The sequence below is a fragment of the Gastrolobium bilobum genome, unplaced genomic scaffold (genome assembly GCF_033153095.1).
Source record: "Gastrolobium bilobum isolate Gb01-03AN ecotype WA unplaced genomic scaffold, APGP_CSIRO_Gbil_v1 utg3765, whole genome shotgun sequence".
Taxonomy (NCBI): Eukaryota; Viridiplantae; Streptophyta; class Magnoliopsida; order Fabales; family Fabaceae; genus Gastrolobium; species Gastrolobium bilobum.
The window spans coordinates 249,149-320,475 of record NW_026897952.1 but is presented as its reverse complement, the minus strand read 5'-3'; the positions used below and the strand labels follow the sequence as shown (position 1 = coordinate 320,475).

Below are 71,327 nucleotides of genomic sequence, written 5' to 3'. Positions count from 1 at the left end.
GGGACCATTGTCCAGAGCTTAAAATTTGAGCTTTTTCGTGGAAGACAGGATCCGAGCCTAACGCTTCTCACTCTTTCTCTCACTTTCTCCCTTCACTCTTTCTTTCTTTCTTTTCTATCTCAACTATACCCTAAGGTTTCATGGAAATGGAAGATCATCATCATCACCATCATAACCATAACCATAACCATCACCATCAACAACAACAACAGCAACAGCTGCAGCAGTATGGCATGACCGATCTCAGGCAACTCGTGAACGAACCAAGGTCATCGACGGCGACCCATTTCCCCCCCGTACAAGCACAACCTACGGCTGAGGTTTTTTCCGGTCATCGGAATCTGACGACGTTGGCCACTTCCCACCATCAACACCAACACTACGAGATGATGATGATGTTTGGTCGTGACATAATGCCACGTGGCCTTCACGACTTTGCCTCCACCGATTCTGCTGCTGCTGCTAACATCACTAGTGCTTCAACTCCATCCCTTAGTGGCTTAGAGGCTGAGACCGCAGGCTGCATCGGTGGAGACGCATCCACCGGAAGATGGCCCAGACAAGAGACTCTTACTCTTCTTGAAATCAGATCTAAGCTTGACCCTAAATTCAAAGAGGCTAATCAAAAGGGACCCTTATGGGATGAAGTTTCTAGGTACAAACATTTATTCTATTTTAATATTCCTAATAATTCTTCTTCTTCTCCTCCTCCTCCTCCTTCTTCTTCTATAGTACATGCTTTTGTTTTCATTTTTTTTTTATACATATATAGTTTTGTATACTTTATTTGTTTATTAAAAAAAATAAAGAAATTGAGGACAACCGTCTAAATTCGTTCCACATGTAACTCCTTTACAGTATCCTTAATTAATTGTAAGTTGATAGTGTTAGTTTTAGCCTTTTAGGTGTCTGTGAATTCTGGAAAATCTGATATATAGTTGTATACAATTTTGTTAGCTTCTTATATATATGCTGGAAAATGACTATACAACTGTTTAATTATCTACTCAATTTTCGATCATTGATTGTGTACTTAAAAAGCATTTAAGTTTCATGTACTAAATCCAGTACGTTTCTACCACTGTCACGATTTCCATTTTGAAATTTTGTACCCCTCTTTTAAGTGCAAGTTTTTCCCTTTATTTCTTTGTTTTATTTTTATTTTATTTTTACTTAATTTAAAATTTCATTGACCATTCCGATGGATGCCTTTGCACCTGTCTTGTAATTCCGTCGTATGAAATGACATCAACCTGAGGCTCTTCCTTCAAAAATTTCATTTCTATGGAAATTCATTTGTCCTATGCTTAGTTGTGTTTGCTATAACTAGGTACCAAGAACATTAAAAAAAAAAAAAAAAAAAAGCGTAAGTGCATGGCATTTCATAAAAATTATTATTAATTACCAAAGCTCATTGTCACATGGGCATGTTTGGGGTATTCCTTCAAAGCTCTAACTAGGGTTCTATCTCTTATACAATGAGGTCATCATGGTATTAGGCTTTTTTTTTTATGCTGTTTAATTTCTTCCATACCCCATGTCGTTTTGATTGTGTTGATGACCTCAGGATCATGTCTGAAGAGCATGGATATCAAAGGAGTGGGAAAAAGTGCAGAGAGAAGTTTGAGAACCTGTACAAATATTACAAGAAGACAAAAGAAGGTAAAGCTGGAAGACATGATGGGAAGCATTATAGATTCTTTCGTCAACTTGAAGCCTTATATGGAGAAAACAGTAATCAAACCTCAGTTCCAGAAACCAATAATCTTGTTACCAACCTTCATTTCCAAACAAATCAAGAGAAGTTTCAGTCTCAAAAGCATTGTGATAGCCTAAGCCTCACTAACTCCACTGAGTTTGGAACATCTTCATCTGATGATGACAATGACCAAAGCATTCATGAGGGGCTCATGGAGAATCATGATGACTCCATGGAGAAGAGGAAAAAGAAAAAGAATGGGAAGAGTTGGAAGGTAAAGATAAAAAATTTCATTGACTCTCAAATGAGGAAGCTGGTGGAGAAGCAAGAGGAATGGTTGGATAAACTTGTGAAGACACTTGAAGAGAAGGAAAAGGAGAGGATGTTAAGAGAAGAAGAGTGGAGGAAACAAGAGGCAACAAGGTTAGAGAGGGAGCACAAGTTTTGGGCTAAAGAAAGAGCATGGATTGAAGCCAGAGATGCTGCTTTAATGGAGGCTTTGCAAAATTTAACAGGAAGAGAATTAAAAGCTGAAGAAGCTCCTGAGAGTGTAATGATAGCTGAAATTCGAAACCAAAGCGAAAACCAGAATGAAGATGGAAGTGAAATCTTGAATAGCACTATCAGAGGTAGTGATATTAGCTGGTCAGAATCTGAGATTACAAGGCTTCAACAGTTGAAAGCTGAGATGGAGACAAGGTTTCCACAAAGTGAATGTTCAGAAGAAATTGCATGGGAGGAAGTAGCAAACAAAATGGCTTGCTTTGGTTACAAAAGAACTGCTTTAATGTACAAAGAGAAATGGGAAAGTATTAGCAACTATCAAAGGGATGCAAAGGAAGGTAACAAGAAGAGAAAGGAAAATTCAAGAAATTGTTTTTACTTCAAGAACAATGATATTCAATCTTCTCTATACAATCAAGGAAGTAGCTATGGTGATATCAATGATCGGCTACTAACACATGATGGTTCTTCACCTTCAAATTCCAATGTTGGAAATGTTGCTGCTGTGGCTGAAAGTTGCTTCCCCTTCTTGATGAGTACTGAGGAAGGGAATTTGTGGGAGAACTATGGCTTAAAGCTCAATAAAGCAAACCAAAACCATTGAGTGAAAGATGGTTGATATTTAAGAAGCACACAGAAATTTGACAGTCTTTTATCTGAGATGGTTTCACATTATGTAAGCAAAGAGCTAACTGAGGGTTTATGTATAGAGATTGATGATGACTAGGTGGTCAATTGTAATATTTTTATGGGCATTTTGGAGAAAAAATAATGGGTTTAATTTACATTAGTGAGGGGAATGATGTGGCAAAGTTCACTTGCTAACTTGTTGGAATATGACATCAACTCAGGTGAGTTTCTTTTCTTTCTTTTATGCATGCAAAATGGAATTAAAAATTGTAGTACTTCGTATGTTCCACCTTCAGTGATGTTTATATCAGTTGGTCACTGTTTTTCTCCCTCATGCTTCTTTTTGTGTAATTTTGGGTTAAGCAGCGCAGGTTTTTGGTGTTTGTGTACCGAAGGTTGTGTAATTTAAGGTAGCAATTTCTTTTCCTTTTTTATTTGGTACATATTTTTATAGTCATGGAGATTGATGTGCTTCATTGGATATTATTTAAGCATCAAATTCAGGTCTTTCTTTTTCATGAAAGAGCATTTGAATAAAAAGCAAAACATTTGTTCTATCACATTTGTAAATAACTATTGGTTCATGTTAAGGGATTATTAATGTACATTCGTATGTGAGTTTTTTTTTTTTTTTTTTAATTCTAAATTTTCTTTGTTTGACTTCACTTTGCAAATCAACTATTTAAAAAGAACTGGATTGTGCTCAATACTCTATATGCCTTTAATAAACTAAAAGTCCTAGCAAATTTATGTAATTGCAAGGTTGCAAAATAAAAATACATTATACAGCAAAGTAACATTGCATTACAAAGATTGCAGTTTTGGTTCACTAGGAATAAAACCTAGCTAAGAGATCTACCATAACCCTAATACGTACATTTGTAAGGAAGAGCTAGTGTGGTGCAATACTTAAGTGTACAACTGCAATTGAGATTTTACACATACACACACACACACACACGTGTGTGTGTGATATCTACCATCTTCCTTGAGGGCATCGGGTACTGCACTTGATAGGTATGTGAATTAATGACCACACTGTCAACAGGTTATTGCACAAGGATCAATCAATATCATACAGCAAGACTTTGCAGTATGTACCCAAAAAAAGCCATGCATTGCGGTGCGGCATAGTAATTCTCCAGCGATACACTCGACAGTTATATATATTATGTGGTCCTTCCTAGTTGACCTACATATAGACCTCCAACACTGCACAAGCAAATTTGTTGACTATCTTGCACTTTTAATAGACTCCATAATCTGCTTTGTTGTCAATTTGTAAAGTTTATTAAATAGCCAATTATAGTCATTTGTAATTAAGATATAATTGTATTCAAATTTAAATTTAAATTGTCATTCGTTTATTAAATAGCCATTTGTAAATAAGATTAAATAGCCAATTGTAACTTCGATAGGACAACCTTGTAATTGTGATGAACCTTGTGATATTTGTTGTCGTGCAAAACAAACACGAACTTCCTCTTTATTAAATAATAAACGCAACAGTCAATATTTTGATTTGGTTCATGGTGATGTTTGGGGACCCTATAAAAATTCTTCCTTTGGCCGAAAGGGAGAGCTCATTAGAGTCTCCAGAGTCCTTACAACTTGGCACTACTGCACCCGAGCAAACTCAGCGGCCTGAAAAGAGATACTACAAGAAAATTGGATTTTAGAGACGGTTAAATTTGCATTTTGAGGCGGTTCAAACCGCCTCTAAATGCTTAGTTCGACGGTTCATAAACCGTCTCGTTTATCACCGTCGCAGGAAAAATACGGCAATTTAAAAAAAGTGCTGGAATAACCGTCTCTACATGACAATCTGAAGCGGTTTTATAACTGCCTCCAAATCATATTCTGATGCGGCTATTTTAACCGCCTCCACTACCACCTCCAAAAGATAATCTGAGGCAGTTATTTTAACCGCCTCCAAAAGACAATCTGAGGCTATTATATTAACTGCCTCCAAATAACGTGTAACCGCCTTTAAATAGTTAAAATTATATAAATTTTTAATTTTTAATATTAAAATTGTTATTTTAAAAAGTTAATATAATTTTTATTTTTAAATTTTTATGTTTAATATAATTTTTTTTAAAAAAAATTATTTTTAAAAGTTAATATAATTTTTATTGAGGCAGGATCCTTTGACACCGGTGTCAAATTTAAAGTTTGACACCTCATCTGAGAGCCGTTAGATCAAAAAAGATCAACGACTCTGATTTGTAAGCACGTGACACCATTGATCTTTTTTGATCTAACGACTCTCAGATGAGGTGTCAAATTTTAAATTTGACACCGGTGTCAAAGGATCCTACCTCATTTTTATTAGTTGAATATAAATAACTTATTGAATTTTGTATATGAGTGTGTTAGTGTGGGTTGTTATATAGAAGGGAATGGAGAAGCAGAAAAGTGTCATCCAATGTGGGACTTCAAAGTGAAGTTGAGATGATTTTTTTCAATTTGCAAGAGTCATCTTTGAAAATTTATACATAACATCAGATAATTCAACTTAAAAATCTGAACGGTCAGATTAAAGTATTACAAGAGAAGAACACACTAATCAAATTTGAGGATGATCCAACGGCGGAACAAAGAGATTTTTCTTCTTTGAATGTCCCTGTCCGATAGATCATGAACCGCCTCTAAATATACTTTGGAGACGGTTATTTTATCCACCTTTAATATACATTTTGAGGCGGTTCACATGAAATCGACTCCAAATGTGTACTAGAGGCAGTTAAAATAATCGCCTCTATTTACCATTCAGAGGCGGTTATTTTAAAACCGCCTCTAATTGCTACATTTAGAGGCGCTTATATCTCAACCGCCTCTGAATGGTAAATGGGGGCAGTTATTTTAACTACATCTAATATACATTTGGAGGTGGTTATGGTTTAACCGCCTCTAAAGGTAGCAATTAGAGATGGTTTTAATGTAACCGCCTCTGATGGTAAATAGATACGGTTATTTTAACCGCCTCTAATACACATTTGGAGGCGGTTTCATGTGAACCGCCTCGAATCAATTAAATCGCCGAAAATACCGCCTCTATGTATCAATTGGAGGCAATTTAAGTGAAACTGCCTCAGTTTAATAGCCTCCAAATACCAGTTTTCTTGTAGTGAGACCGCCACTGTATCTCAAAGATTATCACTGCAATGTTGCACTTCATACACCCTCATATCCCTGCACCAATACTAAGGGCATGTTTGGTGTGATGTAGAAGGCTTGATAGTATAAGCTTATACTATACGTTATGACATTTTCAGTTGTTTGGTGTGACCATCGTATAGTATAATACATCAGAACCCCTTAATGCATCAAAATGATGTATAACTTAATCAGACCTAAGAGGGTGAGATTAGGCCTGATAAGGGGTTGATGTATTAATATTGTTTACAAGTACAATTCTCAAGAACCAATATATCATTTCAATATTAATATACTAAAATAATTTTTTTAATATATTAATTTTTAAAATATTGGAGGATATTATCTTATATAATACCACACCAAACGCTGAATAGTATTAAAATTTAATCAAGTCTTATACAATCAGGTCTTATATTATCAGGCCTTATCTTATATTATGCATCAAACATGCCCTAATGTCATCTCAGGTATCCCCTCACTCTATTGCTGACTATTTATTCCTATTCTCGTTTTTCCAAACAGCATCAAGAATTTCTTACAACCATCTCAGGTATCCCCTCACTCTATTGCATGGCCCCCGTAAGGTGACTGCTATCACCCATCTGACTCTGAGAGTCATCCTGCAGACTAGGTGGAGGTGGTGGTGGTGGCGGTGGAGGTGGTGGCGGAGAAACATGGTCAACAACAGGACCATTCCTCGTCTCCTCCAACATGACTCTAAACATCGTCATGTTCGCCAGACGGTTGGCCTCCAACACGTCCTCAGTGGCCTTCCTGTTCGCCTCTCTGACGGCGCCCAGCATGGCCTGGTTTGCCATTCTCATGGCCTCCTAGTCGGCTTGTCGGGCCGCCCGCATCTCAGCCAATGCAGCAGGACAGGATCGGGCTGATCCTCCGAAGTCTCGCGGTTTCTCCCGGGTCTTACCATGACTCTGCACAAATTACACAAATTATGAGTTGATCATGCCCACGCAATGTGATCACATATGCATTATCATAATAATACTCGACGGAGCAAACACACAAAACAGACACAACCAAACATCCTAATCATTGCAATACATACAGGCTTTTCCCTTGAACCAAGCTCTGATACCATAAAATGTAACACGTCGTATATATCCGGTAGTGTTATCATTACATCGTATTAAGCTACGCTTAATTAAAAGTGCGAAATATTCTTTTTCTTTTCAATTATGACGTCATTATCAATTACCAACTTGATTACTTAATCAATTTCATAAAATATCTCCTAAATGTAAATTGCAATAAGACATCTACTGATATATCTCAATATATAAATAAGTGAGTATCTAAGTCACGACATTACATCACGTAATCCGGACAATATCCTGATACATTAATACAACTCTACTTAAAACAAGACATAACAAGTCTACGCGGCATGGACAATCCTCATGCTCACCAAATCAACAGCGTCTCAACAAGATAATCCAAAATCATAAAATGAAGCTAAAAGCATATAAGCAGCAAGCATATCCAGCATCCAACAAGTCAGCATATAATATCATCAATATCTAACTCAGCTCTGGCTTCCTGCCGCCTGAGGTCTCAACATTACCTGACCCTGAAATAAGCATTCCCCAAACGTGGGGTGAGATCTATAAACCAGAAATCTCAGTAAGACTAGGGGTCCTCAAGGATCTTCCACCCCAAGCTCACTTACACGTGCGATATAAGTTCTAAAAGCATTTATATCCTTATCAGTTCCAAAACTATGCAGTGCAACAGATATTCATGCCATGTGTGTTTATCACTATTCTACTGGCCAGAGAAATGCAAGAATACGTCTATACCTACATGTAGTACAAGGAACACCGCTTGCACCTCACCCACAGCCTCACCATCTTATATGTACCACATACTCAGGCTTACCGTATAGGTGGAACACCACATGCATATCATAAAGGCACTAGCATATAACAACTCAACAACATTACCAAAACATCAAAAGCATGTAACACAGCATGCATATAACCATACCTCCATGGGACATGGTGGAACCACAACATGGCTAAACTGAGGACACGAAAGCTTACCTTGCAAGCTCACTATCCAATGCCAAGAGTCCTCACAGCTCAAGTCCAACACACAGCAGATCACAATCTGATTTAGGACCAGCAAGTGTATCAACATACATAGCTCAAAAGCATTAACATAAAGACTATGTTCTTCTTTAACGATTTACGTCTTAAGGCTTCCAACAAAGTCATAAGCCCTTAATCACATGATTCTGACTTAGTTCAATAATTACAAAACTTCAACTTCATCAATCTAGGGTCCACAAACCCCCAATAGCCTACTGTCCTCACAACACAGCTACTGTTCTTCGAAATCCCAGAATATCCGGATATTCCTCGGGGACATATCCGGATATCTTACTGACAATATCCGGATATTCAGATCCCCATATCCGGATATCAATATCCGGATATTTCACGAGCAAATATCCGGATATTTCACGAGCAAATATCCGGATATTTCGCGACAGAATGCAGTTTCTGCATTTCGCGAAGATATCCTTCAAAGGTTCCATTTTTAATCCAATGTAACGTCCAAGCATGCATCTTTAATTAATTTTAGGTTCAACTAACAGCTGGTTGCATGTTAAACTCATTTTCATGCAAAGACACCTCTTTTAATCATCAAAACACATGACCAAAGGTTAGGCAACTCACCCCAAGGCTTAAAACAGAGGATGAAGTGCTCTTGGGGCTCACCAGTGGCTCCTCACAATTCTGACTAAGAAGGTGTACGAAAATGCACAACAAGATGGCTCATTTCTTCACAAAGATTGACACTTGGAGCTCACAAATGGCAAGACCAAGGCTTCCACTACTCAACCTCCAAACTCAGCCCTCAAGACCGACTCAAACAATGGCTAAGACTCAGAAAATGCATCCTCCCACCCTCACAAGAATAACTCTCAAGTGTATACAAGCTCAAGGATGAAGAACCCAAGCAAAGGTGACAACTTGAGCTCCAAAAATGGTGAAAAGAGGCAATGGAACAGTAGCCAACCCTCAGCCACCTAGTCAGTCACGTAGGAAAATCTGATTCTAGGGTTTTGTGCCCATAATAAGGGTATTTATAGCCACTTACTCAATAAACACACAGTATTAACTTTAATTGCTACGCTTAGCATTTTAATCTCAAACTTTAGATTCTTAACCTACTCATTTTTACAAGAATTATCATATTTTTATTATATTTTTCGGAGCACCTTTCTGGTAGGCGCTTTTCATAGCCAATATCAGTTTCTGGCACCAGTTCTCATTATATTGACTTGAAACTCGTTTTACAAGTCCTATATATTATTCTAGTAATTATTATGTACTTATTATAATTTTTCGGGATACTTTTTTGGTACGCATTTATACCGACTAGCAGAACCGCTATCTGCACTTTTCTTTCGAAAAATGACTTTCAGCATTCTTAATCACTTATCATAATTATTAAAACTTCTTAATAATTATTAGGGTCAATTATGGAATCATTTCCTAATTTAACATAATTAATCAATTAAATTCCTTATTTAACGGTGCGGGTTCTTACAGCTTTGCTGTCAATTTGTAACATTTATTAAATATCCATTTGTAATTAGGATTAAATAGCCATTTATAACTTAGATAGGACAACCTTGTATCATCATCTATATATAGACGTCTTTCCCAAATTGAATAGACGATTGGATACCAAACTTATTAACTTCCCCCTCTTTTGTGCTCATATTTATGTTTAAGGTTACCATCCAAGTTGAAAACATGATCACTTCATATAATCAAACCACGAATTTTTCTTTTTCGCATGCTAATATTACATACAAATAAGTTTTTGTAAAATGACTTAGAAATTCTTTGGACCAAATAATCACATACACAATCGTAAAACAGAAAAGAAAGAAAGGGATAAAAAATGGAAACACATATTTATCCTGGTTCTCCCAATGTGAGATACATCCAGTAATATTTCATTATATTCTCCTCTCCGCACTCGTTATAAACCACTCATCACTATATAAATGAATTTAGAAACCCTAAGCAATAGTATCTATTCATGGGATCGAGGCCAAACTACTAAAATTTTTAAATAAACTTGACACTAGGCTTCCGCAGTTTAAGGGGCTTTTCCCCTACAACCTCGTTGGCTTTTTATACATTTGGCCATCAAGAATCATTGTTTGAATGTGAATTATAAGTCATACCCAACAGAAATAAGAAAAATGAAAAAATTACATCTTCCCAATTGTAAGTTTTTTTATATTTATTTTTTATTTCTAATTATATTTTATTTTTTTCTTAGAAATTGCTCCATTGGTTAATTAATTATTCGACTAATCTAGTTCAAGCCAATTATTCGACTGTTCTAGTTCAAGTTGAGCAAGATCGCAAGGTAGGGTAGCAAAGCTCTCTATCAAATTTTCAATACAATTACCCACCCAAGATTCAAACTCTAGACTACTGATTAAGTTGAAACTTCTGTTGATCTACAAATTTGGTGGTATTATAATTAATCATTAAACATTTATAATAATTTTCATATAATTTTTCTTCAAAAAAAAAAATTCATATAATTTTTTTTTTTTGTATATATTGCCTACGCTCTTGATCAATTCTAGGAAGACTACATGTTGCTTATTTATGCAATAATAGGAAATAATGCATGCGGAGGCAGTCATTATAGGATATCAACATAAAATTTGCATAATAATTAATATATTCATTTTTGACAAAATCTTTTTTAAAAAGTAATTTTTGTTTTTTTTGGTGATATTCCAATCCGTTCATCGCTTTGTAATTAATCCGATTCGGGGCAGGTACCGGGAGATTAAAGCTTTAAACCCTTCTCAAAAATAGAATTGGGGAGGATCGAACACATGTTCTTATCTCCATCTGCTTAGTTCCCAACTGAGCTATGATTTTAAAAAAAAAAAAATTTAAAAAGTAATTTTGTATATTTGATGAATAACCTGTCCTAAATCTTGACACAGATATAAGTGGGGTTCTGAATTCTTATATATCCTGAATATGCCATAAATATATGTGAATCCACCATTAATCCATTAGAGAGTCATGAAAGCGAAACCCCACCCGTACCCCGCAAAAAAACAAGGAGACAAAAAGCTATTTATCTTTTCTCTTTTCCTGATATATAGAGAGTGAGAGATAAATAACAGTGGTCGGACAAAGGGCCTTATCAGCAGTCTAATCTTTTCTTGTATTATGAGGCTGGTGACACTTGATTCACTACTATCACTACCCCACACACACACACACACACACGTATAAGTAAGTACATACACACATGCATTACATGCATCTTACCCTCTTGGACAGGCAGTGTCCGTACCTGGGAAAGAGTAAAGAAGCTTCCTGCAAAAAAGTGAACCACCCTACAGGGCCTGGGAAGAGACATATTGATAGTCATTTTCATCACTCACCCTTCCTTGCTTGTCTCAACGCTTAAAACACACTAAGCAATACCATATTTACAATAATGGAAAGAGAGATCAAATTAAAAGTTAAATCTTTTTAAGTAGGTACTCTTATAACAAGCATTTAAATCAACCAAATAACCTTGTAATAGTCGCAATTTTAGTATAACCACACAATCTTTAATCAACCATTAACTTGTGTAAGAGGAGCATTTTTAATGTAATCACATAACCTTATGTATACATATAAATTGTTGATTTAAATATTTAAATATAGGTAATTGTTCTGTCTCAGAGACAGAGATGTCTAGCTCAATGGGCTAGTAGATTGCTTTTGGATCTAAATGTCCTCTCCAAGGTATCTATTGAGTCAAGTAAATCACTGTGTACATAAGAACAATAAATGGCTTTGCCAAAGGGATGTGAGTGCACAGTGACAACGTAACAGTAAGAGAGAGTATATCGTACCTGTAGATTTTATTTCTTATTTATAGAGTTTACTTATGGATATATTGAATTCTGGACCTTCAGTGTTCCTGATGACGGCCCAAGCCCATATGTCATGTTGTTATATTAGGATTGATATCTTAATGAATATCCTTCTTTAATTGTATCTTGATTAATATTTTGGATTGTCGCTTGTTGGGCTTATCAATGAATGAGCCTCGTATCTGAGTCCATAACAATAATGATTAGTTAATGTCTGTTCGAATTAATTTATTTTGTATTTCATTAAGATAGTTCATAACAAAAAAAAACTTACTAAAAAAAATATTGTTTCAATTTTAATAAAAATCAAACATGTTATTAATTAGCTCATGTAAGGTGAGGAAAAAAATTTACTTTACCCAGAATGCAGATAGGAAAAGTTCTGGCTCCTGCAACTTGCTTTAAGTATTTTTGGCCGTAAAAGGCAACCCCATATCCATCACAATTCACACCCAATAAAGAAAATCTGCAATCAGGTTCTGAGTGGCAGGAGGAGGCAAAGTGCGAGAGGGACTTTTCCTTATGATGGTATCTAGTGTCTAGGAAAAGGTCATCATGCGAAAACAACTATGCTAGAGCTGGCAGCATAGCCCAAAAAAGTTACCAATTTTCATTTGCTTAATTTTAATTTTGTTTTGGGTCGTGTTAGAAAAAAAAGCAACGGGCCTATTTGGAGTCATGTGGACCCAAGATCATCCAACAAGTGAAGGCTAAGAGAAAAAGTTCGAATATTCTATTACAACTTGAAGGTGCAATTGGGCACCATATATATGCCAATCAAAGATTTTCAATTTTGGACCTCCAAAAACTACCCTTTATTCTTGAATATGGTAGGCTTGGTTAAAGCCCAATTGGCTACAAATATTCTTGTTAATCGTTTTAAGATATAATTGATATCAAGTTAGTTTTCCTTTATAAAAATATAAATTGATCATTTAATTGAAACTTATGTCATTAACTTAGTCATTTAATAAAATGAATGATTTTAATTTTCATTAAATGACTAATTTGATTATTTTATAAATAAAAGAGTAATGCAATATCTAGTATACTAAAATAGAAATTTGCTGAAATATTCCATTCAACCCCAGCCAACACTGCTACTTTTACTAAGAAAAAGTAAATTGCATTACTAAGAAAAAATTAATACGCGGGTAGTACAGTGCTGAGCATGACCTGCAAGGAGTACTGAACTATTTTTTATTCTTTTTTAAACAAAGAGTATTGCTTATTGCACAACTTTCACTATCACTCGTGTGTATGTGTGCATAATTGTACACAACTCTGTGCAGTTCTTTGGGTACTTGCCAATGTGTCGTACTGTACAACTAGCATTACTCCATGCCAGTCATCGAAGTTTTCTCATGAAACAGCACACAACATGTGTTTTATTTTCCTCGACAAATGAGAAGTGTTCAAATTTAAAGTTACCAATTTTAAATTGCATGAACATGCTTAGACACAAAGCAACAAAATTAGCCCTACACACACACACAAAATCTTTGAGGGAAAAAAAAAATCCGCCAATTGTTATCGAATAAATCCCATTCTGTAACCTGCTAATGGTATTAACTGAAACGTGTACCTTCTAAATCAACAAAAAAATATTGACCTTGACCAATGGCTGTTTGAGCTCACTGCTGATGTTGGTTAATTAACTCTGTGCACAAATAAAATATAAAAACAAAGAGAATTGTAGGAGATAATTTTATTTTATATATATATATATATATATATATATATATATATATATATATATATATATGAGGTAAGATCTTTTGGCACTTTTGACACCATGTCAAATTTTAATTTTGACACCTCATCTGAGAGCCGTTAGATCAAAAAAGATCAATGGTATCACATGCTTGCAAATCAGAGTCATTGATCTTTTTTGATCTAATGACTCTCAGATGAGGTGTCAAAATTGAAATTTGACACCGGTGTCAAATGATCCTACCTCTATATATATATATATATATATAAGTGTGTGGACTCCACGTGGGGTTATATGGAGAAAAGAGAGATAAAAATAAAATATGAGCCTCATATACTTTTATATGTGTGTAGGAGATAAGATTATTTCTTACAACATGAGAAACATTAATCCCTGAAATAGATAATACATATTGGAGATTATTGTTTTTCATATTATAAAAGATAATTTCATCTCCTAGCTAGATAATTTCATGTGGGACTGTGTGAAAAGAAGAGAGATAAAAGGATAACATGGACCCCACATACTTTTATATATGTAAAAGATAAAATTATCTCCTATAATATGAACAACATTAAACTCTACAAATTGTGATAATAAATAGAAACCACGAGCAAAATGTGCTTTCAAAATTTTTGTAAGCACCAAGATGTGCTTTCAGATCCAAGTTGTAGTTATACAAAAAAGGCTTTGCATCTCTCGTTTAATATGATGTTAGAAAAATTCATGCATGTATATCATTTAGATGAATCTCAGTATCTTACCATAAACAAAAAATAAAAAATAAAAAAAGTATTGCATGTAAAAGGATCTCTCAGTAATATGAGAAAACAATTCTCTTGTTAAAGAGGAAAGTGTTTTCGAAAGGACAAACCCTTTTCATTACAAGGGAAAACAAATGGGTAAAAAAAAAAAACGAAAAGGAAACTGAATTAAAAGGGAAAAAGAAGGAATTACAAGGTTCCATACCCACCCTTTTTTTATGGGTTAAGTTAGTCTAGTGTAGTAGAAGATAGAAATTTTCTTCCACTTGTGCTTGCCTTTTTTTTTTTTTTTTAAATCAATGGAGCTCACTATATTGAGTCTGTCACATAAGACACCCTATCACGACAGTAGGAGAGTAATAATTCCCTTTTTTTATACCTTTTCTTACATCTTTTGGAGTTAATTTTGAATTAATTATATCTATGAACAAGAAGTTTGATATGAAAAAGTGTGTCTTTTAGTCGTCAAGTGAATGTATTATTTCGTCGTCAAATATATGGCATTTGAATCGTGACCTTATGTTTTTTATAAATAAATAGAAATCGAAATTTTAAGATACGAGTTTTCTCTATTAGTTTTTATAAATTTTTTTATTTTTTTGATAAAAATGGAGGGCCAAGCCCAAAGAAAACTAAACAGTCAAACGCTGCAAATACAAACAAACATGCTCCATCAACAAATTGGAGCTAAATTCTAACCAAAAAGTCAACATATCATCAGGGGGAGAGGAGTGTAACATCAACTCTTCACCCTTGAGACTAAATCCTAATTTAGCTAAGTAATCTGCACAAGAATTGGTTTCTCTTGGGACAAACTCCAACTAGAATTTCTCAAAGGCCAGAGCCACTTCTCGAATTTTTCCTATCAAGTATGAGAAACCGCAAACTTCATCATTCTCCTCCAAGCAAAGTAAAGCCTCTTTGCTATCACAGCCTATCCACACCTTTGAATACTGCATATCACTTGCCAATTTACAGCCATGGTATATCCCCCATAATTCAGCTTCCAATGCAGTACAATTGCCTATATTGTAAGAGAAACCACCTTTCCATTCACCTACAGAGGAGCAAAGAAACCCACCACTAGATCCTATATTGGAGGCTAGCTTACAGGCACCATCAACAAAAATTTGAACTTGATATTCATCAAGCTACTGTCCAGAATTCCCAACAAGGGAAATGCCATCAGACCCTACAGCAGAAACATCAAAATTAGCACTTTTTTTCATCCCATCCAAAAAAACCAGGATTGCATGCACTGGATCTTGAGGCAAAGAAAACAACACTTCATGAACCGTTGAATTTCTCCACTGCCACAAAAACCAGCAGGTCACAAAAAATACCTCCTTCCAAGACCCCCAAAGCTTATTAACAAAAGGGTGAAACAGACTAATCTTGAACCATTCCCTTCCTTCCACTGCTAAGAAAGTTTTAGGAATATTACGCGAGAACCATCTTTCCCACACCTGCCTAGCTACCCTACAATCCCTCAACACATGCATAACAGTTTCTGGATGAATCTTACAAGCAGGGCACATACTCTCTCCCCAATACCATTGTCCTGTCATAGCTCGAACAGGAATTTTGTTCAAACTAGCCAGCCATAGGAAAACTGCAAACCTATAAGGCCCCCTCCACTTCCATATAGCTGCCCAAACTCGATCTCTTTCACCAGATTCAGGGAAATGACAGTAAGCATTCCTCACAAAGGACTTACTTGGACTACTCCAAATCCAGTTCAAATTGTCATCTGGACCATCAATAGCAGGGGTTCTAATATTTTTAAGCTTACTAATGGTATTAGCATCTAACCAAATAACAAGGCAGCTCCATCTCCAATCCCCTGTGACTTGATCAACATAATCACTTACTTTAAAGGATAGCTGAGAATCAGGAGGTTTGTGTGCAGCAAGGTCATATAGACTCCTCTTCCACCCTCCCCACACATCAGACCAGAAATAAATTTCCTTTCCATTACCAATCTTCCACTCAAGGTGCTGATATAAGTCATTATATCCTCTACATATATGCTTCCATAGAGGAGAGTCAGAAGTTCTTGAAATTAGGCAGCGGCTAGGATTAGCATTCCTACCATATTTTCCTAACAGCACCTTGACCCAAAGTCTATCATGATCAGTCATAACCTTCCAAGCCAATTTTTGCATAAATGCTTCATTTTGTCTTCTCAAGTTCATGATTCCTAACCCACCACATTCCCTAGGCTGACAGATTTGCTCCCACGAAATGTAATGGGCTTTCCTCTTAGTTTCAGAATCCCCCCAGATGAAGTTCCTCTGCAATCTCTCAATCTCCTGGCAAACATGAACAGGTAACATACTGTTTTGCATCTGGAAGGAAGGGATAGCTGAAATAACACTCTTGGCTAAGGTAATCCTACCTGCCAGAGATAGACACTTTGACTTCTATCCTTGCAGTCTACCTTGGACTCTAGTAATAGCATCAGTATAATGATCTCTTCTCACTCTACCATGCTTCATCAAAGAACCCGAATAGCATCCACGATTACTGACCTTTTTAAACTCACTAACAGAGGTGACCGAATATACTACCTCCTAAGGAGCATTCTTTGAGAAATATATACATGACTTCTCCACACTCACACATTGCCCAGACATCTTAGAAAATTTCTCCAGACAATGAGTGATTGATTCCAGTTGAGACAAAGATGCTTCAGCAAACAATATAACATCATCTGCAAACATAAGGTGGGAAATATATGGACCAGACTTTCCAGCCTTTATTGGTCTCCAATGCTTAGCCTCCACCTCATCCATAATTAAATGAGTTAGCTTTTCCATACATAAGACAAACAGATAAGGGGATATGGGATCCCCTTGTCTAATGCCACGTTGAGGACTAAATCCAGTAGTCCTACCCCTATTCCACAACACCTCCAAATGAGTACTAGTCACACAGTCCATGATGGCTTCAACTAAATCCCCTGGCTGTTTCACTTCATCCAAAACTGATCTTATGAAACTCTAATTGAGCTTATCATAAGCTTTTTCTAAGTCAATTTTGATGGACAGAAAGCTCTTCCTTCCCTTCATTTTATGCATCGCATGCACCAACTCTTGAGCAATTATTATATTGTCTTGGATTTTCCTTCTAGGAACAAAACTAACTTGATTGGGGGAAATGAGACTCCCCAAAAGAGGTTTAATTTTGTTAGCAAGGATTTTGCTCAGCCCCTTGTAAATAGAATTACAAAGGGCTATTGGTCTAAACTGCTTCATGAGACAAGGTCTCTCAATCTTAGGAATAAGAGCTAACATAGTGTAGTTGATCTCCTGAATTAGCTGCGGTTTATCAAGATACCCCCTCATACTTGTGAGAACTTGATCTTTAAGGATCTTCCAGTTCCTTTGAAAAAACAAAGCAGGGAAGCCATCTGGACCAGGTGCCTTCAAAGGAGCCATCTGAAAAAAAGCACATTTCACCTCCTCCATTCCAACACTTAAAGAAAGGGACTCCAACTGGTCTTCCTTTATTTCTGGCCAAGAATTACTCGTATGCAACCAAATAGGAACAGAAATCTCTTCCTTGAACAGATTAATGAAGAAGTTCCTAGCCAAAGCAATAAGCTCCTCTTCCCCATTGATCCAGTGTCCAGCCTCATCTTGCAGTTTTAGGACTTTATTCCTTTTCCTTCGGATCAAAGTGCTGGTGTGGTAAAACCTGGTATTCCTATCCCCATCTCTAATCCAGTCTCCTTTAGATTTTTGATGCCAAAGCTGTTCGTCTTGATCCAGTATATCCGAGAGCTCCTTTCTTAGCTTGGCCTCCAATTTCTCAAAGTGCCTACTAGGATGGCTACTACTTTGCTTCTGAATACCATCCAATCTAGCTATAATTTTGTTCTTCTTATGTTGGATAAAACCAAACACATTTTTATTCCAGTCCTTTAGAACTGGAGTGAAGGAGTGAAAACCATCATACAGATTTGTAGCTTGATTCCAATTAGCCTTGATAAGATTGCTAAATCTGGGATCAGCCTGCCAGGAAGCAAGGAATCTAAATGGCCGCTCTCTCCATCCTACTTCCTCTTTCTCCAATCTGACAAGAACAGGACAATGATCAGAAAACAGTCTAGGAAGTGTTAACACATCAGCATCCTGAAAACTAGCTCTCCAATTCTCATTTTCCACAGCTCTATCAAGTCTCTTAAATACTCTGTCCAAATGAAGGAATTTTGGACCTCTCCAGGTAAATCTATTGCCACCTCCTCCCAAATCCAAGACACCACAGGCACTCAACACATTTGCAAACTGTATACACCTACTATAGTCAATGGGACCTCCTCCTCTCTTCTCCTCAGCACTAGTAATCTCATTAAAGTCACCTGTCAATAACCATGCCTCATCCATAGTCCTCCCAATCTGTTTTAACTCCTCCCACAACAACCTACGCTTCCCTTCTTGAGGATTGACATAAACAGCCGCCCAAAAGAAGCCCTTCAAACCAGCCACCTCCACCCAACAATGAATAAACTGATCATGCTGGGAAATGAGAGAAATATTAACATCACAAGAATTCCAAACAAGCCAAATACCTCCTGAAAAACCGTGTGCTTCAACTATCAGTTTATTAGAAAAACCCAAACTTCTAATTATACTAGCAGCCTTATTTCCAATCACCCTAGGTTCCAGGATAGCTACCATCCCAACCTTATAATTCTTTCTAAATCTACTGAAGGTGCTCTTAAACTGTTTCTTAGCAGCACCCCTACAGTTCCACGTGAGAACATTCATGATGAACTTTGTTTTTTTTGCAAGATTACTAAGCTCTTGCAGCTTTCATCATTATTAACACACATATAACTCTGATTCTCAGAAAGATCAGAATCACAAATAGGCTCATAAACAGTATTAGTTAACTGCTCTTTTAAAGGTAAAGCTACCTCCATACCTGCACTATCAGCTAGCAGCTTTAACGAGTCACTCATGATTTGGTCAGGAGGTTCAGGTTCTTGCACCGGATCAACATCAACCATAGCCTCACCTAAAGATTTTTCTGAACTGAGTGCAGAATTCCCCTCTAGCCCATTAAATACTCCTGATAAAGCAACTTCTCCATCCAGCTCAACTTTTTTCTAAATATCAGAGCTACTTGCTCCCAAAGCCTGAGAGAATTCCTTACATGTTCCTTTTCCCTTACCATTCATGGCCTTAGCCACATACTTCTTTGATTTCACCCCCACTGGTTTATTACCACCAGTCTTTTTGACAGAGCTAGACGCCACGGTTGAGAATAGCATGCCAATCATTGGGGAATCCACCTTGCTACCCGAGGAAATATTCTCCTTGTTCACACCAGGATTGAGAGAGCTACTCACAGGTTGCTTAATCTGAACCCCTTTTGTGTTACCCTTTTCTCTATTAGCACCAGTTCTTGGACCCACCATATTTTTCTTGTTAGAAATGTCTTCACCAAATGTTCTGTTGGCTCCAGAATCTTGCTTCTGCACAGCCTATTGGCCTTTCTTCCTTCGATTAACTACCATCCATGGTCCCAAACCTTGACTTCCAGAATTATCTACAGAATTACCAGACTTCTCCTCAGTCTGATGCACAGGTGTAGGCTTCACATAATCTGGACAAGCCTCAGAATTATGTCCATACCTACCACACCTAAGGCAAATCAAATAAAGCCCTTCATACTCCACCCTCTTCCTACAACCATCCAATACATACTCACCCCTCAAAGGCCTAGAGAGATCAATTTCGATGCACACTCTAGCAAATCTGGCCCTATCTCCAGTTGAAGTTGTCCTATCAACTTTGATTACTTTCCCAATCACCGATCCTAAATGATTTAGGAAAGGGAATTCACAGTACTCTTGTGGGATCCCTGGAAGTCGAATCCATGCTGCTACCTTATGGATATTAGCCTTCTCAGGATCAAAACAAGGTTCTCACTTCCTTGTGGCAAGATAATGACCCAATATGACCCACGGTCCACCTGTAATTGCAAGGTTCATGTCTTCTAAGCTACTAAAACGTACGGAGAAAAACTCATTGCCGAGGTCAGCAACAGTGATGCTGCCAGATTTCGCCCACATCACCTCCAATCTCTTCTTCATAAACCTGACGCCTATCTTCTTGCCCAGCAGCTTCACGATCAGTGCATTTTTCCACCTTTGACACATTCTCGTTCTCGCTTCTTTGTTACTCCTTATTTCAACGGAACCATCTTCTGTGATAATGGTCTCAAAACCCCATTCAGAGATCGCCCCCAAATTAGGATCTAAAGGCTCCAGATCTGGTTCATCCTCTTCGATCAGCCATGGAACGTTGTCGCCCGACACCCCGTTCTTAACTCCAGTCACCTCAGCAAAGGATCTGGACTTTTCAAGCATGGAAGATCCAGCCTGAAACTCCTTGATCGCATCGCGCATCACCACTTCCGTTTGGATCTCCTCGCCATTCTTCGATCTCTTGATACTCTTCCTCATCATGACCAGCGTGTCATTCTCACCGACTCTCACCTCTCCCATTTAACCTACTCAGCTAACACAGAAAGCAAAGCCCTAGCGGACAGAAAAAATCGCGCGCGTAAACTCACGCGCCTAACCCATCCCACATATTTAGTTTTTATAAATTTTTTACATTTACATTCTTTTACTCTAGTGTGATTAGTCAGACATAGATTGAATTTGATGGGGCTATTCAATGTAAAAATATCACCACAAGAATAGAGGTAATATGTTCTATTCTTAGAGACAATTGTCCACGATTCTTGAACACCATAAAAAGGGCAACATTATCTTAAGAATACAATGTCTAATACTGGGCTCGATTTTTTCCTTGTTGCACTCATATATTTTCGTACGGTACACTTTAACTTTGTGTTATTGCATATTTTAATTCTTGTGTATATTTCATAAAACTGAGAATATTATCAAAGTAATTTCTCTAATACAGATTTTAATATCATTTGAACAACATGATCTACTTATTTGTGGGGTGGGGATGGGGTGAGATATATTGTATATAATACGAAATGTATTTCTCTTGTTTTATTATTCGAAAAGAAAGATGTGCAACAAAAACAATGTACAAATAACATTGTTGAAAAATAAAAGCCGACCAACCCAAAAGCTGAAGCCATTATTCATAATATACCAAGGACCCTCCTATGACCGAGAATGGGAAGCAAAAAAAGTGACTACAAAACCTACAAAAGAACACCATCACCTTGAGGTGCCAATACTGCAAATAACTCCAAATAAAAACAAAGTACAATCAGAAGCTCACTCCTCTTAGTATTTTTAGTATTTGTAGTCCTTGACATGGAGAGACTCCGAAGCACCCTCACCAAGGTTAGAATCACCTTTGTAAGTTCCAAGAGTTGCATTTGAGTTTGCCTTGCACCTAGTGAGCAATGCAGCCTGTGCCTTGGGAATGTTTTCATCCTTCCCAGCCCATGCCTTAAGAGTGCTCTGCTGAAGTGCCCTTCCAAAAGAGAATGTAAGAGACCAAGGCTTCTTTCCCTTGAGCTTGTTCATTGCATTGAGGTTTATGGTTGCCTCCTCCTCACTTTGCCCCCCAGACAAGAAAACTATAGCAGGAACCGCAGGAGGAACGGTTCGCAACAAAGCTCTAACTGTGTGCTCTGCTATCACCTCTGGAGCAACCTTTGGAGAATCTGATCCAGGGGTCACCATGTTAGGCTTCAAAAGGGTACCCTCAAGAAGAACATGATGGTCATTTAAGGCCTTGTAGCATGCAGCAAGAACACGCTCAGTAACATCAGCACATTTGTTAATGTCATGAGGTCCATCCACTAGAATCTCAGGCTCCACAATTGGAACCAAACCATTCTCCTGGCATATGGCAGCATAACGAGCCAAACCATATGCATTTTCATGGATAGCCAATGGAGATGGTTCGTTTGGACCAATCTTCAGCACAGCACGCCATTTAGCAAACCTTGCACCAGCTTCATAGTACTTCTGGCAGCGCCCAGCAAGGTCATCCAAACCCTGTGTGGTGGTTTCCCCATTTGTTCCAGCAAGTTCAACAGTTCCCTTGTCAACCTTAATACCAGCAAGAACTCCACCTGCCTTCAACACCTCCACAAAGGGTTTTCCTATACAAAAAAAAGATGTTCAGGATCTTCTATAGTGAAAAACATGGCAGGGTCATAACATATACTGCAAAAATTAGCTAGAAAAATGGATTTTTAATAGCAAAATACACAATAGAAGTGTGAACAAGGAGTAAAATTTCAGTACTTTTTATGTAGTAAACACTCCCTCACTTAAAATAGAAAGAAGTGACTCATGTGGCATTGAAAATACGGAAGTGGGTGGAATAAATGCAGATAGGTAAGTCTTGTTTCTATTTTTTTTTTGATATATTATTTATTCGTTCATCGATTACTCGACTAGTCCGATTCAAACCGACTAGAACCACATGGGCGGCAAAACTCTCCCTACCAAGTTTTACCACATTTCCATTTCTAAGGACTCGAAATCGAAACTCCTGCTTGAGCTAGAATAACCCCTTACCAATTGATCCGTGCTTTGAGCTAAGTATTGTTTCTCTAAATTCAATGAGTGGTGCACTATTACTACTATGAGAGTACTGAAAATTTATCCATAAACAAGATGTTTACTTCTTCCTTAGCAAGTATTGCAATGTATCTTTGAAATATCATAAACACACAGCATCAATACCTGCAGCAGTCTTTTGGTATAGTGTTTCCTCAAACAAGATCACACCACTGAGACATTCTAGACAACCAGGGGCAGTGAATAGAAGCTCACGAAGAACACGCCTGTTTGTTTCAACATTCTCAACATTGATGCTGGCCAGACGCTTGCCAATTGTACCAGTTGACTCATCAGCAGCAAGGATACCCTTTCCAGGGGAGCCAATGTAAGCAGCATTGGCAATGAGCTCATCTGCAGTTCATGCCAAATTCTTTAGAATCCTTGACCATTAGAACAGATAAAATTTGAATCCTTGAATATTAGTACACTATAATTGTTTCTATTCAATTTGAAACTAGGAAACATCAAGCAGAAAGGAGGACAAAATAAACAACACCTAACACTCATTTTGATTCACAGAGAACATGACCAACTTGTAAATTAAGCTAATTTTTCAGTTTTGACTTTACACAAAATTATTGAGTTGAGAATAGTTTTTAAACTTGCATATTTCTGAATCTTCTGAACAGGTTTGTGATACATGATTACTCAATAACACAGATATGAGTCATGTAATATGTCGCTTCTGGTAGGCAGCCACAGGTGTCACCAAACCCACCAGACAAGATCGAAACCTTGCTAAAAATAGATAAAGTTTATCATTTTTTGGTACATAGAAAGTTAATTTCGTTCATTCATTTCCATAGATAATCCCAAACAAAGGGCATAACGTGAACTTAATATCATTAACCAAAAAACCCAAAAAAAAAAAAGAAAAAGACCAAATATTCAGGGAGATACACCCATAAAAAAAATTAAATGAATCGACATGCTTTTGCGTGCGAACAAAATTCACAAATAGTTCTCCAATCAAAACATACAACTATGAACAAAACTTCAAACTTTTCCATCAAAAATTCGTAAACGGATATCTGGATCATATATACCCAGTTTTCTCTTTTCATCTGGATCATCAAACTATGAACCAGGAGGCAACAGATAACAAAAACAACCATCCAGAGTACGAAAAATCAAATTTTTATCGTAGAAACCGCATACCCAGATGGAGCTAGTGCAGCACAATTGATCCACCACAACCGAACAGCACAATATAAAGAAAAATATTTACTATGAAAGGAAAAAAAATGATCCAAATTCCTTGAACGCATATCTGATGAGGAGTAATGAAAAAAATGAAATAACATCTAACAAAGAAGAAACATTGAAAAGACACAACATGAATGAAAATTCACCTTGATACTTGCTCTTGAAAGAAGACATTTTGTGAGATCACAAAGAAGAAAAAGAAGGCTTGTTTTTGTGTGTTGTTTGAAAAGCAGAGAAGACAAGTGCACAAAAGAAAGGCGTTTGAATAAATATATATAAAGGAGGTTGTTTGAACTTTGAAGATTTATAAATAAATAAATGGAAAAGTAAAAAACAATGGGCAAAGATAGACCATAGAAGTGAAAGAAATTATGGAGAAAGCTAAATTGAAAAAAAGTGAAAAACAACCACTAGAAATTAGAAAAATGCTATGTGGGGTGCTTTGGTTTTGAGGTTTGAATATTGAAGTTCAACATTGTAAGGTCCGAAAAACAAGTTGGACCTTTGCAGCTGCCTGCATTTCACGCCCCACCCGTGGTCCCTCTTTCAATTTGCACTTTTTTTTATCCCTTTTTTTTTTCAAATTAAAGGAATAAAATCTGTATTCGTTTCTTTATTCCCTAAATAATTCATTTGTTAATAATAGGAGAAGAGAAATCATAAGAAGTATATAAGAGATGAAAGGTCAATGATCCTAACGTCAGCTTCCAGAAGCTTTAAAAGACCAATAATATTGGTCTCACCTAAGGACATACGCAATTAGGTGGGGTGGAAATGTGGAAATGTGGCATGCCCCCCCAAATCTTGAAATAAATAACTTCTTATTTGATTTAAAAAAACATATTATTAAAAATATTATAATAAAATATATCATAATGATAGTTTTATTTGTTTATATAAGGATTATACTATTTTTTTTAGTAGATACCAAAGGATATTCACGGTCTTGTTGGAAATCGACAATCACACAGAATCGAAAAAACAGAAAAAGAGATAAGAGTAGAGAGATAGACACGATGATTTACCCTGGTTCACCCAATATAGGCTACGTCCAGTTTGTCTGTACTATATTCACCTCACCGCCACTCGTTACAAGTCTCTCGGTTTACAAGGCAAATATAAATAGGATTACAAGAAACCCTAACAGCAGCTATTCATGGGCCCAAGCCCAAACTGCTAAGAAAATTACAATAGAAACAGAGGCCTAAACATTACCTAGCCTCTACGGGCCTGGGGGCGCTGCCCCCGGGACCCCCGCCCGCTCACCTAGGAGCGGGACCCCAGTTGCCTTTCTGCTGACCCCGACAATTAAGGCCAACATCATCATGTGAAGTATGAGCCATACCCAACATTCTCCCACTTGGTGAATGCTTCACATGTTTCTTCAATCCCAAGGCATCTGTACACCATTCAAACTTCTCCGAAGTCACTGCCTTGGTCAGAAAATCAGCATTGTTGACCTTTGTGTCAACCTTCTCCAGCAATACAACCTTGTCTTCAATCTTCTCTCTGATGAAGTGGTACTGTATGCCGATATGCTTGGTCCTCGCATGGAAACCTGGGTTCTTAGCCAAGAAAATGGCGCTCTGACTGTCACACCCAACGATCATCTCTCCTTGTGCAAAGCCAAGCTCTTTGCACAACCTCCGTAACCAAATAGCTTCCTTAACAGCATGTGTCAAGGCCATGTACTCAGCCTCTGTAGAAGATAAAGCAACAGTGCTCTGCCTCTTACTCATCCAACTGATAGCTCCGCCAAATGAAGAAACAACATATCCACTTGTAGATCTTCTACTATCAATGTCACCTCCCCAATCAGCATCCACAAAGCATCTCAGCTCTAACAATGTCTGTCCCCTTGAGCCCTTCACGCCTTCATAGCATAACCCAAGGTCAGACGTACCACGAAGATAGCGGAACACACGCTTCACAGCCGTCCAATGCTCATTTCCTGGCTTGGACATATACCTGCTCAATACTCCCACTGCTTGAGCAATATCAGGTCGAGTACAAATCATGGCATACATCAGACTCCCTACTGCACTAGCATAAGGAACTGACGCCATCTCTTCTTTTTCTTCTTCAGTCTTGGGACACTGGTCAGCCGATAACTTAGAACCAGTAGACATGGGAGTCAACACAGGCTTGCAGTCAGTCATCTTGAATTTCTTCAGAACATCTTCTATGTACTTCTGCTGACTTAACCATAATCTTTGTTTGTCACGCTCCCTCTTAATCTGCATACCCAAGATCACATCGGCAGCGCCTAGATCTTTCATTTCAAACTGCTTTGCTAGCAGTCCTTTAACAGTGCTGATCATTTTCAAACTGTTTCCAACGAGTAACATGTCGTCAACATACAAAGTTAGAATAACAAAGTCACCTTCTAACCTTTTCACATAAACACAGTGATCAGCATCACAACGGTCAAAGCCAAGCTTCAGCACATAAGTGTCGAACTTCATGTACCACATCCTTGGGGACTGCTTCAGGCCATACAGAGATTTATTCAGCTTGCAGACTAGCTCCTCTTTGCCTCTTGCAATGAACCCCTCTGGTTGCTTCATGAAAATAACCTCCTCCAAATCACCATGAAGAAAAGCTGTCTTCACATCCAACTGCTCCACCTCTAGGTCATATGCAGCTGCTACAGACAAAACCAGTCTTATGGAATTTAACTTTGCAACAGGTGAAAATACCTCACCATAATCAACCCCATATGTCTATGAATATCCCTTTGCAACCAATCGAGCCTTGTAGCGTTCAATCTCCCCATTGGCACCAACCTTCTTCTTGAACACCCACTTGCAACCAATTGCTTTTCGGTCTGCAGGTAGATTCACCAAACTCCAAGTTTGGTTTTTCATCAGAGACTTCATCTCTTCTTTCATATCTTCCTCCCACTGTTTGGCATCCTCCGAGCTCCTCGCATGTTTTACAGTGCTCAGATCATCACCTGTAATACTAAATGCACAAACATCATCACTAGCACACAGGATATAATTTTCAGGTGTATACCTCTCAGATGGTCTTCTTTCCCTCGTGGATCTCCTCAGCACTGGTGCTTCAACCTCAGCCTCAGTTTCAGAAAATTCATCCTCTACCTCATTATATTCAGCAGCTTCAGAATTCAAATTTTCCAATTCAACCTGTGAGTTTATTGTATCCTCTTTCAAACCCACATCCAACTCCACTGTCTGTGACTTTTCAGGAGCTTCAGGAAAAATCTGATTCAACTTAGATTCTCTGAATATAACGTCTCTGCTGTAAGTTACACTTCTAGTATCCGGATTCCACAACTTATAACCTTTGACGCCATCCTTGTACCCAATAAAGATACACTTTTCAGATTTACTGTCAAGCTTGTTTCTTTTCTCCTTGGGTACGTGCATATAAGCTTCACAGCCAAACACTCTGATATGAGATACGTCTGGCCTTTTTTTAAACAGTGCTTCATACGGAGTCTTCTCCTTCAAAGCTGATGTAGGAGATCTGTTCTTCAGATAACAAGCAGTAGCCACTGCCTCTGCCCAAAACTCAGTTGCCAAGCCTGCACCGCTCAGCATACTCCGTGCTTTCTCCATGAGAGATCGATTCAACCTCTCTGCCACCCCATTCTGTTGAGGTGAGTAGGGCGTAGTCTTCTGTCTTACAATCCCATTGCTCACACAAAACTGGTCAAATTTTGTTGAACAGAACTCCCCTCCATTGTCAGTTCTCAGCACCTTGATTTTTTGATCAAGTTGATTTTCCACCAAAGCCTTGAACTCGCAGAATTTATCGAACACTTCATCCTTGCTGCGCAAGAAATATAACCACACATATCTTGAAAAATCATCAGTAAAAGAAACATAATACCTTGATTTTCCATGTGATGCTACAGGTGTGGGGCCAAACACGTCGCTGTGTATCAAGTCCAGGACCCCCTCAGCTCTTCCTCCTATGGAATCAAAAGATATCCGATTTTGCTTCCCTTGCAGGCAATGCTCGCAAAATCCAAACCCCATAGAGCAGCTCGGAATTCCATCCACCAACTTCTTTGATGTTAGAGTCCCCAGACCTTTTCCTCCAATATGCCCCAGCCTCCTATGCCATAACATAGCAGTGTCCTCCTCCGCCTGTTCTGAAACATAGCTTTCACCACTGAATACTGTGCTACCCAGCAGTTTCCACAATTTACCATGACGCTCTCCTCTTGCAATAACCAAAGCTCCTCGAGTCAGCTTGCAAGCATACTTGTCACTGCTAAAATTAATACCAGCATCTGCCATACTACCAACGGAGATCAGATTTCTGGTAAGCCCCGGAATATGCATCACATCCGGCAGATTCTTGACTGTCCCGTCACTCATCTTCAGCTTTACCTTCCCACGCCCCACAATTGCATGAGTCGTGTCATCTCCCATTCTAACTGTACCGCCAGAATACGATTCATAGGTGCAGAACCACTCCCTATGAGGTGTCATATGAAACGATGCTCCAGTGTCAATAATCCAATCATTACAGTCATTATGACTGTCAAACGCCATGTACAGGTCCCCTGTACTATCATCATCATCCTTCTTTGTACCCGAAGCAGACGGTTGTGAATCATCCCGCTTCTCAGGACCTACACTTTTACTTCTGCAATTCCTTCTCAGATGTCCAACCTTTTTGCACCTCCAGCACCTCATTTCAGATTTATCAGATTTATCAGATTTATCACGGGACTTTGATCGTCCCCTCGATCTTCCTCTGTGACCAGACTTTGATTTGTCATCACTCCTCCCTCTAGCAACCAGAGCCTCATTGTTGGTACCTTCAGAACCTACCCTTCTCATCTCCTCAGACAATAAGGCAGCAACAACCGTCTCAAACGACAGTTTATTAACACTAGTACCAATTGACACAATGATGTGCTCCCAAGAGTTGGGCAGTGAACACAACAAGGTGCAAGCTTTGTCTTCCTCGTCCAGGTTAATGTCTATAGACGAAAGTTGTGCACAAATAGTATTAAATTCATTTAAATGAGCAGAGAAAGAATCACCTTCGCTCATCCGCAGATTATACAGCCTCCTTCGCAGGAACAGCTTGTTCACGAGTGACTTGCTCTGATAGAGACTTCCCAGCTTCGTCCAGAGATCCTTCGCGGTCTTCTCAGAAGTTACATTCACTAGAACGTTATCAGCCAGGCATAACCAGATCAGGCTTTGCGCCTTTCAATCGTCTCTGGTCCACGCCTTCAACTCCTTCGACTCGCCATCACCTGATGTTTCTTCACCGACAGGTTTTGTTGGTACGGACGGCTTATCATCTTCGATCACGTACCACACGTCCCTGTCAACGAGCAGAGCCTCCGTCTTTAGCTTCCATAACTCGAACCCTTTTCCTCCGAACTTTTCAACCTCGACCCGTGATTGGCCAGTCGACATCCTCTCCAGATCAATTTCGCAGTTTTATCTATGCCAAGAAAAAACCCTAAATCGCGAAACCCCAATCTGTCACAGGAACCCTGGTCGCAGAACCAAAGCTCTTGATACCAATTGTTGGAAATCGACAATCACACAGAATCGAGAAAACAGAAAAAGAGATAAGAGTAGAGAGATAGACACGATGATTTACCCTGGTTCACCCAATATAGGCTACGTCCAACTTGTCTGTACTATATTCACCTCACCGCCACTCGTTACAAGTCTCTCGGTTTACAAGGCAAATATAAATAGGATTACAAGAAACCCTAACAGCAGCTATTCATGGGCCCAAGCCCAAACTGCTAAGAAAATTACAATAGAAACAGAGGCCTAAACATTACCTAGCCTCTACGGGCCTGGGGGCGCTGCCCCCGGACCCCCGCCCGCTCACCTGGGAGCGGGACCCCAGTTGCCTTTCTGCTGACCCCGACAATTAGGGCCAACATCATCATGTGAAGTATGAGCCATACCCAACAGGTCTTAATAAATTCGACTAATTTAGTTTTGGGTTTGTGCTTTTTATCATTTTCATAAATTGTGACTCTCAATTTTGGAATCCACTAATCTTTGGAAAGGTCAAATTCTAAAATCTAACTGAATTGCAATTAGATCAACAACTCCTTTTGGATAGAACTTTGAGCTGTCCAGCGATAAGAAAAATCAGGTATATCTTAATATAGGGTGGCTCTTATGATAATGATATGAACCAAGGCCCTTGAGAAGCAATAAAAAATGAAGGGGTGTTTAAGTTTAATGGTTAAGGTGGTTCTCCAGTTGAACAAAATAACAGTTCATGAATGATGAATGTATTAGAATAGTATCCTCCTCTATAATGGAGAGGGTGTATTTATAGATGAGATTTGACATTTAATGCGATGAGACTTACATTTAATGCACTGAGAGAAAATGAAACTGGATAGGATGGTTTCATATGTCGTCATTTGCATTTGCCTTGGTATAGGATGTTACTATGGCTACATGCGCTTAAAATTAGGGAAAAAGATGCCTACTTCCTCAGAGGGAGAGATGACGTGTGAGGCTTTAAGTGTAGGTCAGGTTATTGGACCTAGGCTTAGAGTCATCAATTTGGACGGGTGTCATCAATTTGGACGGGTTTGAACAAAATTATACTATTCAAATTATTATTGTTATAATATAATTCAGTTTTATTGTCAAAAGAGTAATGTAACACTAGAACATTACTATTGGATAAATATTTAAAATGTTATATATTATCAACTGAAGTATTCTAATTGTAAATTTAGTGAATACAAAGTTTCGTATATTGAGCATAATTATATATGCTAAATATTCTCATAAAATCTTTTAATACTATGATATACGCATAATTGAGATAAAGTGTTTTATGTGTTAACAGTGTTTGTTGTTCTTGTCAACAAGGCGTGGCACAGGTGGCTAAGGAGTCGGTCCATACCCCAAAAGGGCATGGGTTCGATTCCCTCTGGCCGCTTTGAAGGCTCTTGTTGATGGGTAAATTGTAAAGCAGGTTTAGTTTGCCGTTGTCCCTGGCGTAAATCCTCATAGAGATTGAACAGGTCTGCGTTGTCCCTGGCGTAAATCCTCATAGAGATTGAACAGATCTGCCCTGACCCTGGCGGGTTACATACCGGTGTCTCCCCTGCCAGAACTTTTATCAACTAGAAAAAAAAAGTGTTTGTTGTTCTTGGTGAAAACATGTGTGTTGTTTTTGTATGAAAAATAAAAATAAAATAAAAAAATTAGGTGCTTAAAATATAATATAAATTTTATATTTTTGTTAAAAAAATAAAATCACAAGCATTTAAGAAATTTCCCTTAAGTTTTGTACTTATGATAAATCTGTTCTTTGAAAAATATTATTTTACTGATTTTTTTAATTATGAAAAAATTCAATTGAAGAGCGAAGTGGTGAATCATGAGCTTGATATACCACTTCTAAAAGTGAAGAATTTAGATACTATTGCTAATGTTATGAATTGATGAAAAATAAAAATTCCTCAAAACATTTTGAATCTGTTCACCTTTGGTCCCCTGCTACATAATGAGTACAAGAGAAAGATAAATAAAACCAAAGGTTTTTTATGTATCAAAAAAAAAAAAAAAACCAAAGGTTTCAACCTGTCATATGACTTCGTAATCTCCTTCAATTGACATCTTTAACTCAAACTTCGGTAACAAAATCATAGCCTCTCTCTAATCTCATTTTTCCATAATTGGAGGATAATATAGAGGCAATGTTTTAAAGTTGTTCCACAGAAACTCCAATTATAACTTTTAACTTACATACCCTTATTAGTTACCCAATTCTAAAAAGATAGATACGTTTGTACATTGTACCCAAAAAAAAAAAGATATGTTAACATTAAGGGTCCTTTCGGATAAATTTTGAAAAACAAATTTTTATGATATAGTTCTTTAAAAAAAAAACAATTAGAGGCTACAATTTTTTAATTTTAATAAAAATACTAGTTTTTTTTTCCTTTTTTAACAAAAAAAATGATTTATTTATTATAAAAATTTTAAACATGCTTTTATAATCTTAAGAAGAAAAAAAAGCACGAACAAATTAACGAGCTCTAGAGTTCAAAGGAGGAAATGATCCCTTACTTCTATTATTTCCATACCACATCAACCGTAACAATAATTGTAGATCACCTAAGTAGATAACATTTTCAGTAATTTTTAGTAGGTATGTTTCTAATACAATGATAACATTAAGAATCGAATCTATAATTTCATATAATTTAGTCAAACCCCTCATCACAGATTTTTTTCATGATAACTTTTTTGTACTATCTTAACAACACCCAATTCATCACCTATTACAGTTAAAAAAAAAGTGACACATTTAATTGTGTTTGCTCTCCACATGTTTTATCCAAAAAAAAAAAAAAAAATTACCAAAAGTTTAATAGTGATCGATAAACTTATTGAGACGGTGAGACCTACGCTCAAGGGAAAAATAATTACAAGGTCTCAAACCTAAATAGAGGACAAATATATATAAGGGATTATAGTTTCTCCTTTAACATGACACCATCAAATTTTCTACACACACAACATTTTGTGGGATCCGCACTTTTTAAAACAAAAAAAAATTAAAAAAATTAAAGCACGCAAAACGAATCTCTATAACATTACACAATCACTTTTCCTACAACATAACTCTTACAAAACCTTATATATAATGACGAAAATCTACGTTTTAAAAGTAAATATTTATGAAGTTAATCATTGACTTAAGGGATCTATTAATCTCATGTTGCATGAGACAATTATCTCATCCAAAAGAGATAAGATTATGGGATCCACTACTTTTTCAAAAAGAGAAAAAAAGAAAAAATAATAAACCCTATTATTTTATCTCTGTTGCATGAGATAATTATCTCGTACAACATGAGATAATTATTTCTCTTCACTTAAATATATTCAATATTGATAACGGACGGCTAAGACACTCGTAATCACCATATTAATTATTAACGCACATATGCATGCTTAGCTTATAACTGCTTTTATAAACCTCTCGCTGATGACAACCAACTGCACATATGCATATTAAGAAAACAAGTACTATTTGTTTAGTCAAAAAAGGTACGAAAATCTGACATTCACTCTTCTTTTTTAATATTAATATCAAATAATATATGCTTCACTTATTGTAAGATTAGAACCCTTTGTTACACTCTATTATTGACATTCACGAATAAAAATATTTGTCGCAAAGAAATTAAAATAATAAGAAGTCATTATACCAAAACAAAAATAATATGAAGTCACAATATAATCATCATTCGTTAGCATCTAAAGCTCCATTCCATGCTATAATGCGAACTTGTAAAATGAGGTCCTGATTTAGATTGGTTGACTTTTAAGAGAAAATTTTATATAAAATAAATTAAATATTTTGGTAGGTGGTATTAGTCAGTTTGTTTTAAATTATAATTAAACCATGCAAATTATATATAATCACTTTAATTTGGTCCAATTCAATCAAATTTTGCAAGCAATTAAAAAAGACACCAACTTGCCTAAGAATCTTGACAAAAGTAACATCCAATTGGCATATAAGTCTTGATAGAATCAGCATCCAATACTTCTAATCAACAAACTTGATTGATATATATAGAGGTAGGATATTATTATTATCAATTTTTTTTACTACTATTTTAATCACCATTGAATTCAAAAGTTATTTTTTTTCTCTCTCTTCATTCAACTTTTCCTCTAATCCAATGGTGATTAAAGTGGTAGTAAAAAAAATAGGTAGTAAGAATATCCTAACTCATATATATATATATATATATATATATATATATATATATATATATATATAGGGTTTAGTGAGTGTACAGTGACTGGATACAAAATTTGATCCAGTGCACTAAGTTCTCCAGCGAGAACACAGTTATAGTAAATATTATAACTATGTTCTCCCGGGAGAACACCATTATAATATTTAGTGCACTAAGTTCTCGCGGGAGAACTTGGTGCACTGGACGGTCCAATGACTGAATTTGTGTTTTATATATATATATATATATATATATATATAGGGTCATGATCATTTTACACCAGTGTAAATTACACTCTCAATCTTGTCCATTGATCTAACTTATATCTAAAGGCTCTAATTTTTTTAGTAATGTGAGCCATTAGATACAAGTGGATCAATGGTCAAGATTGAGTGTAAGATTTCTAACTCTTACACCGTTACACCGGTGTAAGAATATCCTGTCTCATATATATATATATATATATATATATATATATATATATATATATATATATATACAATGGTGGACCCAGTATATTTTTTTTATGTCTGCACATTTAGGGCGAGATTCGGGGGCGCTGGCCCTGATTTTTTTTTTTAAAATCATGATCCAATTTTTGCTTCCGCTTCAAAAGCAAAGCTTTGGCGAATCAACCAAAGTTTTAAGGAAATAATAGATAATGATAATTAAAAAAAATAAACACCACAAAAAGATATTTGTAAAATATAGTATAATTGTAGGAGTTAATCGATCAAAAACTCACCATTATCAATGTCTATTTGATCCAAAGTTGGCTACTTTTGTTTCACAAAAAAATGTGAAAAATCTCATGTGATTCTCCTCCACTTGATGAAGTTGAATTTCAGGAATGTTGATGTTTATTAAGATTTGGAGCTAATAAGGTTTATATAAAAAAAAAGGAGACAAAGCAATGTACTAGGGTTTAAGCTTTAAGCTTTTAAGTTTTAATTGTAGGGGTTGATTGGGTTGGACATATTTTTACCTTTTTTATTTTATCTTCCTATTTCTTTTTTTTTCTTTTTCTTTTTAGAGTAAATATCATTTTGGGTCCCTAACAAAAAACACGATCCTCACTTTAGTCCCTTACAAAATAAAATTACTCGTCTGGTCCCTAAGAAATTCAAAATGGACCCATTTAGTTAAAATTGTGGTCCCTAACAAATTAAAAAAAGACCTAAATTAGTCCCTCAAAAGGACTAAAATGGGTCCACTTTGAATTTTTTAAGGACCAGACGAGTAATTTTTTTTGTAAAAGACTAAAGTGGGGGCCCTGTTTTTTGTTGGGAACCCAAAAGGATATTTACTCTTCTTTTTACTTGACTTGAATCACCCACCCCATGTGAATTTTTTTTCTCTCCCAATTTTGTGTCTGCAGGTGTAGACAAATGCACCCACCTGCATCTGCCATTGTATATATATATATGGCTTATCATTTCTAAAGTTTCTTGAGATAACTTTATCTTCGGCCACTGAATCATAATCATTCAAAGGTGAATCAATAAATATAAGGAAATAAATAAATAAAACGACATAGTTTTGGGCTGGTTTGAGACAAATATATCTCAAGCAACTTTCTTATATATATATATATGGGCTTATCGTTTCTCAAGTTGCTTGAGATAACTTTATCTCCGGCTACTAAATCACAATCGTACAAAGATGGATCAATGGTTATAAAGGAAGAGAGAGAAAAAGGAAATCATAACTATTCAAAGGTGAATCAATGGTTCCATTTCTCTTTCTGTTCTTTTCTTTTGTCTGTCATACCTTCCCCCCCCCCCCCCCACCCTCTTCCATTCGGTTTGCTTGCTTGGTTGTGGAGGTTCGGCAAGATGGGCATCACTAAGCTGGAGGTGGAGAAATTTGATGGGAGAAGTGATTTTAATATGTGGAAAATTAAGATGAACGTTGTTTTGGTCTAGCAAAAATGTGAGGATGCAATTGGAGCTGAAAAGGACCTGCCTGAAAACTTGACACCAAAAGAAAGGAAAGACTTGCTATCTTTAGCCCATTGCCTAATAGTTGTTAATATCTCTGACAGTGTACTGCGTAGGGTTAGCAAGATCACCAACCCTCATGAGCTCTTGGTGAAGTTACAAAGTCTGTATCAAACCAAGTCAGCCCCCAACAAAATGTTCTTGAAGGAAAGATTTTTTTCTTTCAAGATGGACCCTAGTAAGTGTCTAGAGGATAACTTAGATGAGTTTAATAGGTTAACTCTACAACTTGAGAATGCAGGGGTTGTTGTCTCTGATGAGGATCAAATTCTGATCCTCTTAAATTCTCTTCCTGACTCCTACAGACTGGTTAAGGATGCTATAAAATACAGTAAGGGGGATATGACGCTTGATGAAATTACTGAGGCATTGAGGGCTAAAGAAGTTGAAATAATTTCTCACAAAAAGCCCACTGTTGAAGGCTTCTATGTTAAAAGGAAGGGAAATAAAAAAGGAAAGTCAAACAATAAAAGGAAGGAGAACAACAACATTATTCCCTAAGGTAATCAAAGTGTCCAGGGAAACCAAGATAAGAGTAAAAGTCAACCACAAGCCAAAGTTGTGTGTTGACACTGCCATAAAGAGGGCCACCTGAAAAGGAATTGCCCTGAAAACCCAAGGAGTGTCCCCAAACAGCAAAGTAAAACTAAGTATGCAAATGTACTCACTGAGTTTGACAGTGTTGCGGCACTGGTTCTGTCTGATAAAGCTTTTGAAACTGAATGGGTGATGGATTCTGGGTGCACATATCATATGACACCCAGAAAAGTGTGGCTTAGTGGGCTGGAGTTTCAAAGGGGTGGCAAAGTCTTAATGGGGAATGACCAAGTGTGTGAGATAAAATGTGTGGGGTCTGTTATGTTCAAGATGGGTGATAGGAGCTGTAAAATCCTAAAGGAAGTGAGATTTGTTCCCCACATTAAGGAGAAACCTGATCTCCTTAGGGATGCTTGACTCTAGTGGCCTTGAGTTTAGAAGTAAGCAAGGGTTACTTGATATTGTCAAGGGATCACAAGTCCTCATGAGAGGAAAGCTTGTGAATGGCCTCTATATATTAGAAGGCCAAGCTGTCACACAAAAAGTTTGTGTGGCAGCTGCTAACACTGATGAATCCATTCTCTGGCATAGGAGACTTGGACACATCAGCAATCAGGGACTGTCTGAGCTGTATAAGCAAGGTATTATTAGCTCAAAAGGGGAAACTAGTGTAGAATTTTGTGAAAATTGTGTTTTAGGAAAAACTAACAAGCTCCCCTTTTCTGTTGCTAGCAATACCTCTAAGGCAGTGTTGGAGTATATCCATTCAGACCTGTGGGGGTCTCCAAATATCCCCAGTTCTTTATCTGGATGTCACTATTTTATTTCAATAGTTGACTTATATTCCAGAAGGGTCTAGACTAATTTTCTAAAACATAAGGATCAAGCTTTTGTTAGTTTTAAGGATTGAAAAATCCTGGTTGAAAATAAAACTGATAAAAAGGTTAAAGTTCTTAGGACTGACAATGGCTTAGAGTTTTGCAATAATCAGTTTGCTGATTTTTGCAAAGAGCATGGGATCCAAAGACATAGGACCTGTGCTGAAACACCCCAACAAAATGGGGTGGCTGAGAGGATGAATAGGACAATTTTAAATAACGTGAGGTGCATGCTTGCTGAATCTGGTCTTGGCAAGGTATTTTAGGCAGAGGCTGTTGCTACAGCCACCTATGTTATAAATAGGTGTCCTTCCTCTACCATAGACTTAAAGACCCCAGTGGAACTTTGGTCAAATAAGCCACCCAATATAAGTCACCTATAACCTTTCGGGTGTCTTGCTTATATGCATATTAGGCAAGATAAATTGAGTCCTAGAGCCTTAAAGTCTGTCTTTATAGGTTATCCCCTTGGTGTAAAAGGCTACAAGCTTTGGCTTATAGCTGAAAGGAAGTGAGTGGTTAGTAGGGATGTTATTTTCAAAGAAAATATTTTCTACAAGGACATTATGAGTGATCCCAGTTCTTCCCAACCTTCTGGAACTCTTCAGTTTGAGGTGGAGCAATCTGCCATACCTGAGCAGCATGCTGATGGTGAAGAACTGAGGAAACAGCCAGCTGTTCCTGGTTAACCAGATCTTGAAACTGGTCCCCTTGATGAAGGAGGACAGGTTGAAGAGGGAAATGGTGGTCTTGATGACTACTTGCTGTCACGAGACAGAGTTAGGCGGAATATTAGACCTCCAAGCATGTTTGCACATGCTGATGTGGTTGCATATGCCTTACAAGTTGGGGATGTGCTTGAGTTGGATAAACCTGCTACATTTAAAGAGGCTATGAGGGTAGAATCCAAAAATAGTTGGGTAAGAGCTATGGATGAGGAAATGGACTCTTTAAAGAGAAATAACACATGGATTTTGGTGGAGAGACCAAAGAAAAAGAGAGTAATTGGCTGTAAATGGATTTTTAAAAGAAAACCAGAGATACCATGAGTGGAACCAGCAAGGTTTAAGGCTCGGGTAGTGGCTAAAGGGTACTCCCAGGTTGAAGGGATTGACCACAATGAGATTTTCTCACCTGTGGTCAAACATGTATCAATAAGGTTGATGTTGTCTGCTATTGCTATCTATGATTTAGAGCTGGAGCAACTTGATGTCAAGACTGCCTTCCTCCATGGCAATATTGATGAGCAAATCTATATGGAACAACCTGAAGGCTTTGTAAAGAGGGGGACATAAAACATGGTGTGCCTGCTGAAGAGATCATTATATGGTCTCAAACAGGCCCCTAGACAATGGTATAAATGTTTTGATGATTTTATTTTATCAAAAGGTTTTGTTAGAAGTAGTTTTGATCATTGTGTTTATTTTAAAAATTTGCATGATGACTGTTACATTTATCTATTGATATATGTGGATGATATGTTGATTGCATCTAAAAATTTAAGTGAAATAAATTCTGTTAAGAATATGCTGAAAAAGGAATTTGAAATGAAATTTCTTGGACCAGCCAAGAGGATTCTTGGCATGGAAATTACAAGGACAATGGAAGATAGACATTTGTCACTATCCCAGTCTGAGTATGTCAAAAAGGTTATAAGAATCTTTGAGATGCATTTGTCCAAGCTTGTTAGCACTCCATTAGGTGCTCATTTTAGGCTCAAATCTGTTTCTGGAGAATTATCTCCTGAAGAAACACAATACATGTCATTTGTTCCCTATTCTAATGTTGTTGGGTGTCTAATGTATGCTATGATTGGCACAAGGCCAGACATAGCATATGGAGTTAGCATGATAAGCAGGTTTATGAGTAAACCTTGCAAAGAGCATTGGAGTGCAGTTAAATGGTTACTTAGATACTTTAATGGATCTATCAATTGCTGTTTAAATTTTTCTGCATTTGACTCTAATGATTTTAATATTGTTGGATATTGTGACTCTGATTATGCTACTGATCTTGATAAACGTAGATCACTAACTGGTTTTGTGTTTACTGTGGGAGGTAATGTGGTGAGCTGTAAATGCAATCTTCAGCACATAGTGGCATTATCAACAACTGAGGATGAATATGTGGTATTGACTAAAGCTGTCAAGGAAGCCATATGGTTAAAAGGTATAGTAGGTGAGTTGGGTTTATGTAAAAACCCACCAAAGGTAAAATGTGGCTCACAAAGTGCTATCCATCTTTCAAAAAATTCTGCATTTCATGAAAGAACAAAACATATAGATCTTAGGCTTCATTTTATTAGGAAATAATAGCTAGTGAACAAGTAATTGTTGAAAAAATTCTGGCATTATTAACCCTGCTGATATTTTTACAAAATCTGTACCTGTTAGCAAATTTAGAGATGCTCTACGTTTGCTAAAAATTGAACCACCATGATCATGCATTGCATATGGGCCTATAGGTTAAATGCATACACCAAATCTGGTTTGTATTTTTATTCTGTTGTATGTTTAGAAAATATGTGGAGTTTTGTAGTATAGAGATATATTTCCTAAACAAAATATGAACATAACCGTCGCTAAATATAGTATTACTTAATCAGAGGCGGTTTCAAACCGCCTCCAAAAGTAATACATACTACACTCGATGGTCATCCTGTGGCGGCTACACCGCCTTTGAAACCGTCGTTATATTGTTTTCGACGGTCGTTCCAGCGGGTCATTTTGACCGTCGTTGATTCCTTCCCGACGATTTATTTGGCGACGGTTGGTTAACCGCCGCACTACTATTTTTGCGACGGTTATAACCGTCGCAAAATGATAATTCAACTGCCGCTAAATGCACCTTTTCTTGTAGTGGCTGATCCTTTTTGTCTGATGGTTATTATATATCTGTGGGCCAAATGTGAATACTTGAGGCCCATTGTGGTTTTTTCTTATTCAGCTGAAGTTGGACTTTTGTACATTAAGAAACACATCCAAAATGTCAACTTTTTGGTGTGATGGCTTAATGATATATTTGCTCCCTTTTGCTGTGAGTAGAACATAATACATTCTGATTTTTTGATATATTCTCTCGAAAAGAAAAGCTCTGCTAGGGTTTGTTAGCTTGAGTGTTTTGTACAAACACTGAGTGAAACACTGTGAATTTGGCTATGATGCTTTGAGGAATCTTGTTCATCTCAACAAGACGGTTCTATTGATCGGTGAACTTTTCTGATTGGTGTTCAAACGGTGGAGAAGCTAATCTACAAGGAGGACCGGTGAAGCTCGTGGAGATCAGCTTGGAGGTCCAGAGATAGGAACTACGTTTCCTATGCTATCTTGCGAAGATTGGGAAGTCTTCTCCATTTCTCTAATATTTCTAGTTTACCGGTCTTAATCTTGAGTGTTAATTCAAGATCCTTTGTCTTGTTGTTAATTTCTTGAGAAAATAGATTCTTCATATGCTTGTTTCTGTATAGCTGCTATTGTATACATCAAACTCTTGTTTTCTTTCTGATCTTGAATAAAGTGCACATCAGAGGGCGTTTAACCCTCTTTAAGCCCCAAGACGTAGGAAATTCACTAATACTGAGTTTCTGAACCAGTAAAATACTGGTGTCTCCTCTCTTTATGCTTTTTTTATTCTTTCTTGCTATGTTCTGCTTGTTATTGTTTGTGAAAGGTATTCCCAAAATTACAACAAATGGGCTAAAAGTTGCTTATTCTTTTTTAATACATTGGTTATTCTATTTTAATACGGGAAAAATCAAAAAAATTGGATTAAACAATCTTAAAATTTCACTTTTGCATTAATAATTATATTTAAAAAAATTATTTATTTATTTTACATGGTTTTCTAAAATTTGATAGTTTGACATTTCCTTTTAGTAGCTGTGACACGATGAGATGTAAGTTTAAACTAAAAAGCACGTCATGTCATCATTAGTTTATAATATAGAGACTTAATTTTATTAGTTTAATTAAATAAAAATTTAAGTTTGGTGCACTATATATATATATATATATATATATATAGTCTTGCGATAATGTGTTGCCACATTATTTATTTAATAAGCTTGACATTGCCAACCTCATTAAATTATATAGTAACACATAATAAAAAAATAGAGTAAATTTTTTTATATATAAAGTGCATAAAAATTGAATTTAAAATAAAATTATTACAAATAAAATCGAATTTTAGTTAATCAAAAATTCAATGACTTTTCTTTTTAATGCGAATCTAGTTCAACTAAGTTCATACCAAACATAGAGGAAAAATAAAATTGAAAACAAACAAGATTTGAGTCATGGAAATATAATGAGGAAAGACCATTGCAGACACTTCAGTTTAATACTCTGTTTATCATCTAATCTGCAATCTATCTATACAGGATTTGAGATATAACAACAATCTTGGGTTGAAACCGATTGTTAGAAAATAGTATTATAACTCCCATGGGTTGCAGACTTGCAGTAGTATTCTTCAGACACTGAAAGAAGATAGGTATCCCTAGGTTATGTAGTAGCAGTAGTTAATTAGTTGTGTTTTCTTTTCCCCTTAGCCTTAAAAATAAATAAATAGTATTATACAATTTACAGTAAATAATGAAAAAAATAATTGTTACCATGATACGTAGCAGGAAACAAATCTATATATATATATATATAGGCTTTAATGTTTCTAACGTAAATGTAGATAAGTTATAATACATTTGCTTCCAAAACGACGTCGTTTTGGGTTGAAAAATTAAAAAATTATAATAAAAAATACTATTATAACCCTAAAATATATTATAATTACAAAAGTACCTTGCTTTTCGTCTCAAAACGACGTCGTTTTGGGCTCAATGTAGATAAGTTATCTACATTGACTGTAGAAAAAGCAAACTCATATATATATATATATATAGAGAGAGAGATATATATATTTCTTAAATAGCTTGAGATATATTTATATTTGTCTACCCAAAATTACATCATTTTATTTATTTATTTTCTTATATTGATTGATTCATCTTTGAATGGTTAAGATTTTTTTTTTCTCTCTCTTTCTTTATCACCATTAATCTATCTTTGTACAATATGATCTAATAGCCGAAGAAAAAATTAAGCAGTTTGAGATACAATAAGTCCATATATATATATATATATATATATATATATATATATGGGTTTAATAAGAGTTATGTTGTAGGAAAAGTGATTGTGTTATGTTATAGAGATTCGTTTTGCGTGCCAGAGATTTTTTTTTTTTTTTGGTTTCAAAAATTGTGGGTCCCACAAAATGTTGTGTGTGTAGGAAAGTTGTTGTGGTCATGTTAAATTATAGATACAAAACCCTATATATATATATATATATATATATTAGGAATCGTTTCCAACCCACCTTATTTTAGAAAATAATTTTAGATAGGCTATTTAATGATGTAATACATTATTTTCCTTAGAAACAAGTGTTGTTATGCAATTCAGTCTTGGGTGTTACTTTTGGAGATTTCTCCACCAATTCTTCAATTAATTGATTAATTCGGTTAAGTGGGACAGAACCACAATAACATGATCTTAAGCACAGTCTCCCTTTTGAATTTTGATTACACATTTCACAAATGAAATTGAATTTTTCAAGTGACTTCCTCCATAGCTGAATATGAACCCATTTATAGAAAGAATTCTCTGAGACAAAATACACACTATTGGGAATAATAAGCAACCATCCAATATACAAAATTTAGTCAAAGTTAGTCCACCACAAGAACAAAGTCTCTGATCCTTCACCAGGCTCAGGAGTGACAAGCCCTGCATAGTAAATCGTAATTGTTGTGCAAATATAAGAGTGTGCTTGGTAGGATTAAAGGTGGAAAGGTTATAGGTGTGAAATTGACCAGGTTGGACATCATGTAAGTCCAAGTAATATCTCATTTTCACCACTCAATTTTCCACCTTTTCCATTTTCACTCTTGCAAAATGCAAAGTATTACCCAAGCAGTAAATCAATGACTGAAGGGTATTTTATGGGGTCAACCGCTTCAAACTATATTAAAAAATCAGCTATGGTTGAAAGGGCACTGTTTATTTTGAGCAGAAGTGCAAAACTAATTATCAAGCAGGCAACATGATATAATTACATAAACTATAATACACCAAAATCAATATGACAAAGCAAAACGCTTTACTCTTATCATTGGCAAAGACAAAAACTGATCTTAGCATTGCATAATCAAGATCATGCATGGGGATTCATGAACACTACCACCCTGCAATTTATTGACCTATATATATATATACACACTGGTCCATGTAGACTGTTACTAGTTGGATAGCTGGATCATACATGTTGACTTCACTGATGCCTCAGGCTAACCAGTTCAATATCAAATACAAGTGTCCCTAAAGTGGAGCCTTCTCCATTTGCAAGGCGAGTTGGATTAAAAATGGTAGTGAAAAGCCTCTGCCTGTCAAAGAACTTTTTTCTTTGGGAGGAGGAAAGTTGAAGGAATAGGAAAAAAATTAGTACTGCAAGAACTAAAGAAAAGAGATTAAAAATATAATATCCAACCCATTTATAAATTGTACATCATACTAAAAAGGAAGGAGAAAAGAAAAATGGTTCAGAATTTCTTCCAAAATGAAAAAAAAAAATGTTAAAATGGCTAACATTTGCATTTTATACAGTAATCACTAACTAGCCCTTCAGTTAACATGTACAACTTCACAATGTAAAGAAAAATAATCACAGTTATAACACGACGCTTGTTACATTCCATAACTTTGGTGTTAGATAAGCTCCTTATAATATCAGTCTATTGTCCCTTTTTCTATTGTTTTCGTTTTTCTTTTCTAAGTCTGACATGTTGGCACATCGTGTGTAGTACATGTGTCAGGGAGGTGTTCATAGTGTTTGGGAAATATTTTAGGTACACCCGTCACACCACTGATTCGGTGCCAGAGGCGAATCCAGGTGTATGAGAAGGGGGGCAAGTGTCCACCCTTTAAATCTGATGCAAAAATACAAAAATGCCCTTCTCTTAAAATTCAAGTTTTCCCAATTTAATTTCCCTCCTTCTATTTTATTTTCCCGAGAGTTTTCTTTTCTCCTCCATCTTCATTATCCAAACCTAACAGCAGGGAGCTCTATTACAGACCCATTGTTTGCATCTACATACTGATTCATCTCCTCTCAAACCTCAATCTCCGTTATTGGAAGTTGGAACAGTTGCTTCTTCCTCCATTATCGGTCCAGTTGATTCGCAATCCGTCTAGATCTAGATCTAAACCAGACCCAGCTAGCCAGCAGCTGCTCGCAAGTCGCGTTTCAGACCAGACCCAAATCTATATGTACTTGAACTTATTGAGTGCCCATACTTCATTAATTTCTTGGATCCGCCACTGTTCAATGCGATGGACCAACCAAAATCGGGCATTTTTTGTGATGTGTGTACAAAAAGAGAAAAAAAAATATTTTTAATCCAAATGTCAATTTTTGAATGGAAGTCGTAGGTACATCGGGTGTATGCATCAAATGCTGCGCAATTCATTCTTCAGGGGGTTAAAGAAGACATGGTATCAGCAGGCAATTACAAAGAAATATATTGACATAGATTTTCACTAGTTTTCTCTGAGCAAAGTGTGCATAATGAAAAAACTTTCTATGCAGATATTGTAAACAAGCACAAACAAGCAACTACTGCTAGTATTTCTATAATTGCCAGTGGCCATTCAATTTAGAATGTTGAAAAATGCGCATATATCAATAATTATGAGCATGCTGAAGTTGACACTGCTATACAGTTTACAAACAATGAACATTATTTCTAGGTAGTAGATACATATGCATTTTTTTTTTAAAAAGAATGAAGTGGAAAATCGACCAAAGCTTTATCATATAAGTCATGAGCAGAAAAAGTTCCTACATTAGGTGGGATGGGCTCCTGTGATGTATTTTGATACCCAAGGGATGGAGGTATGATGACTCTACGAATACCACCTACTTTCATTGATCTCACTGCCACATCAATTCCAGCAATAACCTGAACATAGCATTTGTTTCCAATATGATTAGATTCTTTGTTAATATTGTTGGGATAATCAAGTTTGATAAGTCTCACATTAGTTGGTAATGAACTAAGTGAAGTGGATATAAATGGGAAGATCCATAAACCCAATTCCTTAAGGTTTTGGGTGAGACATGATATCGAATCCATTGATAGTGATTCTCCACCACGGGCTCCCCTTGTGCCGCCTAACAAATATGACATACAATGATAGGAAATAATTTAATAATAACTTTTCATAAAAGATCCATATAGAAGTCTGACATTTTGAAAGTCCATCACAAAAAACTTAAATGGCCTTTTTATAAAACATAAAAGATTGTAACTATAAATTTAGGTAGTGATAATACTTTACTTTTACATAAGTACAAAAAGAAAATGACAGATAAAATTTGAATCCTTAATTCTTGTATCCAGATCATATCCCTTGTAAATCTGTCCATATTAGGAACAAATGGTAAGTGCTTTTATATTCCACACACTGATATTCAGGCTTACCTTGCCAGTGCCAAGGACAAAGACAAAAGGATTAGGATCACCATTGTCATCTTTGTGGTCATAGGTTGAGTCAAAGCGCCATCCTTGTTTTGCTGCCAGTCTACCATAGTAGTGAATTGCAACCTTCAAAACAAGAACAAAACATTTATAACCGAGACCAAATGAATAAAATAAAGGATTCGTTTTTTTTTTTTAGGTTATTGCAGATAAGTTACGTGGAGTAAATTCAATACTACGTCGTTTTGAGACGAAAATCATGGTGTTTTTGTAATTTTAATTTATTTCAGGATTATTTTAACATTTATAATTATAATTTTTTAATTTTTCAATCTTAAGATGATGTCATTTTGAAAATAAATCAGATAACTTATCCGTAGAAATATTTTTAAAATAAAATAAAAGATTTACACACATATGTTTCATATTATTCTTTCTATAAATATAATCCTACAAATTCTCTTACTCTACCAAAAAAAAAAATCCATCAAGGCATAAAACAAGAAACTTTTAGTATTTGATATACAAAAAAAAAAAAAAAAAAAAGAAACTTTTAGTATTTAAAGGAGAGAAAAACCTGGTCCCCATCTGCGGGAACTTCACCTGAACCAACAAGGAGGTCCAAAGCCTTAACACCACCAGAATTTGGGAGCTCAAAGAAGTCTGATATGGGGTATTTTGGAGAAGGAGAGGGAGAAGAAGAGGAAGGAGGAGAAGGAAGTGAGAAGATGAAAGCAGAGAAGGTGGTAGAGATGAGAGACAGAGATAGAGGTCTTCTTGTAATTTTAGATGCTGCTGAACAAGTTGCAAACATGTTGTTACATGATGGATAAGGGATAGGGGCACTGACACATGTTGCACTTGCAGAGGCAGAGCTTTTTATTATCATCTTCAATTTCTCAGTCCTTGTATTGCTGCCAAACAAGGACTCAATAACTCCTTATTACGTTGTGCAATTAGAAATGAGAAATGCCAATATAGGTTAGTTAACTAAAAAATATTATTTTTTTCTGGAGAATTATGATTAAGAAGCTGCAAAAACAATTTTGTTTTATTTCATTCAAGTTTTCAGTAATTTTTAGAAAGACTTTAACAAAAATTCTCAGGATTAAGATCCACTCCCTATATACAGCCTCAATTGAATTAAATTTAAATTTATGAATACCCCTCAAGAATGGAAACAACTTCCTTTGCTAATTTTTTGGACTGTGTTGGATTTCACTTTATTCAAATGATTATTTAATGTGTTTAAATTTACTTTTTTTGCGAATTTTTTATTTTATTTTTTTGTAATTCTTAAGAGAGCTTTACAATAATACAATTATTTTTTCAAAAAAAAAATGTTAAAAATTAATGTATTTAGTGTCAAATTTATACAAAGGGCATTATAGATGACATTTTGTAATATCTTTACGAAAACTGAAAGTCCGTATTCCAGCACATGGTCCGAACTTTGGCTATATTTTTATTTTTTTTGGAAAAAATCTATATCATTTTAAAGGACACAAAGTTGTATCATTTTAAAGAAGAGAAAGAGATAGATTATGGAAGAAAAAGTGAAGAAAAAAAAGTTTTAAGAGTGTGAATCTCATCTCTTTGTGAGAGTGAAATGACATAAAAATGTATTATTTAAAATGATACATTTTTTCCTAATTTTTTTCCCTTCCCTTCCATTTGAATAATACTAATCCTTTTCGCGGCGTTAAACAAATAATGACCAAACAAACAATCAGAGAGAGTGCTTAAGAAATACATGTTAAGTCTTAAATTATCATATTAAAATAAAAAAACAAAAAACTATAGGCTAGTTTACAAGCCAAGCCACTGCCTAAAAATTCTCCAACGAGTGTTTGGTTCAGAAAAAAAAAAAATAATAATTTACTAGGAAAATGTAATTACAAGAAAAAACGTAAGAAAGTAAATTTGGTAGGAAAGTTTAAAAAAAGTTGTTTGATATCGCAAAATATTACTAAGAAACTTGAATTAAATATGCTGAGTGTATATTTGGTTAAAAATAAAAATTTGATAGGAAAATAAATAGAAATTACGAAAGTAACCTTTTTATAAAATTTTGAATGTTACATGTGGTTAAGAAGAGGGGTATTCTTGTCTTGATTTTATTCACTTTTTCAATTTCTCCAGTTTTCCAAGAAATACCATGTTGCAAACCGCATTCGTTAACAGTGTTGAAGTACCTTTTTTACATGCATTTGTAATTAGATAGGCAACTCTTTTTCATGGGTAAATGTCATGATTTCATTCTACCAAACGCGGAGAACAATAATGCAACATGCAATTCCCTAAGAAATTTTTGAGATATCCTGAAACAAACACTCCCCAAAAGTATTTTAAATGGCCCAACTAGGGTACTTTTCAAATATTGAGAAAAAAGTGTAAATCGATAAATAAATCTGCCAACTTATTCGAGCAAGACACCAAGAAGCTTTTTTTTTGGAATTACAGTGAAAAAACAACAAACTACAGCTATGTTTCTAGGCCAAGAAATACCCTAAAAATCATTCTTCAGCCTCTGCGAACAATCAGGTGGATGGTTGTTGAAGATCAAAGTATCCCAACTATGGAGATGAACTTAGGTAACAAACCAATTAGTCACACCATTTCCTTCTCTGTAGGTGTGAGTAATTTTTACTTCTCAACTACTATGAAGGAGAGAACGAATTTGCAGCACCAGATTGGAGAGGGGTGATGGGGAACATCCTTCCTTAATGAATTTTTGAGCAGCTTTTGAATCGCCTTCCAAGTGGCTTGGAATCTTGGATATAAAAAGATTCACATGGAAGGTGATTCAAAAGCTGCTCAAAAATTCATTAGGGATGTGCAAAATAACCAAAAAACTGAACCGAACCGCCCTTAAAATAACCGATTTTAAAAATCAGTTCATGAACTAAACCAATTTTTAGAACCAGTTTAAGAACCGAACCAATTTTTAGAACCAGTTTAAGAACCGAACCATTTTGAACCAAACCGAACCAAACCGTTTTCAAATCGAACCAAATTGATTTTTATAACTTTATTTTTTAATTTTTTAATTTTTTTTTCAAAAGAGAGTCGACCCAAACCAATTCTGAACCAAACCACTTCCGAACCGAACCATTTAAACAAATTCGGTTCGGTTTGACCCATGCACATCCCTAGTTCCAATACCAAGATTTTCAACAAAAAAACCCTAATCCAATTGCCAGAAGCATCTCTCAAGACACCGCCACAACCTATTCGAGCTCCGCCAACTTAAGGGAATTGCCAGGAAATAAGGGCATGTTCCCTGGGTTTAGGTTGCAAACTAGCTTTACAGAGGAGCTTTTGAGCATCAAGAAAATTTAGTTTAAGACTTTGAGCACTCCTAACAAGAGACTTAATAGCAGGATGAGTATTATCAAAAACTAATTCATTTCTACCAGCCCAAAGTATCCAACAGATAACACCAAACAAAAAGGCCCAATTTTGATTCATACGCAGGGGCGGGAAAGGAGATAAGTTATGAAAAAGCCATTCCGAGAAATTAAGAGAGAAGAAATAGAACCAGTTACAAGGATGTATAAAAGATTTCCAAACCTCCTTGGACCATGAGCAGTCCCTGACCATGTGGAGGCAACTTTCACACTCTTGAGGGCATCTAGGATAGGTATCAGAATCTGACATGTGTCTTAGATAGCTTCTCTTATTGGTAAGCAAATTCTCACCTTTGAGAAGCCAAAGAAAGCTTTTAATTCTTTCAGGGCCTTTCCAGCTCCAAATGAAATCTCAATTCCTTGTTGGATTCCGGTAAAAAAGTGGTATGCAGAGCTAATGGAAAATTTCTCATCCTTAGAGCTAGCCCAAGAGACTCGGTCTTGGCCATTACATATAGAAGGAGGGGATATTCCAGCAATTCTATGGAGCACTAGTTAGACCAAAAAGTGTTGAAATTTCTGCCAATTCCAACATCCAGAACTTGAGACAACATTTGAAACTTTCCACTCCAACACATCAGGGCTGATGGCTTCAACGGCTGAATCAGAGAGGGCATGGTAGTCTGGAAGCCAGGGGTTGTCCTTCCAACATGAGGTTTTGTTGCCATCACCAATGATAATTCTAGACTTACTTAGAACATGAGGCCAAGAGTTAATCAGACCTCTCCACGTGTTAGAAGCATTATGAAAGGGTTTAATTTGAGGAAGAATTTTATCCTCAACACCATACATGCTTTTGAGGACTCTAACCCACAAAGCATCTTGGTTGGTAGTTAAACCATGACCAATCTTCATCAAGAAGGCTTGGTTGGTTAGCTTTAAGTTCCTAAATCGGAGACCACCTTTCTTTGGACTTGCACAACATATTCCGGGGAAGAGCATGAACTTTCCTTTTCGAGGGGGGTGATCCCCAAACAAAGCCTCTAATTTTCTTCTCTAAAGAATCAAAAGTACTAATGGGGAATGAGGAAGTTTGCATGAAATAAGCAGGAAGAGAGGCAACACGGATTTTGCTAAGGTAACTCTTCCTACCATTGAGAGGGAAGACATTTTCTAAGAGCTTAACCATTTATTTGTCTTATCAAAGATGTAACTGAAAGAGGATTTGCCTACTCTGTGATGGTGAATAGGAATTCCCAAGTACTTTTCAAAATCAAGAATGCTGGCATAGCCCAAATTCTGATTGATCTCTGAAGCTCTTGAGTGGTTCACATTACGGGAGAAGAAAACCTTTGTTTTGGATGTGTTGATCTTATGGCCCGAAGCAGAACAAAAATGATGGAAAACATGACTAATAGTCTCACCCTGATCAAGAGAAGCTTCCGAAAAAAAAAGAGAGAAGATCTGCAGAAAAGAGATGGAATATAGGAAGAGATGGGATATAGGGGAATTTGAATAAACAGGTTGCATGCAGGACTCAAGAATTCATGTTCTGCGGGGCAATTTGACTGCTCTTTTTAGGCTATGTGTAGCTTTGTTCTCGTTCACAAGAATCTACGCAAAATTCATGAACATTTAGAAGTCAACTAAAAAAGTACACAAATGAATACCCAAAAAAAAGTACACAAATATAACCACTAGAAGTTCAAGGGCCTACATCGGTTAACAAAAGGGACACATAATGCCCCAGAAACATTATCATGCATGGAAGGGTCCTTTTTAACAAAAGTAATAAGGACATAGGCGAGACAAGTAAAAGTTAGGTAATTATCAGTTGCATAATGAGAAAAGATCTCGACTAATTGTCAACTTTTTTACCGTAAGGGACAAAAAATTTGCTCAAGAACTTGATAAAAGTAGCGATTATGGCAGAAAATAGGAATTGTATGGAAAGCAGCAAAAGGAAAAATGTGAAAGAAGAACAAAGCTTTGAGGCAAAATGCATGTTTCTCTACTTTATGGGAATATTCCACATTATCTACCTGTTATGCTACAATTTAACTACCTTTTACTAAGTGAGAAAGAAAATATCTTTTAGTGTTTACAAAAATAATTAAAAACTATGTTGAGAAACTTCTCTGATGTTGAAACCTGTTTTCCACTTTTTCAATAAGGCCCTTTGCACAAATACTATGATAATGCATCACAATCATTTCTTGGATTGTTGCTGTAGCTTGAATACTGTGGCAGTGTTATTTTATATTTTATAAGTTAACTTGCTTTTGTTACGTTAGATGGCTAGGATTACATTTATTTTAAAGGGATATCAATGTTTTTTAATTAGGGTTTCTATCCTATGTAAAAAACGGTATGAGAATAAAACGGTACAGTTTCATATTGTTTATAATAGTAAGTTTTTCTGCTATTTCCTTGGTTGTTAACCAGAAGAAGACCAGCAATCTATTGGGCGAACCAGATCACTGTGCTAATTATTTACTCTCCCAATTCCTCTTGCATTGAGAGATATAGATTCAATTGGGGCTTTTATAGGGGTCATAAGAATTATGCATGTACAAAGAGATGATTGCGATCGGTATTAAAAGTCTTATCTCAGAAGTTATTATCAGTGAGAGGTTGGACAAAACAATTGTTCTTTATTTAAAGAACAGAGCTATAGCATGTCACAATGTCATTTTCTTTAAATATCATTTAGAAGAGTACTTTAGCTTCTGATGAAGTATAAATTACCAATAATACTAAAAGAACAAAGAATTGTCATCAAGAATAAACAATTGTATCCAACTAATCAGGTTACAAGAGGAGAAGAAAACAGTTGATTTCTTATAAAACAAATTGTATATTCTAAAGAAATAAGATATTACAACTACGGGAAGGATAAGATATCCAGGGGGGAAAAAGGGAACACTATATACAGAGAATTTCAAAACACCTAAAAATCCAGATAGCTGGGTGCAAAATAAATACTGAGAATACCAGTTGAGCTTGAATTATAAACAAGCAGTGGGTACTTTTGAAAGACCAACACATAAATGAAAACCATGAATTATATAAGATCAAACTAATCCATTTGACATGAAAATGCAATATAATCTCTATCATAGATTTTTTTTTTTGGTTTATCATTAATAGATTTAATTATGTGAATTGTCCTGAAAATGTACTAAAACTCATGGTCGCATCACCATGACCATAATGTTGACAATTTACTCCGTTCACAAAGATTAACGGTGTTATAAAAACCATCTCAGGCCAGACAGGTTCAACCCGCGAGATGAATCAATAATGTAACTGGTTTGGGTTGATTAAATAGTTTTGTCATGTTCAAGAATCGGTTTGATTCCATTGGTTTTTGCAGAAACCAATATGCTAAGGAATAATATAATATAAAATAATAATGTATTTTCACCTATCAACTTAAACTTTTAAGTTCAATTGATTCTTTACCTAAATACTTCTAGACTTCCAGCTGTTTCTTGTTACAGTTTCTTAACCAACAATAAATACCACCAGTTGAGGCATCTTCCCAACCATAAAACCCAAACCCAGGCAGTTTATAAAGTTATTGCATGTACTGTTCTATATCTGGTTTATTATCAGAGCCTAGGAGTGCATCCATGATACATTCCACATCATTTTTGCAACCATAAGCTTTTAGAGGAGCAAGTAGATCAAGAATGTAGAAAAATAAGAAATGATGTTTCTCTCTAAACAACGATGAAAGTATTTAGGGCACATGTCAACAGATGGTCCGTCCGTGTACAAAAGTTAATAGTTCTATAGGTATATCTCCTTTGGACATTAGGCAGTGCATAAGCATTTACTAAATCACAAATTGTTTTGGGTTATACCATTCAGCACCGTAAAATGACTTACAAATCCACTTAAACCAATGAGATCTATATATTAAACATCTTAACATAACTATAACATTGACAAGATACTTCGATATGTCATTTTTTTTCAATTAACCCACACCAATTGTCTAAAGCAAAGTATCTATTAGAACCATTTCCTTTTTACTTTAAAGAAGGTAGACTAAAAAAATTTAAAACAAAGAATAACAAATATAAGCTTTGAGAGAGACAGTGATCAGCAGAAAACCATACCAGTTCCCTGCATCTCTAAGTCAAAAGAAAAGGAAAAGGGGAAAAAGAAAGAAAGAAACCACGCTCAAAGCAGTGCAAGTGGCAATGTAGAGGAAGACTATAAACGGAAGCACATTTTGGACAATAGGTATGGATGCAAATGTTGGAAATATACCTCTACAACTAGCCTTCTTAAAAGACTCTGCAAATGGCATGATATGCTCAATGTAGTAAGCAAGTGATGCCCCATACACAGAGTGCTTCAAGATCGGCACTAGCCAAAGAATTTGAATAAGCATAATTGTGTTCATTAAGAGGGATAGGTACAAGTGTAAGGAATCTCTCTGGTCCTATAGCAAACACAGCAGACCCCATGCATGTATGCAGCTACATAAAATTGAAAAGCAGATGAACCAGTAATCAATGGTGTAGCTTGAGTTTCAGTCGTACCAGAACAGAAATAACAGTAATTAGTAGTAATAAACATTTTAGAAAGTAGAAACTGAAACTGGTCATTAAAACATTGAAGGGAGAGGATCCAGGTTTAGAGGTTCCAACCAGGGTTAAGCTGCAGAAGAAACATGCCTATGATTTTATTCAAGTATATGACATGGGAAATATAAGAATCATGTTGCAGGAATGGCACTGTTCATTCCTGCAACAAGGATCCGCTTCCGTATCTTAAGGATACGGCGTCGTATCCTGATTTGGTTTGACTTTTTTTTTTTAAACGTGGGACCCACACTTGATTTGTGTGTGCAGGAAAGTGCTCTAGTCATGTCACATGACAACAAACGAACCCATATAACATATAGTAGGAAAATAAACAAGTTAATTAAATTATAAACAAATTAAATTAAGACATATATATAAGAAATATCTCAAATATTACGGAATATTTGCATGTTGTAAGGATGACATTTATATCATAAACTAATTTACTCCATATTAACATATGTAATGTAAGAAATAGAGTAGCACTTTCATGGAGGGAAAAAAAAGCAACAGTTTTAATATAAAAAAATGGCAAACTCCATAGCACATGGCGTTAAGGTAGATCGTAAGCAACCTACCTCAAATTTTTTGAGCAGAGGTTATTTTATGGAAATAAACCGTGACTTGTCACAAAGGGGGAACCTTACTAGTATTGTTCCCAGGCTTCCTCTATCAATCCTAATAGTATTCTTATAAGCATAGAGTTAGCTTAATTGCGGTTCAGATAGGATCCGGTGCATTATAAAAGGAGACCTGCATGATGAAGAATTCTTAAGAGGTCACCAATCCTAGTAGTATTCTCTGAGCTATGTCAAGAAGAAAAAGCATCTAGCATATAAAAAAAGACAGATCATAGTCCTGAAAATTAAAAAAAAAAAAAAAATATCCTCATAAAGTATTACAGTAGATGAGATATCCAACAACAATATCTTTTCATAAACCTGAGTTGCCCCATCTCAGCAGTACCCTTCAATTGCTTGGTGTGTGTTATCAATCAAAGCTGTGCTGTTGGACGCTGAGCAACAGCAGACATAATAACTAAGCGTGTATTCCCCTATAGCCAAAAATCATAATGGAGGATTTTGAGTGTGAAGCATTACGTAATCAAATGTTCAACACTTTTAGGGCAAAAATTAATTCCCAACATCTTGAAAAGTTTTGTTTTTACTTGGTGATGAAAAACAAAAAAAAAAATTAAAAAAAACACATGAAGGTAAACATTTGAACATAACTTAATTGTAAAGCATGCAAAATGTCACCTTTTGGTGATAAACTCCAAATCTAATTCTCACTAATGTGATTACTATAAGATACTACTCACTAACAAATTATGAAGATATGCGATTTCTTTGAGTGACACAAGTAGGAAGGTATGCCGCTTCTTCTCAAGTTCTAATCCTCTTGTTCGTCATCGGGATTAGAACTTGGAAAGAAACTGCATACCTTGCTTGTGTTGTGTCGCTATAGTAAGTGCTTGACCACATGCTTTTCGTGATGCTTCGCACTCAAAATAGTCGATTATGTCTTCGGGTTATCGAAGAAAACAAGCGCATGGTTCTGCTGTTGCTTCGCTCATCGTCCAACACCACATCGTTGATCGATTATACAGTGTTTTTCCTCCTCCGCCGCCACGTTCCTACCACGGTGTTCCAAACTCTCTTTCAATCATATCCAATCTTCCTCCTTGATCTTATCTTAGGGTTAGGTTAAATTGGGCTTTTGTTCATTTGGGCTTAACCCAATGGGCTTTGGTTATATTCACGCTTATCCTTTTGTTTTTAAATTTGTTTGGTTTGTTTATATTAATTATCATTTATTATTATAGTTGGCGTACTGTTTGATTTATATTAATTTATTAGTAAATAAAACATTGTTTATTAACTTGTTAACATTTAGTTAATGTTTTATTTATTTTTAAATTTAAAAAATTAATTTATTGTTTTATCTTTAATTTGCACAATCCATACTTGAAAATTTTGTATACTAGTCTATGATATTTACTTTATTATTTATTTTTTTATTTCTTAATGTTTAATTTATGTTTTTAGTAACTTGTGAATATTTGGTTCATGTTTTATATTAATACTTTGTGTTTATTGTTACGATTTAATCATTAAATGTTTATTTATTTTTGCTATTTTTTATTTGATAAGTTGTTTATACTACAATTACAAACTTCATGATGGCAAATTGATCACACAACTAATATGTCGATTGAATCACTCTGCTTTTACACCTCCATTATTCTCGGATAAGTGACGATTAAGAAGTTACTTTGAATTTAAATTGAATTTGATTAAGAAGTTACTTCTTAAGGAAAATGTGATATTTAGACTTGAAAATATTCCAATCGATTCATTGCTTCGCAACTAATCCGATTCGAGACGGGTCCAGGATTAAGACTTTAAACCCCTCCCAAAGGTGGTAATGTGATATTTAGACTTGGAGTGTGTAAGGATTGGAGTTGGACAAGCATATCTTTGATATTATAGGAGTATATAAGCATTTATTAAAAATAGGATTTAGATGATAAATTGATAATAACTATAAAAGGAAGGGGAAAATTACAAAATTTGATTATATTATTTTTTTAAAATTTATTAAAAAATGTACTGAGTTTTCGATACCGGGAATAATTAAGATATTTTTTAATTTAACTTTTGTGAATGCTAGACTCGTTAAATCAGTCTAGAACAAATGAGTTGAAGAGCTATTTAATGACATTTTATCAGAATTGATGAAATTAATTACAAGATATAATGAAACTAATAATACTCTTCAAAAACCAGTTTTAAAAATATTTTTAAATATAATAATAATATCATGAGTTATTTTCTTTTTTCTGTTTTTTTTGGTAAGCATATCATGAGTTATTTTCTAAATGTTCTAACAAATTATTTTTCTATAATGATTCATGTTAAGTTAAATCCTCAATGTGTAGTGGTGGATTATAATTTCACATAGCCGCGCAAAGGTGACGCTCTATAGTAGATTGTAGAGCATTACGCAGAAAAGAATATTTATTTAGTTGACCATCGGAGGGAAATAATTAATATCGTAGCTATTGAATTAGGGCCATCTTTTTTCTTTTCTTTTTTGTAGTATTTACTGACATTCTTTAAAAAACTAGCTAGTGTAATCATATGGTGAAGTGTATGAAAATTGCCTTCTAGTATGTTAGTTTATAGACTTAACAAAGGATAATTGAGGCAGTAAAATTTATATTTTCTTGCCTCTTCAAATGCTAATAATATTTAGCCAATTAGTTCTTTTGTAAGCACAATCATTTTCTCTTATATTCTTTCATGTAAAAAAAACCTTTATTATTTTAAAAGATATAACTTTATGTTATTTTAAGTCAAACGAACATAATGCATATTTGTTACTTTTTTACATTTTCTCTCTTTTTTACAATACTCTGTTTTTCTCTCGTCGTAATTTTGTAAATGAGAGAAAATATAAAAAGTCAACAAATAATAAATATCTATTATTTTACAACAAAAATATTTATTATTATCTATCATCGTAATTTTGTAAATGAGAGAAAATATTTATCCAAATACCGTCATATTACTTAAAATGATATAAAGTTGTGTCATTTAAAATAATAAATATTTTTTTCTTATTTTATTTACTAAACTTTTTGTTGGGATAAAAACTTGGTTTCTAAATAATCACACATTTATAAATTTATAAATTTAAAAAATTTAAAATTAAATAAATAAATTTAAAAAATTAATATCCAAATATCTTTGTGAAATATACATTGCATATGATTGATGTCATCGCAGGTTTCACATGCTTTTACAGCCTTTCCGATAGATCGGACTAAAGTAAAGTTAACACTTCTTTACAAAAGAGAATAATTTTCCTTAATTGAACACTTAATCGGTATTCCAACATGTCATCCATCTACTCAATTTTTTTTAACTCGTTTTGTCTTTTTTACAATACTCTCAAGGGGCCATTTGGTACATGATTTTTTTTAGAATTTCTGGGAAAATATTTTTTTTTAAATTTTAAATTTTCAGATATTATCGTAAACTGAATGTAAAAATTATATTTCTGAAAATCGAGATTCTCGTATAAAAAAAATTATCCTTTACCAAACACCCCCTAATTTGTTCACGAAACCTCACATCAGTGAATAGGGGTATCTGATTCGTGCTGGAAGACAAGTTTAGGACACTAAATCAAAATTATATGTAGATGTTAATCACGAAAAGTATCCATTACGAGTTACCTTTCTTCCTGCGGGGACAAAATATTTGTATACGTCCAGCGGCGGACTCAAGAAATTTTATTTATGTCCGGACATTTAATGGTTCTGAATTTTTTATATATATTTTTTAAATGCATTAAAATATATATATATATATATAAACAATAAAAGAAAAATTTATATATATAACATAACCATATCATGTGAGAGGATCCTAATTATTTATGAACAAATCAATTGTGACGGAGAATGAGAAAGAGAAATATTAGACTAGAGAGTGACAAGATCGTCACCGTTGATTTATCCATAACTGGTTATGATCCTCACATATGATACAGCGAGTTAAATAATACGTGAGAGAATTCAGCCTCGTATCTGTTAGAGAGATATAATATAAAAATTATGGAATACTCATCACTTAACAACTTAAATTTTTAGGTTAAAACTGTTTTAAATATGTTATAAGAGCCTCTCTAATCAAAGAATCACTAGATAGGAGAGTAAAAAGAGTCTATATTGTTAATACTTTAAACCCAGTAGGCTCTTATGTAATTAGCGTAGTTCTTTGCCGAATGTTAATCACAATAATTATAGTAGATTTATTGATGGAATTCATTGAGACTAATATTAAATACAAAAATTAAGTTGAAGAAAAAAAAAGTTGAAAAAGAAAAAGAATGGTATCAAAATGGAAACAGCTGTCCACAGTGCAGAGATGGAATAATGGTTCTCTCTAAACATCCACTACATGCATAATATAAACGTATTTATGCTCTTATCCCTTTCACTCTCACCAGATTTTTCTATTAAAGATACGTATATAGAAAGAAGGGTGAAGACTGAAGAGCAATGTGAGAAACTCATCTTTTATTGTTGACTATGGTCACTTTAATTCGTTTTGTTTTTTAGCACCATTTTGGACCACTATGAAAATGACAATCCCTTTGTCCTCTGTCTTCATACTAAGATAAACGGTGCTATGCTTTTATCACATGAAAAATGAAGTGGCTGATGCCCTTCTTGTGCTTAAGTACAAGGATGGTAAATGGGTAGGGCCCACCGAAGGTGCTTCTAAGTTCTGAACTATTTGGGGTCTCCATGTGACTCAAACCCTCCCTTCAGCAGCTTTATGTAAAGCTCTATTGATTCTTCCATTTATTTATTCCCTTCTTCCACATTCTTAGATGCACATTTGCTAAGTTTCTCTCGCTTTGGTTCCTCTCTTGCTAGCTAGTTACCGTTCCTTGAATGAACCAATGAAGCAACAAATTATCTTGCTTTTCTCTGCTCTCCTTCTTTCCTCTTTCATAGCTTCTGTTTGTTTCCTCGTACCACCAAAAGGTCCAAGACAAGGTAACTACATGGTGTTATGATTTTTATATATATATTTTTTCTTGGTATTGGTTGTTTTGTTCAGCTCCCTCTTTCTGTCAACTATTTTCTCTGAGCTTTAAACAACTTGGTATAGGTGAAAAGGAAGTGAATGTCAATGATAACCCCATTGCTCAGTCATCCTCTGAGTTGAAAGATGATATAGAAGAGGTAAGAATATATTTATTGTTCACCCCATATCTATTTCTATGTTACTTTCTCACATCCCCACAAGTTAAAAGCCAAAGTGATATTGCTTACCCTGATTAGCTTCTTTAGTTTATATTTCTCTTTCTCTTTCTCCTAATTTGATGCAATTTTATATATAGCTAATGGGATCAGAGGAGTGCTATGAGAAAGATGAAGAATGCTCAAGCAGAAGGATGATTACGGAGGCCCACTTGGATTACATCTACACCCAACATCATAAGCCTTGAATTAATTCAACGTTCTCCTCTATATGAAACTAATAAATTCGAGATGTAAGTCTATGTTCTATTTTTCCGAGGTTCAACTAGTCACTGTATATAAATATGAGAAGGGGAATTATCAAATAGATCAGCTACAGATATATGTTGAGTTCATCACATGAATAAGGTTTTCGAGATATATGTGAACTATGGTTTGTACATTCACAATCGTGCAAATTTCATATAATTCCTACGTAATTATCAGTATCGAGGTTAGCACTGTCAAGGTCGTGGGATTGATGTGCTTCTAACTTTATGCTTAAGATTAAGAACACGGTAAATAGATGTTAAATTTCACGAGTCCATCAGTCGTGTTTTGTTTGAATGGAAGAAGATTTTGAATTCTGAAGCTTGTTATCTTGATCCGACACAGATTGGTCTATAAAATGGAACATTACCTCCTAACATACGATGATTGAGATGAAAATAGAACCATTTTTCTTGAATGATATATGATGAAATAACTTATCCCTCACCAAAAATAAATAAATGAATAAATCCCTTAGATCCTAACCCACCCATTCTCAATTATTTTTAATTATTAGACCTTTTTAAAAAAAATTCAAAAAAAAAAAGACGTTGACCTTTAAGACGGACCTTTTAGTACCGAGTTATCAAGACGTTGCTATTGTCGACGGACAATAACAAGTTGAGGTTTCATCTAGCACAAGCGTTACTGCTCCGGAGTTATGGGGAACAAGGTGAAAGACGATGGTAGTGGGGGGAAAAATTAATGTCAATTACCAATAAAATGCCAGTTGATGAGTGTATTTATGACATAAGACATCACAAAATAATTAATCTGTAATTGATAACAAGATTAGACACTTGAATCCTCTTAACAAACATTAGTTTTTTAAGTTATTATTTTCAAAAGAAAAATGCTTCATACATATCTACAAGAAACATCCTCACTTTTTTTTTTTTGGTAACATATCCTCTCAACTCAACACTTAAAATGTGACAAAATTACAACATAAGTATGCAAACAACAATGTAAGGCCAATTATAACGAGAGAAAATGTAAGCATATGATGCTTCCAAGTACAAGTGTACGTTCTTTTTATAAACAAACGGTAACAGACATACAACGTAAAGTTAACCAGGAGTGCTAGTTTCGAAGCAACTCAAATATGGCAACTCTTGTTCTACAATGAACAAGGAGAAAGGTGACAGTAGGAAAAGGAAATGGCAACAAAATTAAAGGCAAGCTAAATACTTTGCCGAAATTTCTTGTACATCGGTTGTTGTATGTATTTAATCCATTAAAAATTAATAATAATAATTACATAAAGAGCAGTGAAAGGGCGTTCTTGCCTTGCAGAACCTGACGGATAATTATTCATCATTAAACAATGGCTCAGCATCCAAAAAGAAAAATGTATTTTTTTTTCTTTATCCACAACCAAAAAAGAAAAACAAAGTAGTGGGCAAAAATATTAATAACAATAATAACGATAATCCATTATTGTTTACAAAACTGAAATTCAGGAAATTAGAAAAGTAATGCCCAGGTAACAAATAATAATGCAATTTCAAACCCCTCTCTGCAAAGGGGACTAAGAACAGAAAACGCAAAAAGGGAAACCAGAATAGTTGCAATTATAATGATAGCATGTTTGGTTGTGGCACAACTCACTGAGGGTTTGATCATCCAAAATCACTTCTGTCATTTTTGTATGACGTTTGATTTCCATATGTGAACGGGGGTTTGGGGCTTGAATGGGAGTGAGTAGAAGCAAAATATTGATCTTTTGCGGCGAGTTGAGTTAATTATCCTTCCCTAGTATGCCAAAATTATTTTTCAGATAAATATCCAATCAAAAATTACTTCACTTCAAATCCACTTTTAACCAAAATCAATTTTGCAAAATCAAAATCATCTTAAGTTTGCAAATACTCACCAAACACAGCGATATGGAGGTCTATCGCCATCCGACATTTGCTTCGCCGAGTATTACAACCGGATGCTGTTAAAAAAGCACAATTCCACTTCATATCAAAATAAAGTTACACAACCACATCAATCAGCAAGTTGAGTAGTAAAAACTAGCGCATTGATATACTCTGAACACTAAGGAATTTCCTCTTCTTCCTAAGTATCAAAATAACAAACAAACAAAAATAAAACAAAAAAGGGAACAAAATTTGATTGACAGCTCTAGAAACCAATTAGAGAAATCAATTTAGCATGAAGGGCCATCAAGAATCAGTAAATGCAAACTAAACCTGCGTTCCCTCAGCTTCTAACTACATCAGAGTTCCAATGTTCTAAACTTGCTTTAATCCTGTTCCTGCAAAATATCACACGTCCAGATCAATTACCAGCAACAAAATTCATTCAATTTGAAGGAAAGCAAATAAGGAGGAAATTGAAGTGGGGAAAAAAAAGATAGATAATGAATAAGGAAATAAAGAGATGCATTTTTTTAACTTGAGAAACAGAGACCTAGGCCCCCATGTGCATTGTTCTGGTAATAAGTAATAACAGGGCAAATTTAATTTTTAATGCTCATCTTTCAAGACTGAATATCTAGAACAAACCCACTCTATCAAATAGATGGGCTTATTTTAAAAAAATAAAAATAAAAATAAAAATAGATGGACTAGAGCTAAGAACATAAAACTAGAAAGCCTCCACTCTGTAAACTTACATCAAATGATAAACCTTACCGTCTTAAGGACCCTGGATATCAAGTTATCTGATAAGCATCTTGCATGAATGATGGGACCCCTTCCAGTAATCACATCTCTAATTCCCATCTCACTATGGCTATCAGAGTTAGTCATGTAAATAGCCCCTTTGAACATCCACTCACCATTTTCCTGGCAGTAAAAATCTTCAAATAGCTCACCACACAACACACACAAGCATTGCTTTTCATCTGCTAGAACCATTGTGCCCTCTTGATTTCTGTCTGTTTGCTCGCTACATGTATCCACGGACTCAGTAAACTCATTCTCAGATGAATATTCAGTCTTGGCAACAATCCAGTCATTAGACTTTGGATACCATCTTGATGCCCTAATTAGACCATTTTGTTCTTTTTCTCTTGTGGCATGCCATTCCAAGTGTCTATTAAACTGTTCTTGGAATTTAAGCCTAAGGCCACAGATGCTGCAACGATGTGGAAGATCATCAAATAATCCGCTAATTACGGATGGATTCAATTCTCGGATTACATCAGGCTTAAACTCAAAGCCAATGAGATTTCTGATTTCTGTGCTGCTTGCTTCAGGTAAGGATGTAGGTGTTTTTACAGTATCATCTATCTCATCTTTGGTAAAAGGGACAGGGACAGCTGCAGAACCAGACACTGAAGCAACTGGCAAAGAGCTACTGGTGGTAATGCTGTCACTTCGATCTTCCAATTGAATCAGCATCTCAGATGGTTCCTTCGTCAGTAATTCTGTTTCTGCAGATATCAAACCCTTTGCAACTAATGAGCTTAAAAGGTTTGCAATTGGATTTAAGTTATTATCAGTGGCGCTTGAAGTCAGGGCTGAGGCACTGCTGACATTAGAGGAAGCTGGTCGTAGAGTAGATGATGCCCTTGGTGGTTGTCCAGCCTTTCTTTGAGGTATTTTTGGAATAGCAGACAAATTAACATTGGGAGGACCTAATGAAGATGGAGATGCAATTGTGGACACTGAAGAAATTACTGTGGCAGGGGAAGGACCACCCGACCGGCAAGGTCGAACCCCTAATTGAGATGGAAGATTCCCTGTATCCAGGCTACTTGTAGTAGGAAGACTACTAGTAATTGGCCTGTTGAAAATTCCACTCTGAACAGCTGCAGCTTCCAAACGACTTGTGGTTGACGGTTCTAAAGTTTCTCTAGCTAGATTAACTTTGGACAGGGGAGGCTTCACAGTCTTAACAGTAACTTCCGTGTGAGAAGAACCCAGTTGCTGCTGCTTCCTTGGCTGAAAAGTATTTGAAGAGAATGGACCGTGCAAGTCCTTTAGCTGTGATTTCCTCAAGTTACCAACCTGAGCATTATGAGGAAGGGCAGGGGAAGACTCTTTAATATATTGGCTCTGCAGACCTCCCAAAAATTGCGATGTTTTAAAAGTCTGGGGACAGTCTTGATCGGGCAAATTTTGCATTGGATTAGGGTAGTGCATAGTTACTAGCGGTGATGAAGACGGTTGTCGCAAAGGCGACTGCCCAGAAGGGGATTCAGTTCCCACAGAATGAAATTGTTGTCCCGCTAATCCTATTGTTGCATTCGGCAGGAAAGGCCGATTCCCCATCCTGCCAGCAGAAGAATTTGTATTGGTTGGCAGGGCACCATGCATGGACACAAATCCATCTGAGTGACCTGGCTTCTGATTCAACTCATCAATTGAGTGCTGCTCCTGCAATTGCCATGATAATGACGGATGATGCCGAAATGCAGGCATTTGTTTCTTTTCAGTGGCTAGACATTCAATGGGAATTTCTCTATCAACATTTGCCCCCAAAGGATTTCTAATTTGGAGTTGATCTTCAACTTCCTGTACATGAAAAAAAAATCAATAGATCTACAAATATTAACAATGCAGAATGAAGAGATTAACTAATGTATCTGTAATTTAGGAATTTGTGTTTGCATTTGGGGATTTGGTGTTTAATTATCAGTAATTTGGGAAATTAAGGTCATCATGTTTGGGTCCCAGGATATCTTATCCCAATTTAAGGAAGGACTTTATTTATTTTCTCTCTCTTTTTTTGGATTAGGAATTTTAGAGTCTTATGTTTGAGTTGTTTGTATAAATTAGGGTGTCCTTGCCACCTAGACTAATCATATTATTTTATCTCGGGGAATTCAATCTTATATAGAATTGATTATCAAAATTTTGGATTCTATTATTGTTCCCTGGTCCTAGTTCTGTTCTGCAGTCCAAGAATACCAAATTTTTAGCAAGCTTACCAAATTCTCATCATCAACAGTCCAAGAATCTTTGCTCACATTGTTAGAGATACTGGATGCACCATGACCACTCAATCCAGAGTTCATCTCCTCCCACATGAACTCTTCTTCCTCAGAATTTTTCCAGCTATTTGTTATCGCATTGCTGCGTGTGCTAGTTATGTTTTGTGTTGGCTGATGATGTGCATCCAAAATCATGGACTTTGGTGATTCAATATTCGAAAAACTATTCTTGAGACTGAAACCATTTCTTTGCCCAGATACAGTCCCTGGAACAACACCTGCTTTGAACCAACTTTTATCATGTCCTAACTCAGTCACTCTACCACCAGTTCTGCCAATACCCAAGCCCAAATTCCTTGAAAGATCAGAACCATATTCATTGCTTCCATATGATGCACCAGTGGTCTTTTCCGGAACAGAATCATTGAATGTATCTTTATTAGTGCGCTGATTATCCTGCAATGTAGATTATTACATTAAATAATGACAACTGACAGAGTATAGCACAAAGGGGAAATAAATTTTACTTCACATAAGTGGATGTTAACAGTAACATTAGGATCCACCCATGTTCGTGTAACAGTCAAAGTTCTATCTGGCATCTCTGGGTCATCATTTGAGTTTGCAATTGCTCGGGTCATATCATCAACGACTACTTTAGTCTTCATTACAGAAACAGTACATGATAAAAGAATTAAGCACTGGAGATCTGATATCAAAAAGATACATATGGCTAACTAAAGTAACAAGAAACGATCTTATGATTTGTATGAATAATACCAATAGAACTGTGACAGATATAAGAATTTGGCTCTGTCACAAACCCATCCCAACTGGGGAAAGAGGAAGAGCAAAAAGAGAAGTTCCCAAGTTAATGGCTCCAGGTTAGAGTTGCTTGACTAGTTGTACAAATTAGGGTTGTCTAAGATATCCAACAACCAGATAAAACAATGTCAGACAAAAAAAAGGACATTTTGTGATTAATCAGGAGAACAAAGGAGTATAAAATAGTTTATTGGAAAGCTCTAATTAAAAATACAGTGATTGCAAGAATATTGTGGTGTCCTTTAGCAACATACAAGATTGAAATATGATGCCATATGTCCTGGTCCAGTTTCATCATGCAAGGAATGACTTCAAATGCCAATTCGTCACAACATAAATTCTGTACCTCTTCCAATCAAATCAACATTTCAAAACTTTGAAGGATAAATTTGAGGTGCAATCGTTTCGCCTACCTTCCCGGACTGCTGAAGACGCTGTCTTTCTAAATACTTGGGATTCACATGTATACTATGAGGTGGACGTTGTGACTGTGAATCACTCCTGAGTGTAGCAGATGAGGAAGATGAACCATTGACAGCAGGAGTGAAGCCCAGTTCCTTCTCAATAACCTGAAGGGTCTGAGGAGGAAAGACTCCTTTCCAAGTTCCAAAAAGATGCCTCATACTCTGATGGACAGAAGGATCAACCTGTCTGTATGCCTTGCAGAATACCTAAAATGAAAAGAGTAATTAGCAAGTACCTAGTTAAAAATAATTGAGTAAAATGAGAGATCATATCTCAGGAAAGACATGCACAATTACATTTTGCATAACTTGAACAATAAAGGACAAAATTCAGTGCACAAAGCTCCTCGACTTTGCGAGGACAGGTGTGAGGGCTGATTGTAAGCAGCCTTACCCCTGCAATTTCGCAAAGAGGCTGTTTCCCAAACTTGCTCTTGTGACCTTCTCGTCACAAACGAGCAACCTTTTAACAATCTGAAGGATTTATTGTAGACCATAGTAGGAGACATGCATAAGTACATTTAAAAAGACATGAAGATCAATAACAGGCTAAGAGAAGAACAAATATCTGACCTCAGGTAGTCTGGCAGCAAAATATTTTATATAATCCCGCCCAATATTCTTAACAATACTGTCTAAGAGATACAGAGATGGCAGCTTTTGTTCACTAGGAACCTGGAAAATCATTAACACAATTCGATGAAACATGACCTTTCTTTGTATAACAAAGAATTAATGACCAAAGAGCTAGAAATAAGGAAGCTTGACATATGTAAATAAGGAAAGCAACAGAAACCAATAATATATAGCTCGCACTTAGAAATTAGCAGCAAATAACATCAAAATCCAGCAATAGTTATCAGCATCAATTGGCTAAAAAATTACATAGAAGTTACCATTAAATGTCATGTCTATTCTAAATTGTTAGTTATTCGATTCCTTAGTTCTAGCTGCCTCTAACAGCAAGGTCTCATAGTAAGGAGGCAAAAAACACAATCAAACAAACATTAAAAACAAGCTAAACACTCCAAATTTTATTGATAATGTGGATCATATGTTCCACGGTGGAAAAAGTACAACATATATAAAGAGCCTTAAAAACGGACAAAAATGTATTATAGTCATCTCGGGAAACTCAACAAATATGACATCTTTTAGTTGGGATTTTGATTCCTACAAAATGAATACTGTCCAATCTTCCAGATCATAATAAATACCGAGTCTTCCATCTGCTCTCTGATCCAAATTGATTGTGAAGGGATATATCTCTGTTATCTTTTGGACCATGCTACATGTAACTCCCTCAAACAAAGCAAAACCACTAAAACATAAGTGAAATGGTACAAGCAAAATGTCTTTGTACAAGTTAGCTATACAAATTCTCTCTCTAAAATTGAACACCCCCTCCAAAAAAAAAAGTAAACAAACTGAATTTTTGCATAATCTAAGAAAAAACCACAAACTCAAACTTGAGGGATAAGACTTGAAATGGTATATTGGCTTGTAATCTATAAAACAGAACTACCTTTCACAAGAACTGCCAAAATGCTGTACAATTACAACGTATACACAAATAAAAAAATTAGGGGAAAAAGAGAGAGAGAGAGAGAGAGAGAGATGCAGCATTAGTTGAGATTGGCAATCATGGAGTGATCATTTCTTGCCTCATACAGTATAAAATTAAATGTTTTCCAAGATTCATACTCCCCGCTGCATTCAAAGTCAAGAAAATACCACGAGAACTGTGGAGTACCACTCTCTAAGGATGCTGCTGGTAAGTTGCAAAAGGACTACCAAACTGCTATAATCTTGTAGATTGCAGAATAATAGTTCTTTCAGCACTTACTTATTTTGATTGTGAAGTTACATATTTTTTTTTTCTGGTTTAACTTCCTTTGTTGATTGGGGGAAAAGTACAACTCAAAGCCAATAGATGGATAAAAGCCTTAAGTGGACCAATGAAACGAAGTTGGAAGAATCGTAATAAGCCATTTCTGAATATTCAATGTCTTCAAATGGATACTGCAACTCTCCCATTATCATCACACAACTTGCACAAGAGTTACAATGCCAAACCATCACATTCCATTAATTGCAAACTTGTTGCAATACACACAACCCTCATGGCTTTCTCCCACAAGTTTAGTGTCACACACCCAGAGGTGATCCTCTCATGTCACATGACATGAGACGATCTCAATCATTCATACACAAACCAACAATTATCCTTTACTCACTCTCTATCTTAACAGTTTCCCTAGTAATCTTTGGACGGCAGAGATCGTTTCACATTAGGTGATGTGACATGAGGGGGACCATTCCCCTCACACACAAAATAGTACAACAAGAAATAACAATATGTACCATAAAATCAGGAAGACCAATATAACGGGTCCCTTTTTCTTTCTTTTTTATTCCAGGTGTATTACAACAATTCAATTCAATCAGCAATTGGCTCCATAACCACCACCACCCCAATAACAAAAAAAAAACAATTGAACAGATAAACAGCTACACAGTGTTAAACTAAGTTCACCTCTAGAATGTTAGCACAAATAGTGGAGGCAATGGCCTTCTCTGCAGATTGGTTCTCGCCTGCAATTATAGTCAAGTTCGTGATTATTGGTTTAGAGTTGAAAGTAAGCTCGGCAAGCGCGGTCTTATACTGAGCCACAAGCTCCTGGAACGGCGGCGGCTGCGGCTGATAACCGCCACCGCTGGCGGCGTCACCACCACGACCAAAATCGCTGCTTTCCAAGTCTCTGTTGTTTGTTCTAAACCTTGCAGACGCCAACGTCGTAATCCCAGAACCCACTTGTCGTTGAGGAAACGTTCTGCCACTCGGACTCGGATCCATCAATCGGGGCTTCTTCGGACCCGGTTCTCTCGATCTATCGAACGGTCTACGTGAACTCTCCATGCTCACCAAATCAAATACCAAAAAAATAAAATAATCAAAAACCCTAATCCTAACCCTATTTTACATACAATTGCACGACGAAGGTATAGAAACTAGATTACAATACGAGAATAGTATCGCTATTATTATTCGATACACGAGAATTGAATTATCAGAATTGAGTGAACAAAAAAGAAATACAAAATTGAAACAAAAGACCCTAATTCTAAATTACAAAATGAGAACGGAGATAAAACCCTGTTCCAATTCGATAGATGAGAGAGAAGGATGAAGGGCCTTGAAACTTGTGCATATAAAGACGAAGAAGAAGTGGTCGAATTCGATATGGTAATAAGGGAGAAATGAAAGAACTGTTGAGGAGTTAAGCTCGCTCTTCAGACACGGGACATCTGATTTTTCATGTGCCTCTAGGAGGAGGCTATTTTATAGGGATGGATTTCATTATTTATTTTATTTTGGTAATACATACTTCAATAGTATATTTAAATCTCTTTTTATCCAGGTTCGAATCTGAGCTTGATTGATCCCTTTGCAGTTTTGCTCCTAATTAAAAAAACTCGTATAAAAACATTTCACTCATCTGGTTATGTTTTATCGTTGATCAAGTCATGTATTTCAGGAGAGCACAATATATTGAAGTATTTTTCGTGAAACAGTGAATACTTAAGTTATATATTCGAGTATTGTTAGTGATATGGGATTTTAAAAAATTACTTACTCGAGTATAGATGTAAAGCCCGGTCACTTGCATCATTAATGAATGTTTTGCTTTGTCCTCACTTACGTATTTTTTGAAAAACTTTCTAGGTCACATATTTTATAATTGTTCTAAATCAAGTATGTTTAATTATGAAATTTTTATGGGTTCGCGGAAGGTAGATATACCTTATTGGTATACGTATTATATATTAATTTCTTTAAGTTATCTTCAACTATACAGTTTTGTACCTGCACAGTCTCAAAATTTTTCTCGTTTGGGTGTTGATTTGATTTATTTATATACCCTTCCAGCTGGAAGTCTGCAAGGAGTCACTCCTTGTTCATGCTTTTTTTGTGTATCGGTGATCACTCTCCACCCTCGTCAACTCTCGAGACGTTACATTGTAACATCCCAAGTATTTAAAAGAAAAAAAAAGAATAGAAATAAATAAACATTTATAATAGCAAATGGATGTATAATAATAATAAATTAAATAAAAATAATAATATAAATGCAAGAAACACAAAGTTTCGTATAATATGAAAATAGATTATATAAGAAATTAAATAATATGACTATAAAAATAATAAATAAATAATCTTTTAAGTCATATATATGTTAACGATTATGACTACTATATCTTATGTAATATTATACGTCAAATTTATAAATCTGAATGTTATCGAAATTTTGGTAAACAATATCGATAACATATGTGAAGAAAAAAATATATTAATAAGAAGAAGGATAATAGCTGATAATGGAGATTTTATTTAAAGTAATAATGATAGGTACAGATGTCATAAAATTAAAGAAGGAACCATATAATAGGATAAGTACAAACTATTTATATAAACAATGTCTCTGTAACCCAAACGTAAGGATATCAAATTTAAGAACGGTGAAAGAGAAGAAAAAGAGGTGACTACGACGTATTTCAGCAAGGTAGTCTTGAGTAAAAAATTATTCTCACCTTCTTCCAATATCATATTTTTCCTATCCTTTTAAACTTTTTAGCGTGTGTTTGATCAGAGGAAAATATTGAGATAGATGGGTAAGTGAGAAGTGAAAATATCCCTAAACCATGTTTGGTTGAGCCAACTTCCATACTTACTTACCTAAATCACTATCCTACCAAACCAAGATGCATATTGTTATGGATATGATTATCATATCTCAACTACCTACTAGGGTATCTAGCAAGAGATAGAGTCATCAGCATCTCAACAACTCTAAACAGCCAAAAAGGCACAAGATAAGGATGTCATCCCAACAGAAAGAGAGTTGAATCCTATTGCAATTAGGGGAGCTCAAAGGGCCCAAGTCCAAGAAGGTAAACCTATAAATAAGAGCCTAAACACCCTAGGTAAACACTTTTGACATATTTACGAATATTGCCCACACTGTGCACCCACCCACCCTTGGCTATAAGTCTATTGCTTGTGCGCAGTGATTGGGACCTCGGCGATAAGCCAAGTATACACTTGATATACACTATCTTTGAGCGCATACCATATGGTATAGCAATACGGTCTATCCAAGACTTTACATTGGCGCCGTTTGTGGAGAACGATAAATTTCGACTCCC

General features: G+C 35.7%; 7 protein-coding genes across 9 annotated transcripts in view; 3 read left to right on the top strand and 4 right to left on the bottom strand.

The window, feature by feature from the left end:
* LOC133311667 (trihelix transcription factor PTL-like) overlaps positions 1 to 3,309 on the top strand; it is a 3,321-nt gene extending 12 nt beyond the window's left edge. The window contains exons 1-2 of the mRNA XM_061512744.1: positions 1 to 655; positions 1,568 to 3,309. The exon at positions 1 to 655 is cut by the window's left edge and continues 12 nt beyond it. Coding sequence (XP_061368728.1) covers positions 141 to 655; positions 1,568 to 2,807 — 1,755 coding nt within the window. The 5' untranslated portion in view covers positions 1 to 140 and the 3' untranslated portion in view covers positions 2,808 to 3,309. The remainder of the gene's footprint in view (positions 656 to 1,567) is intronic.
* An 11,929-nt stretch (positions 3,310 to 15,238) lies between these two features.
* Positions 15,239 to 19,842, bottom strand: LOC133311659 (uncharacterized). The gene is made up of 6 exons (XM_061512735.1): positions 19,596 to 19,842; positions 19,253 to 19,493; positions 17,564 to 19,163; positions 17,039 to 17,383; positions 15,761 to 16,729; positions 15,239 to 15,523 (listed from the first exon to the last, which is right to left on the bottom strand). Exons 1-6 carry the CDS (start codon positions 19,840 to 19,842, stop codon positions 15,239 to 15,241), a joined length of 3,687 nt encoding a protein of 1,228 aa, XP_061368719.1.
* Positions 19,843 to 21,456: 1,614 nt separating this feature from the next.
* On the bottom strand, positions 21,457 to 24,445 carry LOC133311649 (fructose-bisphosphate aldolase 6, cytosolic-like). Its single transcript, XM_061512725.1, has 3 exons — positions 24,348 to 24,445; positions 23,119 to 23,346; positions 21,457 to 22,529 (listed from the first exon to the last, which is right to left on the bottom strand). Exons 1-3 carry the CDS (start codon positions 24,373 to 24,375, stop codon positions 21,709 to 21,711), a joined length of 1,077 nt encoding a protein of 358 aa, XP_061368709.1. The 5' UTR covers positions 24,376 to 24,445; the 3' UTR covers positions 21,457 to 21,708.
* A 14,442-nt stretch (positions 24,446 to 38,887) lies between these two features.
* On the top strand, positions 38,888 to 40,366 carry LOC133311658 (secreted RxLR effector protein 161-like). The gene is made up of 2 exons (XM_061512734.1): positions 38,888 to 39,530; positions 40,308 to 40,366. Exons 1-2 carry the CDS (start codon positions 38,888 to 38,890, stop codon positions 40,364 to 40,366), a joined length of 702 nt encoding a protein of 233 aa, XP_061368718.1.
* Positions 40,367 to 43,088: 2,722 nt separating this feature from the next.
* On the bottom strand, positions 43,089 to 46,832 carry LOC133311665 (peptidyl-prolyl cis-trans isomerase FKBP17-1, chloroplastic). Of its 3 annotated transcripts, none has more exons than XM_061512741.1 (4): positions 46,475 to 46,832; positions 45,901 to 46,023; positions 45,262 to 45,378; positions 43,392 to 43,814 (listed from the first exon to the last, which is right to left on the bottom strand). In XM_061512741.1, the coding sequence occupies exons 1-4, from the start codon at positions 46,784 to 46,786 to the stop codon at positions 43,692 to 43,694; spliced, it is 675 nt and encodes a 224-aa protein (XP_061368725.1). In that variant the 5' UTR covers positions 46,787 to 46,832; the 3' UTR covers positions 43,392 to 43,691. The 3 variants fall into 3 exon arrangements, 2 of the variants coding, with proteins under 2 accessions (XP_061368725.1, XP_061368726.1); XM_061512742.1 differs by having other exon boundaries at positions 43,404 to 43,821; XR_009751575.1 differs by lacking the exons at positions 45,901 to 46,023; positions 46,475 to 46,832 and adding an exon at positions 45,457 to 45,469 and having other exon boundaries at positions 43,089 to 43,821.
* Positions 46,833 to 58,985: 12,153 nt separating this feature from the next.
* On the top strand, positions 58,986 to 60,102 carry LOC133311669 (putative phytosulfokines 6). Its single transcript, XM_061512746.1, has 3 exons — positions 58,986 to 59,423; positions 59,539 to 59,612; positions 59,771 to 60,102. Exons 1-3 carry the CDS (start codon positions 59,327 to 59,329, stop codon positions 59,876 to 59,878), a joined length of 279 nt encoding a protein of 92 aa, XP_061368730.1. The 5' UTR covers positions 58,986 to 59,326; the 3' UTR covers positions 59,879 to 60,102.
* A 1,215-nt stretch (positions 60,103 to 61,317) lies between these two features.
* Positions 61,318 to 69,433, bottom strand: LOC133311651 (uncharacterized). The gene is made up of 8 exons (XM_061512726.1): positions 68,656 to 69,433; positions 66,693 to 66,794; positions 66,069 to 66,326; positions 64,828 to 65,286; positions 62,585 to 64,411; positions 62,141 to 62,205; positions 61,816 to 61,881; positions 61,318 to 61,694 (listed from the first exon to the last, which is right to left on the bottom strand). The coding sequence occupies exons 1-6, from the start codon at positions 69,037 to 69,039 to the stop codon at positions 62,194 to 62,196; spliced, it is 3,042 nt and encodes a 1,013-aa protein (XP_061368710.1). The 5' UTR covers positions 69,040 to 69,433; the 3' UTR covers positions 61,318 to 61,694; positions 61,816 to 61,881; positions 62,141 to 62,193.
* Between the last annotated feature and the right edge of the window lie 1,894 nt (positions 69,434 to 71,327).

Bases quoted from the DNA above. Each gene is read 5' to 3' on its own strand.
- LOC133311669 (XM_061512746.1), top strand. From the start codon at position 59,327: ATGAAGCAACAAATTATCTTGCTTTTCTCTGCTCTCCTTCTTTCCTCT. The intron at 59,424-59,538 runs GTAACTACATGG...AACTTGGTATAG, and splicing joins ACCAAAAGGTCCAAGACAAG to GTGAAAAGGAAGTGAATGTC. The intron at 59,613-59,770 runs GTAAGAATATAT...TTTTATATATAG, and splicing joins TGAAAGATGATATAGAAGAG to CTAATGGGATCAGAGGAGTG.
- LOC133311658 (XM_061512734.1), top strand. From the start codon at position 38,888: ATGCTGAAAAAGGAATTTGAAATGAAATTTCTTGGACCAGCCAAGAGG. The intron at 39,531-40,307 runs GTATAGTAGGTG...TTTCTTATTCAG, and splicing joins GGAAGCCATATGGTTAAAAG to CTGAAGTTGGACTTTTGTAC.
- LOC133311649 (XM_061512725.1), bottom strand. From the start codon at position 24,375: ATGTCTTCTTTCAAGAGCAAGTATCAAG. The intron at 23,347-24,347 runs GTGAATTTTCAT...CATGAACTGCAG, and splicing joins TTTCAAGAGCAAGTATCAAG to ATGAGCTCATTGCCAATGCT. The intron at 22,530-23,118 runs GTATTGATGCTG...TTTTTTGTATAG, and splicing joins ATACCAAAAGACTGCTGCAG to GAAAACCCTTTGTGGAGGTG.
- LOC133311665 (XM_061512741.1), bottom strand. From the start codon at position 46,786: ATGATAATAAAAAGCTCTGCCTCTGCAAGTGCAACATGTGTCAGTGCC. The intron at 45,379-45,900 runs GTAAGCCTGAAT...TGCTATGTTCAG, and splicing joins TTGTCCTTGGCACTGGCAAG to GTTATTGCTGGAATTGATGT. The intron at 43,815-45,261 runs GTAGGAACTTTT...CAAAGAAAAAAG, and splicing joins AGGAGCCCATCCCACCTAAT to TTCTTTGACAGGCAGAGGCT.
- LOC133311651 (XM_061512726.1), bottom strand. From the start codon at position 69,039: ATGGAGAGTTCACGTAGACCGTTCGATAGATCGAGAGAACCGGGTCCG. The intron at 66,327-66,692 runs GTCAGATATTTG...TTTTCATTTTAG, and splicing joins TTGCTGCCAGACTACCTGAG to GTATTCTGCAAGGCATACAG. The intron at 64,412-64,827 runs GTAAGCTTGCTA...TTTCATGTACAG, and splicing joins CTGTTGATGATGAGAATTTG to GAAGTTGAAGATCAACTCCA.
- LOC133311659 (XM_061512735.1), bottom strand. From the start codon at position 19,842: ATGGTGGGTCCAAGAACTGGTGCTAATAGAGAAAAGGGTAACACAAAA. The intron at 19,164-19,252 runs GTGTGTTAATAA...GTGGAACTGTAG, and splicing joins TCTGAGAATCAGAGTTATAT to GGGTGCTGCTAAGAAACAGT. The intron at 15,524-15,760 runs GTATTTTTTGTG...GGTGCCTGTAAG, and splicing joins TTTGGGGGTCTTGGAAGGAG to CTAGCCTCCAATATAGGATC.